This window comes from Pinus tabuliformis, chromosome X (genome assembly GCF_031772625.1).
Source record: "Pinus tabuliformis cultivar Carrire ecotype Pingquan chromosome X, CPIR1, whole genome shotgun sequence".
NCBI lineage: Eukaryota > Viridiplantae > Streptophyta > Pinopsida > Pinales > Pinaceae > Pinus > Pinus tabuliformis.
Window position 1 is genome coordinate 1,616,391,950 of NC_142308.1, and position 72,089 is coordinate 1,616,464,038.

Below are 72,089 nucleotides of genomic sequence, written 5' to 3' on the forward strand. Positions count from 1 at the left end.
TTCAACCTAATTTTATTTACTAGGGAAGTAAACTTTTGGAGTCCAAAAGTTCCTAGTGGGGAGGTGTGCTCACGTGATCAAATTTAGATAAAAAATGAATGTTCCCATAAACTCTTGAAACTAGTGTCAAGTCGAAGTTCCCATCGTTCTAGATCCAACGACATTTGTTTCACGTCAATCTGACACCGTATGCTCAAGTTATTGTATTCTTATTATTTGGCCCAAGAGTTACAAAAAGGAGTAGGTTGCTAAATGGGATTTCATACTACTGACATCACCCAGGATGACTCTGCAGGTAGGGATGAATAGGGTGTCGCCAAGTGGTAGGTTCTTGTTCATCATTTTTTGGTTGTTTTCTATTAGTTGGGCATGGATCAATGAAATGGTGCCACGTGGCCCAATCATGGGTTGCATGTGGCACCCCAAAGCATATTAAAATTTTTTCTATGGTTGGACAAAGCCCCAGGAAGGACTCGAACCCTTGACCTCTGGGGTAGCATTTTGGCACTTCTCCAGTAAGCCACATGGTGGTTCTTAATAGGCATAGGCAAGAACTATCATTTAAAGTTTAGCGCATTATATGTTTGGGAAAAGGATCAGGGCTAAGCCCTTAGCCCCTAGTCCGATGGCACCCCACGTGACCACAGAAGTCAAGACTTGAGGGCTTGGGGCTTAGCTCTAGCCCATGGTCACATAATATTTAACATGACCAGAGGCTGATTGCATAGGCGCTGACAATTTTGGGAGCTGGGTTGGAGCCCTAGGCCCAAGTCCCATGAGGCACCCACATGACCGTGTTGTAGGATTGACGAAGAGAGCTAACCAATGAGCACGTAGATAAGGGGCTAGCCCTTGGTTTTGTTTAGACCCATATGGTCAGTGCGGTAAGGGCGGGAGCTCTGGTGATGGGGCAAGCAGTTAGCCCCGACCCCCGGCCACATCACCATCGACAAGACCATGTGTCAAATGTTAAGGCGCTAGGCCAGTGGGGGCGTGCGTTGAGGCCCAACCCATGGCCACATGGCCCATGTGGCCTAGTTTTTCACGCATAGGGGTTATTGGGAAATTTAATTATCCAAAAAATTGCATCATCGGAGGGTGAAATTGTCACCTTGTTAGCAGAAAATAGGGAGGATTTGTGGGATAGTTAGTCTGTTAGTCCGATTTGTAGGACACGTAACAACAAAACTATAGGGAGAGCTTGTAGAGCCATATCTTTTGGCATTTTTGGAAAATTTGAGCTCAATAAGAGTCCACTTAGAGGTTTTTGGACATTTTGGATCCAATGGGGACCTCTATTTGCTGATTTGAGCACATCTAAAGATACTTTTTGCAGGTTCAAGTCCAAGGGTGTATGGATCAATCAAGTTTTTTGAGCAGTTCTTGAAGGTGTTTGAGCATGGAGAAGGCCTTGTAGGGGTTTTCTTACCTTCAAAATTCTGTTGTAGAAAATTTTACTTACAAGGTTCAACTCAAGTTTACTTTTCTCACTATGTCACGTTGATGAAAGGTTTGCTTTTGCTCTTCAATGTGGAATTACAGTGATTTCATGCTCATGTAAGCTATTTTTTAGTTGGAGTATAGGGTATTTTTAGGAGACACCTTGTGTTGTTGTTTTATGTGAGAGTTCTTTGTAGTAGAAAATTTCCTTGAAGGGTAAATAGCCACTTGTTTCATTAGAAAAATTTTATGTACTCCTTTATCCACTGAATATATGGAGTGGTCTAGCTATGTTGGTAGACCCGAAGATTTAGCCTAGGAGAGCTAAAATTCATCAAAAAATCCTTTGTTCTGCTCTTCATGTTATATGTATGTATGAGTTATGCGATGTTGCATTTATTATGATTAATTTTACATGTGAAGACTAACTTATAGCCTGAAGAGAATTTTTGGAAAACATTATTTATGTTAAGACCCATTTTTCCTTGCAAAGTGTCAGAACAGTCCTTATTTGTTTTTGGAGAAGATAAAATTGACTAGCTCCTCCATTTTCAAATCAAATAACCATAATCACTAGTTCCACACATATAATTGAAAACGCTTTTTATTGTTGCCCAATTCTCCTTCCCTTATTTTGACATAGACTTGCGTAATACTCCCACCACATGTGAAATGTTTGGTTTGGTATATACCATTGCATACATGGAATTTCCATCTACACTCACATATAGAACACAGGACATGCCCTCTTCCTCTTCTTGTGTCTTGGGACACTATTCTATAGTTAAATTTACACTCACATGAGTAGGGACCTTCATTGATTTAATTTCTTTCATATTAAACCTCTGCAATATTGTCTCAGCATACTTCCTCTAATTTAGCTAGAGTTTCCTATTTGCCCAATCTCTTTTAATTTTCATGCCCAGAATAAAATTTGCAGCGCCAATATCCTTCATTTCAAATTTAGAGGACAATTGGGTCTACACATCCTAGACATTTTCTCTATCATTTCAAATTATAAACACATCATCCATGTACAAGACCAAATAAATAACATGATCACCAATTAATTTAAAATACACATAGTGATTGACTCTGTTCTTTATGAAGCCAAGTATTTGTCTATATGTCCCAATTTTTTTATACATCTATAACTTCCATATTTCTTGAATTGATCTCCTCAAAATTATAGTGTATCATTATTCTTCTCTTGATTCTTGTTCTTCTGTGGAGTCTAATTCTTCATTCTTTAGTTCAAATTCTATATTTTCTAGTTCCTTTTCCCTTGGCGGTACTTCTTGTTTCATGACACCCTTCACTTCTATGAATACCACATCTCAACTATACACACTCTTATTTATTTCTAGGTTCCAAAACTTTTATCTTTTTAAGCCATTTTTATATCCAATAAATATGAACCTTTCAAATTTACTATCCAGCCAAGTTCTTTTCTCCTTCGGAACATGGACATATGCATAAAAACCAAATATCATGAGATGTGAGAATGAGGGTTTGTAACCATTCCATAACTCATGTGGATTCTTATCTTCCAATGATGATGAAGGTGATATATTAACTAGGTAACATGCATATACTACCTTTTCCCATAATTTTTGTCCTAACCTAGCACCACTAAGCATGCTCCTTTAGTTTTCCATCATCATCATGTTCATCCTCTCTACAACTCCATTTTCCTAAGGTGTGTATGGAGAAATTTTCTGCCATGCTATACCACACTTCCTACAAAACTCTTCAAATTCCTTCTTGTAGAATCCTCCATCATTATCAATCCTCAACATCTTAATCTTCTTCTCTGTCTTATTTTTTTCCAGAGCCTTAAACTCTTTAAACTTATCAAAGACTTTGAATTTTTTTACGAGGAGATATATCAATGTATTCTTTAATAATTCATCTATAAATGATATATAGTACATAGACTTACCCAGTTATGGAACCGACACAGGTCCAAACACATCATTGTGCACTAACTATAATATTGCTTCTACCCTCTTAACACTAGACAAAAAGTTCACTTGATTCTGTCTCCCATAAACAAAATATTCAGAAAAATCAAAATCTAGAGAGAAATTAGACATACCTTCTACCATACCATTACCATGTGTCATGCTTCTACAATGTTCTCATAAAGTACCTTACTTTATATCAATATGAGGTCGTAAAATTTACAAAACACTCAACAAAGTATATGGATTTTTGGGCTTTATGCAATTTCCTAGCTCAAGAAGTGAGAAAACTAATTACAACTCATTTATAATAGCTATAATCAATTAAATGGGAAGATGTATAAATCATTGTAGCTGAAAAACTTATATTAATTCCTATTGAAAACAAAGAAATGAAATCAAAGAAAAAATAACTTGTAGCACTTCTTAAAAAACAACAGCAAAAGAAACTATGGAAATATCTACCAGTAATAAAGTAAATGCAACAAAAAAATCACTATCAACAAATGAATTAATATATTTTACTGAAAGGAATTTAATCTACAATTGCTTCTACAGAAACAAACTACAACTATTGAAAACAAATTAACATAAAATGACACATAGTACTCTACTAAAAAATAACTTGATGTGGAGCAGAAATAAAATTACAAAACAAAATTCTACGCTACAAAAATAATTTAAATATGACCAAAATATAAATTGGAATGAATATGTGTAGTAGAAAATATATGTAATAAAAATATAAATAGTAAAAGAAATTGAAAAATAGGAAAACATAGAAATTTATACCAATAAGAAGATATAGCCACCAACGACTATAGAATGACCCTTGCTCTAGGCTCTGCTGGTGATTCACATGTTTTACACTCTCAGGAACTCAAATAAGTAACTTTTATTAGGTAAAGATAATTGTATACATCAACAAATAAAAGACAATCCTTTTGAGTTTAGTTCTCCAAGTTTTTATACAAAACAAACATAACTTCTGCTACTTTTTAGTAGTTATTGTCAACAATAAAGGAGGCAACCAATTTTAGCTATAGTAGTTAGGTGTCCCAAAACTTATCTAAAAAGAAAAACCAACTTCACTATTTTCCCACAATTTCCCTATTTTATCCTAATTTCAAGCTTCGTGGGTTGAACAATCTAAAGTGGGTGAGACAAAATAGGAAGGTTGTGTTGGAAGATAAAGAGTAAATGAAAACATAAAAGTAAAATATTTATAATATAAAATTACACTATTGTTGTTAAAATTTTAAACAAAAACGGTTTCCTTCATTAGAAATATATTTTTCTATAGATAAATTCCATTCTATGGCCGAACATATCATATGGATCTAAGTTGTCTAGAAAGATACTCCAGCTTGATCCTAAAGACTTGTTGACTTCATGAATTGTTGGCAAAAATTCTTGTAGTTGTCTTCACAAGTGAAACTATAAAAACAAAGTCCCATTTGATATCTGCAAACTGATAATCAACCAACATTCATGAGAGCAAGCAAAATTATTAACTGACTATAGAAAAGACTTGTTCATTACCACTAAATCCAATCACTATAGTTATAATGAATAATGAGGTAAGAATGGATAAGGGTGGACAAAAATAGGTAATTTCTGTAAGGAAAATGATGATAAAATGATGGAAAAGGGGTGACTGTGAATGACAATTTCAGCCCTCATCATTACCTCCTAAATTAAGTTCTTACATGTCCCTTCTACAATTAATAAAAATATAAATCAAAAGTGATAATTTGAGTGTGTTTTTGTTCATAGATAACTCAAAATTTATATGAGACCAATTAAGTATTAGTCTCCTCTAGATAAAATACTACCCATATATCAATTGACTCCCATTTTCTTCTCTCTTTTTCTTTATTAACTGTGAGCTTTCCATTGTAGTCTACAATGGCATACAATATTAAAGGATATTTTAATTTTAACCCAATACATTATAGTCTTTTAATTATTAATGATTGCACTTACAATGATCCAAACTTATACACGAATAAAACAAAATACAGATATAAACATAAACACAAAGATGAAATAGAAATAAAACTTCATTTCATAAATCTCAAAGCACTGAAATATGCTTACATACATAATGGAAATAAACTATCTCGGGCGATGGTAGCTTATCTATGAGAAGAGATGTGGCAGCTACATGCCTCTGAACTATGTTACAAAGAGGCTCAAGGACCTTTTTATTATTGAAAAATAAAGAAAAACCCTATACAAACAAAACCCTAACCCAAGGAGATGAAATGCCAAGAGTTTGTGGGCCCCGTTGGGGTTGGTTGGGCAGCCAACTTCCTGATGTCATAACTTGGTCATATGATTTCCATTTTATACATATGATACCTCTCTAGAAATATCTCTTCGAGTAATACAAGATTTTCTACATGCTTCCCATGGCTATGAGCCTGTTGTGGACCAAAAAAAATGTCATTTAGGGGGTCAAAACAAGTCCAGAATTTAAGGACCTTAAAACTACTAAAAATAGTAAATGTTGATATAATCAAGGAAACAAACAAGACATAATGGAGGTCTAGGTGGAATAGGTGGGTGGGCACCAATATCCACCTAGATTAGTCTTCCCTCCTTAGGAAGAAATGGTCCCCAGTTAACCACTTGTCCTAGTGAAGGAGATGGCTTGCATTGACAACACGATATAGATGGATCCTCTCATACCAAGTGTTCTTGATATGTGTTTCCGTGATCCTATCAGTTGTTTCATGCTTGATGGATCTTGGGTTGAGCTCTATTGGTGTCAGTTTCTCAACAACATTGGATCTGTCCAACAATGGAGGAAAGTATGGTTGTAGTCGGTCCACATTGAATACTAGGTGCAGAACATGGAATGGTGGAATGATGACCTTGAAGGCATTGTCCCGTACAACCTTGGTGATGGCGTATGGCCCATTTTGGAGCAGGTGAAGCTTACAGTGAGTCTAAATGAGGCGCTCCTTCTACAAATGTAAGCAAACATTATAACCCACCTGGAATTTTTGTTGCACTCAATGATGATCATCACACTGCTTGTACTTGGTATTGGCTTTGTCCAATATGTCATGGACCTACTGGAGGATGTAATGAATGAGCTTAATGAAGTTGTTAGCTTGGTCAAATTTGGACTAGACATGAGTCAAATTTAGGTGAGTAGTTGCAAATGGTATGGACAAATCAATGGGACATAGTGGTTGGAATCCCAACCCCACCTAAAAGAGGATATCGCCAATTTAGCTATGTAGAGCTTTGTTGTAGTTGTGGTGAACATGGGGGAGGCTTTCATCCCATCTGCGTGGATGCTTTGTGTTGTACATGCACAAAATGTGTACAATAATCCTGTTGAAAACTTGTGTTTGGCCATGAGTTTGGGGGTGGAAGGTCGTGGATTTAGTGATCCTGATATCCAACATTGACCAGAGGCTTAACCAAAATTTTCTTAGGAACATGCGGTCCCGATCTGATATAATGGAGTATGGGATCCCAAAATGTACCCACACTCGTTCAATGAAGAGCTTATCAATGGCTTGTTTTGTGATACTCTTCCTATGGGCCGCCATAATGGGCATCTTAGAGAATCTGTCGACGACCATGAACAATGTTGGCTTGTATGGGCTTGGCCCAGGTTTAGAGGGGATTTAGCCAAGCAAATCCCGGTACTACTAGCCCTTTCGACAATAGTCCAGGGAGCGTGGACTAAGGTCTCACTCGAAGTAGTATGGGAGGGTGATAGAACTAGGTTTCCCCACCTTGAGGATGTTTTATGAGCTTCTGGAGGTCCGTGGTTTGACCCTTTGCACACATCGCTATGCGCACTTGCTATCCCTTCGCAACCTGTGATGTTTCTTCCGCACAGCCCTACTCGGGGCACAACCCATATAATACCCAAATTCCCTGCTATTAATCTATTATTACTTGATTACTTAACTTGTTTATGTAAGACTAATTATTATTACATAATATTTAGCATTCATATAAGTGCTTACGATAAATAAAATAATATAAACGTAAAGAAGGCAATGCAAAATAGATACACAGAAATTGGAATCAACTCCTCTTTATTATTCTTCGTTCTAGATTACAGACTCGACACTGCCCTGCGCACTCAGCTACAGGGGTCCGCGCACTCAGTTGCGGACTCTACTAGGCCACTATGCACTCAGCTGCAGAGCCTCTTCCTACTACTACGACCTAATACACTTAGACTCTTACTCTATGCTCCAACCATGCATCTTCATTTGTCTCTCTAATTCTCCTTCGCTACCTTTACCACTTAAAGCCTCGCTTTATTTATACAATCCCATTGTTCGAGGACCATGGGTAGGCTGACATGACTTTACATTACATTACAATACTTTAGGGTGGATAACCCTATCACTTAACCTATACTTCGCGCTCCACGCCCAGAATTCGCGGAGTCTTACAAAACCTTTGACCAAAACTTGGGCTTTAAGCCCCAAAACATGATGTGGGGGGATTCCATGTCCAACAGGCCCCCAACACAATCATCGTGGCTCATCCCGAGTCACGCTACTGGTGTGACGACCTTGGCGCAGATCCCCTCCAACTAGTCCTGTACTGCTTGGAGGTCTGTGGTGCACTATTCTGTGGTTTGTTGCACCTGCTGCATTCTTGCTTCTAAATCATCTGCATCTGAATCATGTCCTTACCTTGGTATCAACATCTAATGCATGTGTTTATAGTCCTGTGCCCTTGTCTAGCTCCTTGGGTTGTGAAGACTATACTTCAGCCAGTTAGTCAGAGAGCCAGCCCACCTATGTTGGGTTTCAAGCAACTTTCATTTACATTTCCTGGGAAGGGTTCTCCATTTAGTTTAACCACCTAGAGTGTGCCTCCATCTGTGACCTCCTTAACCACATATGGTCCCAACCAGTGCATTCTGAATTTTCCCAGAAATTTTTTAAACTTGCTGTCATACAGTAGTACTAAGTCATTTACCTTGAAGGTGCACAACTTGATATGGTGGTCGTGCCAGGCCTTTTCATGATGTTTTTGTACCTGCTGATGAAATCTAGCCAGAAACCTTTCTTCCTCAGGTTCTTGTAATTGTGCAAGCCTTTCTTCTAGAGCTTCACGGTCTGTTATGCCTGTGAGCGCTACTATTCATAGACTAGGTACAATGTATTCCATCAGCATGACAACTTCTGTACCATAGACCAACTGGAAGGGTGTCTGTCTCGTCAATTTATTGCATGTTGTCTTATATGCCTAGAACATAGCAAGTACACGCAGGTCCCAGTTGTTCCACTACATGTTACATACTTTGGTCAGTGCAGTCTCCAGTATTTTATTGAATGCCTCTATTGTCCCATTGGCCTATGGGTGGTACGATGTACTTTTCTGATGATACACCTGGAACTCTCCTTTGAACGCACTGATGTTTTCATTTAGGAAATGTGTTCCGCGATCACTCATTAAGATTTTCGGACAACCAAATCGTGTCAACATGTTTTCGAACAAAAACTTTGCAGCTGTAGCAGTCATGCAATCCTTGACCAATTGCACTTCCACCCATCGTGTTAGGTACTCTATCATGGTGATGATGTAGCGCACACTCGTATTTCCCTGAGTTTTGATCGGGCCCACAAAGTCGATTGCCCATTTCTCAAACGGCTGCAGTGTCATTTGGGGATTTAGTGGCATCTCGTCCCTTCGTGATGGTTTACCTGTCCTTTGACATATATCGGAGGCCTTACAATGCACTTTCGAATCCTAGTGCAGGGTCGGCCACTATAACCCTGTACGAAGAATCTTCTGTGCAGTCGCACATCCTGCATAGTGTCCTACTGTATCACCCTCATGTGCTTCCGTGAGGATCTCACCTCGTTCAAATTTAGGTACGTATCTTCACAATATCTCATCGTTTCCCATCTTTTAGAGGCACCTCGTGATGACAAAAAAATCTGCCGTGCGCACCGCCAATTCCTTCTTCTATTGGATTGAGTATTCCTTTGGCACAGTCCCTGTTGTTAGAAAATGGATTATATCTTTGAAGTGTCTGTCTACGACACGCACTTCAAAGAGCTATGCATCAGGTAGTCCCTCCTCCAAATTTGTTGGTTCCTTGCCCATCTCAATTCATGATAAGTGTTCTGGTCCTGCGTTTAAGCATCTCGGCTTGACTATGACCTCAAAATCATATTCTTGAAATAGTAGAAGCCATCTGCATATTCGGCCCCCTAACACAGGCTTGTTCACCAGGTATTTCAACGCGGAATGGTCGGTATACATCTTGAAATGTCCTCCAAGTAAATAGTGTTGGTATTTTTGGAGTGTGTACACCATTTCCAACCCCTCACGCTCAGTGGTAGAGTAGTTATTTTCTGCTTTGGACAATCTTCGACTCGCAAATGCGATTGGTGATCCACACCCTTTGCACCCTCCTGTGTGAGTATGAATCCCAACACGATACACGATGCATCCACATGTACATGAATTTCCACATCCCATTTGGGGAAGACCAGGATTGGAGCGGAGGCCATTTTCCCTTTCAGGACATCCAAACTCTTCATGCAATCATCATTCTAGAAATATGTAACATCCTTTTTCAATAGATTTTCCATCGGCATGGTTATTTGGGCATAAATTTTAATGAACTTCCTATAGTATCTAGTGTGTCCCAAGGTAGCGCGCAGTTGTTTAACACTTTGTGGTGCTTCCAAATTTAGGATAACAACAATCTTCGTAGGGTCCACCATTAGTCCTTGTTTGCAGACCACATGTCCCAGCAAGTTTCCAAAGGGAACAAGGAATGTGCACTTCTTAAGGTTTAGCGCAATCTGGTGTCAGCAGCAAGTATCCAGCATCAAGCGCAAGCTCACTACATGGTACTTAACTAATCCAAAGACAGTCCAATCATCCAGATAGACCTCCAAGAACTTGTGGATGTGTTCTTTTAACGCGGCCACCACAATGCGTGAAAATATAGCTGGCGCATTCTTCATTCCAAATGACATAATGGTGTATTGAAAGCAACCCCATTTTGTTGCGAAGGTTATTTTCTCCTATCTTTCGGCATGATCATGATTTGATGGTACCCTGAGAACCCATTCGTGAACGAGTATGCTTCCTGACCGCCAACATTCTCCAGTACTTCATCTATGAATGGTGTTGGGAATGGATCGTGTACACAGGCGTCGTTCAACTTCCTAAGGTCTACACATATTCTTATTTCACCCTTCTGTTTTTTCTCCTGTACTACTATAGGACTCACCTAGTTGGATTCTTCCACTGGTTCAATAATTCTGGCTGCGAGCATTTTGTCTAATTCTTCATGAAAATTTTCTTTATACTTTGGATTCAAGCGGTAAGGCCACTGCTTAACTGGCTTCGCGTCGGGTTTCAGGTTGATTTTCATCATCCCTAAATCGCCAATGATCCCTTTTAAGTCTGTAATTTTGGTCGAGAACAAGTCTTGGTATTCGTGGAGTAACTCAGTGACCTTATCGACCATGGCATCATCCCAATAGTCCCCAAGAGTTGCGTACTTCGGCTCTGCCTCCATTCCAATGTTGACCTACTTCGTCTTTAGGGGTGCAGTGATGTCAGGGTCTTCAAGTGATGGTAGACGAATCTCATGACAACCTTCTATTTCTAAAATGTTAATGTTATGTGGGTCCTCATCATCCTCCTCAACATTAACGTTATAAAACTCTAGTGTGCTCCTTAACTGTGTCACCCATTCTGGCTGAAGTACCCCCATTGGCTCCTGTGGTATTTTGAAGATAGCAGCTTTTACTGCTTGTAGTTCATCGTCAACAATATTCGACAAATGATCCTCGAACGTGAACGTTAACAACAATCCCTCGTGTAAGACATCCCATTCACCCATACCATGGCGGAGCTCCGTCTTCGTATACCAATTCATGGGTATGACATCCCGGGTATGGTAGAATAAATGTACCCATTCACGCTGTGGCTCTTCCCCGTAGACCTTGGTCCATTTTGCGAGGTGGGTGTGTGGATCATCTTGTCTGTCATATTTTTCTACTAGTCATATTTGTGGTTTTCCAAAATGTAGGCGCATCATCCTTCTACATCCACGCCATTCCTCAAAATTTCCTTGATGCATACCCCACCATCGTGCGGGTGTGGCATGCAGTGCCCACTTTAGCACGTCGAACTGCTGCTATTTTGGTACTGTGCTTTTAAATTTGTTAAGAAATTCATCCACCACTGACAATCCATTATATGTTGGCAGCTCCCTTGCCTCTGTTGACATGCAATGCAATGATCTAATCATCATGTTGCAATTCAGCGTTGTTACTTTGTGCAATCGATTCTACCATCGCTCTACTTCTTTGTCTAAATCTAAAGTGCAGGAGCTTTCACGCTCCCATGAAATTCTTCCATCTACAATCGGATTCACCCAATCCTGTTCTCGCGAAGTTATCTTGTAAATACAATCAAGATCGTCATCACTATCATCGTCATGCACCAGTTCAGTGTATCACGCTCCTTTTGCTGGATCTAGCAGTACTACTACGCATAGCAACTTTTTCTCAAAGAGCGTTTTGCGCTTCTTCAGATTTCTGACTCCGTTCATATCGGTAGCCCAGTCTATTCCCAGTAGCGCGGGATAGGGATTGCTGTTATAGACAATCTCTATCACTTCAAAATCTGCCTACGCGCTCGCACCTTCAATATCTACTGTTACCCCTTGCAATCTTCCCATGGGCAAAATCTTCTGTTGGTTCACCATTCATAAATGAATAGGGGACCATTGTAACGCAAGTCTACCCATGTGCTCCCATGTTTGCTTTGGTAGTACATTCGTGCCCGAACCCAGATCCAGGATTATCGGATCCATTTCATACTCACCTATTTGCGCAGTCATCCTCATTTCCCTTTCGGTGCGCAATGCATGCTTTCCAAGTTTCCAAACCACACGGGGTTCTCCTGACCCTGCGCACCTAGTGATAAGTTCATGTAGTCCTTTGACTTCCTTTCTATCGCATAGAAATTTCATGTATGTCTCCAAAAAGGTAGTGAGAATTAAAGGATCCATCCCTGGTTCTAGTTGATCCTTACTACCTGAAGTGGAGGCCTCCGTGAAGCTCTTCTTAGCTTCCATGAATGTCTCCTTCATGCGTTCTAAATCAAATTCGAGTTCCTTTGTAGGAGCTTTGTGAACCCATGCACTTTCTTCTAGTTTCTTCCCTTTATCATCTCCCATGGTCATACCGCTCCTAAGCATCATGTTTATATTTGGTTCTTCTTCAAGCGGCTTAGACCTCATCATCTATAAATTCAGAGTCAGAGGGGCTGGAGTACCCCTTTTCATGCATCCTCGCTATCAACAAAGGGAAGTCTTTTGCCTCATGATCAAACTGAGTATAGTACCGACATGATATTCTTATAGGGTTTGTACAATCGCGGGCATAGTGCCTTGGCCCTCTGCAATTGTAACAAATTAGTTTTCCATGACCCCTTCCTGGTCCCATTCTGCCTCGGCCTTCACCGCACCCCTGAAATCCAGCGCGCGCCATTCCTGCATTGGGGTCGAGGGCTCACGTTTCGGTCTGCACCCTGTAGGCAGGGGTCCGATCCATCATTAGTTCATAGCTTCGGTAGGTGCATTCATCATGGCCTACTGACCTTCAGAAATTACAAAAATGTTGTTGGGACGTCTAAATATACTTCTGCAATAGATGACAATTATCCATGGTATGTTTTCCTCCTATCTAGCAGATCGCGCACCATAGTGTAGATGTCGCGCTTGGCCCTGCCTGTGCCTCCGGTCTTAATGGCATTTTCCCTTCTCCTACCAAGTAGTTCGCGAACACTAGATAATGGTACTTGTCATGCCCTTGGCCTTTTCATTTTATACACCATACTTCCTCGCACACCTCTGGCCGAGGTGTCCTGTCCTGTTTCAAACTTTGCATTTCCAGACACAAATTCTGCAGTTGCGCATGGATTTGTTGGAATCCCAACCCAGGGTCTTGTATAGGGGTTGCATGTAATATCACTGCCATCTCCAATGCTTCAGCCTAGGTGGAATTTTTTTGTTGTGACAGTGCCATCCTTAAGTGTGGTGTAAGTGAGGCCACAAACCATGCGCGATGCTATGCATCTTTTAACGTCATATTGGCTTCGCATATTGTACTCTTCAACCTTTGGTCTAGATCCCAGGGTGTCTTGTCCAAGAGCATCATGATCTCCTTAAACGCGATGATTGATTGTGTTTCTGATTTTGGCCAGCTAAATTCCTTGTTCAGAGTGGCCTAGATCTCCAGAATTCCTGTGTTCGGGTGGTCATTAGAATGCTTGATATACCACGTTAATGTACAATCTTGTAGCGCACTCACCAGCATAGCCTTTTTAATATTATCATCCATAATGCCTTGTGCTTCCCATACTGCTCTTACCATGAACCAAAATTGGTCTAGATCTTCATTTCCCACTCCTCTGAATACCAGTAGTTTGATCGCACTCGCCATACTAAACTCTGGTGGTGGTGGAGGTGGGGTGGGTGGAGATGGAGGTGAGGAGGGTGAGATGGGTGGCAGTGTGGGTGGAGGTGGTAAACGCGGAATGCGCTGCCTTATTAGACTAACCGCACTTCAAGGAGAAGCTTTCATGAGCTCTTCCTTGCTTTCTCGTGAGGGTGAAATTAAGAGATTGGTTTCGAACTCTTCACTACTTCTGCTTCTATAGATTTTCCTACTTCGCGTAGTCCCAAACATTAATTTATCTGCATAACCCGCTTTTCCTACAATAACATCTTAATCCAAGTGTTCAAAGTTTTAATATACTTACCTTGCAGTCCCTTGAGAAAACGTCGCTCCACCTCACTGTAGTTGACGGTCATGTCTATTGCAAACTCAGTGATAAATTCCCTTATTATCTGGTTGAGCCAATGGTAATCTTATCTTCTATCGCTTCTAGTCTACGCACTAATTCTGGAGTCCACACTATTGGTTTGTTGAGCCTACACCTTCCCTGGCTGTCTGCTAACTTCGCAATCCACTCATACAACTCAGAAGGAAAGGATGCAAAGAAAATTTCGTTGATTTCCATATGCAAGTAGAGCTCCAACCACTATTCTTCAGATACTCACGGATTTCTGCTTTCCTGCACCGCGAATTCATGAATCTTCTTGTCCAACCACTCTTCAATTTCTTTCTTTGTCGAATTCCAGTGGCACGACATCTGACATCCTTTATGCAGATCCTGCTCCTGGCAACAAAACCATTTCTTGGCTTGTATGGGCCTGACCCAAGTTTAGAGGTGATTTCGCCAATCAAATCCTGGTACTACCACTACAAGAAAAAAGTACATTGGTGAGGGGCAAAAAATGTCACCATAAGCTCATTGGTGACGGTCAAAAGAGTCTTTGTCACCAAAAACTAAACATAACCAAAGGTGGTGTCGCCAGAAGTATAGGTGTTGTAGTGACATTCAAAGTTCGTCACCAATAATGATTTATAATGATGGATAGTGACCGTCACCATTTCATATGAGCAATGGTGATGGACAATACCCTCCATCACCAAAAACTGAGCATTACCAAAAGTGGCGTTACCAAAAGTAGAGGTATTGTAGTGACATTCAAAGTTCATCACCAATAATGATTTGTAATGACAGATAATGACCGTCACCATTTCATATGAGCAATGGTGACAGACCATAGTCTCCATCACCAAAACCTGAACATCACCAAAGGTGGCGCCATCAAAAGTATAGGTGTTATGGTGACATTCAAGGTCCGTCACGAATATTGATTATAATGATGAATAGTGACTATCATCATTTCATATGAAAAACAATGATTTATTGTGATGGATCTTTCATGGCTGTCACTATTGGTGCATATATATGGTGACGTTCATTTGGCCGTCACCAAAAGCTGCATTGACAGAAATATAGGTGTTGTGGTGACATTCCAGGTTTGTCACGAATAATGACTATAATGACGGACAACAACCATCACCATTTCATATCAACAACAACGATTTATGGTTACGGACCTTTGAGAGTCATCACTATTAATGTTTATATATGGTGGCATTCATTGACCGTCACCATTTCATATTTTGGTGAGGGTCAAAAAATGTCACCAAAGCTCATTGGTGATGGTCAAAAGAGCCTCTGTCACCAAAAATTGATCATCGCCATTCCATATGGATGTCAGGGCACGATGGAATTGAACCACCAACCTCCTTCTTGTGATGTAGGTGCTCTTCCATTGAGCTAGCACCCTTTAAAGAATTAGACTTTTAAAAATGTTGGACACCTAATCCTCAATGGGTTAGTGTGGAAGCCGAATGGACAAAAGGAGTCCAAGAGACCTTGGGATGTGGAACCCAACGGTCAGATATTGAACTATAAATGTAAATCAATTGTTAATAAAAATTGTTCTCTCCTGATTATCTTTCATATCTCTCTTGCTGTCCATGTGTGTTTAACATGGTATCAGAGCAGGCGATCGCTGGTCCTGCTCTATTTTGAGTCACTATAATATTTTCCTGCTAATACTGACCTATCATTTAGGTTGCCTTGAGCGCTTGGCATTATAAGGGCTATTCATGGCATTTGTGCCCATGGATGGTTCTATCAGAGATTCTGATGACCTTTGAGTGTTTGATGCCAAAAATGGCGTTGGTTTCTGAAGAACGTTGGAAAATCCTCTAGTTACCACATTCCATTGCTGCATCCACCCTTTAGCTACTCTATGGAGTCTGTCTACTCCGCTCTCTGTCTGCCATATTCCATATATTCCAACCTGCCCCCTCCACAGTCGTTGCCATTGTCTAAATGCTGCATTATTTGCGTCTTCTGCGCTCTGCGTTCTTTGACTGTCCGACTGCATCTGAGAATTGGACGATGGCCTGAATTAAGAACAAGATGAAACCGATGGCATTGCTAGGTTTCGATTCATTTTGCTGCTGGTGCATTTGCTCTTCCCTTGCTGCATGTCGATGCAGAATTTGAAGCAAAACGTTTTTGCTGATCACCGTGGTGCTGTTCTGGATCTGAAACAAGAAACGAATGCAATTTCGAGTTGGTAAGATTACTCAAATGTGAGACCAAGCTATCTCGTATGAATATGCTCTGCGCAGGAGGAAACAGTGTTTGGTTTATGATATTGCTGGGTTGTAAAACACAATACCATTTTTTATGATGTTGCTGGGTTGTAATAAGTAATACCGCCATTACCACTACTGCCATTTACCACTGTTTATCTTTACTGCCATTTACACTTATTACATAGTTTTGTCCACCCATATGTTGAATGCTGCCCATGTGCGGGAAACCCAAGGTGAACAAGATTGTCAACCTTATCAAAAATAAATGCCAACATGTTTCAAACTAATCTGGGTTTTCTCCATCCAAATAAAATGGATTAAATTTAGTCTGATGTAAATTATGAAGCGTCGCACCACTATAGTCGTAGGTACATGAAATACAAGGTTTCGAATTTTCCTTTGGAAATGTAAAGAAGGGAAATAATCCCAGCTTGTTGAGAATCATAAAGAAAAGTGTGGAGACTTAGAAATTTTGAAACTGTTCAAATATTGTTGTCATTTGGTATCTTGATTAGTACGCTTTGCTCCTCACATATACACATTTGTTCTTTGATTAATACGTTTTGCAATGCCGGAGCATCAATTCCTTCAAGTTCGTAAGGTTACCTAACGAAGACGGTAGTATTTCCAGGAAACGACATTTTATAACAAGAAATTCCAAATCCATGAGATTTCCAATGGCACCTGGCAATTCTTTGAAGTGTGTACCCAAGAAATGTAAGTTCTGCAGGGACTGTTGATGGGCTAGTGCGTTTTGAAAGTTTTTTGAAGGGCTATACGCTCGTGCATTTTGAACGCTGCCCATGTTGAAACGGTGACTGGCTTCTGCATATGTTGGATACTATTTTGGTGTATTGAACGCTGTCTTCAATATTACTCCATCATACACTTCACACTCATCAACTGAACTTCTTGTTTCGTTATTATAAAGTCTACTTTCGTCCGGCTCTCTCTTCTGCTAATACTGCCTTGCTGTAAAACGAAGTCCAGCAAAGTGTTGAATGCTTTGAAGGGGCTCTACGGTTTTATTTTGGTATACACCGCCTTGGTATATGTGTTGAACTATACAGCGCTCTGCGGTCTTTTTAAAAATCATTTAAAATCATTTGAATGGTAAGCTTTGGCGGTTTTCAGGCACACATTGGTATTCTTTTGATTTGGCTGAGAAAAGTTTTGGTGATTGTTTGAATGTGGGTGTTGTGACCGTGGAAATCTGAATATTCTCTGCTCTTCAAAATGATTTATTTTCAGTATCATGAGGATTTTTTTGGTTATTCTAAAGTTTGGGTATAAGAGCATTATATTTGGTATTTGCTAATATTTTTCTCACATATAGACATCTACATCGGGGAAGGCAAAGGATCTTTGTTGTTGAGGATCGAAGGGTTGATCATTGAACTCAAAAAACTACGAACTGTGGCATTGAATATATTTGGTTGCCACTTATATATATGCAACGTTGAAAACTCCTGTAGCTTACAACGACTAAGCCTTGGTATGCTATATTTTCTTCTTGAAAATCATATGTATATATAGTGGATCAATAATATACCATGTGATGGGCATATGAGGTATGAATGTGTGGTATTATATGATATGAAAGCATCCTATGCGTTGGTCATTTTTCTTGTCGATTCATGCTCCTCCTTGTACGACATTGATTACTTTATGTTATTTCAAATGTGTTGGAATATAATACTCATATAACCAAACACAACTGAAATCGAGAGCCATCAATATTTTTAAAGACAAGTGCAATCTGTTGTAAAATCCAATTGTATTGACATATTGTGGGTGAGTGTTGATTTTTCTCTACAAGTTGTGATCAGTTTCAAGTGCAATTTTGACAATGAATAAAATAGCCAGAATTGGTGAAGTATTGGAGTTCTTAAAAACTCTGATACATTCATCTGATCATGGTACAGTAAGAATAAGCAAAGCTTCTCTGACAGGGGGGGAAATGATGGTCATCTACAAGCTTTAAAGTCACATCAAGCGAACCTGAGCCACAACCTACCACACCAGTTTCAGAGTTGTAGCCAGAGACAAAGATGCCCCGTGAACATGCCTTCAGTTGGCAATCTGGGACACTTCCTCTAGCAGAATACTTCAGCTTCTTGCCACTTTTGGAAGAATTCCAGAAACAAAATTGAGAACACTTCCTCTAGCAGAAGACTCCAGCTTCTTGCTAGTTTTGGAAGAGTTCCAGGAATTGCATTAAGCATTCCAGAGTTGTTGGTCATCCTTAAACCATCACAGGTTGAGAATTCCCTTTTCAGGTTGAAGTTTTCCCTTTTATGTGGGGTGAGACCTCCCTTTCATGGTTGAAGGTTTCCCTCTTTAAAACAATAGGATCACTTCCTCTAGTAGAAAACTTCATTTTCTTGCTAGTTTTGGAAGAGTTCTGGGAACTGCACTAAGCGTTCCAGTGTTGGTGGTCATCCTTAAACCACCACCCTTTATACCAACATTTCAGAGAGCACATTCAGCCTAGTGCTACCATGCATATTTTCACATTTTGTATTACAGCTCTCTTCTTGGACTCATACATAACCCTTCGGATTAAGGGGGGGAATGTTGGACACCTAATCCTCAATGGGTTAGTGTGGAAGCTGAATGGACAAAAGTAGTCCAAGAGACCTTGGGATGTGGAACCCAACGGTCAGATATTGTACTATAAATGTAAATCAATTGTTAATAAAAATTGTACTCTCCTGATTATCTTTCATATCTCTCTTGCTGTCCATGTGTGTTTAACAAAAAATTAGACCTTGAAACTTTATAAATTGTAAATTCTACAACTTTCAATAAATTAAAGTGTCAGCAATATTTTACTAAACAAGCAAAGCAACATCAAAGTTTCAGATCCCTACTTAATGGTTATGGAAGTTATGAAAAGTGGGTGGAGGGAAAATTAATTATGTATAAGAAAATCAATATGTTCAGTTGATACTCAATTAAAAGTGAAACTCTGAAGACATTTATAATCTACAAATGACCTATAACTAGAAAATGCACCAAATATTGCAAAAGAAATGTCATAAGTGGATAGCATATGGAAGAAGAACATTGATGAAGACAGATGCAATATGCTATAGGTTGAGTGAAGGAAAAAGCTCAATGTTGTTTTTTTGTGTTTAGATATCTGAATGATATCTAAACTTATGTGAAAATGTAACACGGATCTCCAGAAACCATGAACGACATATGATAAAAACAAATTATATATATATATATATATATGCCCTTTACATAAACCAACATGCAATTTGAAATTTCACAAGTCCGCACTCAAAACATGATAGTAACCAACAAATAAATGAAATTGAATTGGACAGAAACATCAGTAGTATTAAATTCATCCAACACAGACTTTGGATATCCCACTGACATCTGCGTTTTTGTTGCCATGCTCGAAAACCATGGAGTTTCTTGTCGATAGTAGAATAAGATGTGTGCTTGCTGCTCAAGAACACATTCCTTACTAACCAGTTACCTGACAGAAACCAAAGAGACAACACAATATGAGCGTTCACAAAATCCCCTATAGAAATATAATCATAACTTAAAAAATAAGTCTAAAAGATGTTCTTAATTAATAAACTTTGCATTTGGAAATATTGTTTCTTTAGATTTAAAAAAGACTATGTTGTACAACACTTATGTCTATTTATCCAGGCAATTATATGATGACATATGTCACATAGTAGCAATCTACAGTACCTAAAGTAAAAAAGACAAGTTTTCTCAAGAAAATAGAAAGAGCTTTGAAAACTATAAGTTTGTCATCATGCAAGTTGTGCAGGCTATGCAAACAACCATTATTTCAGAATGGTTGATGTTTCAACCCTAACAGTTATTGTGACAACCACAGTGAGCTAATCAATATAGCATCTAATTATGTATTCCATTTTGTAAGATTATAGCAACAACAAGGTAAAAGTACCAACACTTGAAAGGATATGTCAAATACTTAAGAAGTTTTTAGTTTAGATATAAATAGAAAGGTATAAAATCATGTTTAACAATAGAAAGGGATTAATAAATATGGGAGCTACAGTAGTCAAAGAAGTTGGACTTTTGTAAAGGTAATTCAATTTGCGAGGGTCAAAAAGGATGTCTACCTGTAACAACACAACACTAGCTCCATCCCCAAAAAGAACGTAGGAGCTCCAGTTTGTCCAATCAACATATCTAGAAAACGTATTTGGTCCAATAACAAATTTTTTTTTAAATCCACCACCTGTCATTGTTCCAAGAATACTAACCATAAGTAAATGAATTATACAAAAAAATTGGATTTATCAGCAATCAGAATAGACACAACAACTCACCTTTTAGGAAACATGTAGTTGTTACAAGACCCAACAAAAAACCATTACAAGAAGCTATAATGTCGAAAGCCAAGGCTTTTATACAACCCACTTCACTTTGTACCTGATATCAAAAGTTCATTTTTTTCTAATATAGAATCATGAGTATGAATAATTAATGCAAAACTTTACAGAAAAATATCTAAAATCTACACGTAGTAAACTGTATTTGTTAAAACTATAAAAATTGACACAAAAAATACCAATTTAATATGGTTAAGGGGGAAAAAGGTTATGTCCTAAAGACATAGGTTGTCAGCATGCAAAAACTTAATCCTAAGAATAACATGAAATAAAAAAAAATGGAACTTTTGAGAGTTGAAAACAAAATATTTTATAGACCCTTGGTTGGATCCCATTTAAAAACTGGAACAAGTATACATTTCCATAAAATAAACAAATGCACAATCATTAATATCAATTAATTTTCATTTGGATATCACGAGGAAATCCACTTTGTCGTGGCTACCGCATGAAATTTTCATTCAAGCCCAATAGGAATAAAGTTGCAGAAAGATGTTCATATACCAACATAATTATCGATAAAGATGGAATATTTTGTGGTACCATTTTATTACATATGTGAGAAGCAAATACTACTAATAGAGAATTGGAATTTTTTAAAAACATAATACACACATGCACACAATAACAAGTTTTGAAGACACCAAATCATGCAAGTGATTGCAAAATGTATCCCAATGAGAAACTCTTACAATGAAGTTCTTTGATTAAGTTTGTGTAAATACATTTGAAATTGGTTTCTACCTTGCATAGGTAACAAACGTAGCCTTAGTTACAAGGCCCACAACATTGAAGGAAGCTCATTTGTTGAAAATTCATAACGTTAAACCTAACTATTGACTGAAGTGTGGTTCACTGACCATGGGACATGTGACTTAGAGGACCATCAAATTCTACTAAATGATTAAAATATAATATGCTTAACTGTGATATTTCATATGTTGTGTCGCTTAGCCTAGTTAGTCATATGAACAATATGCTCACTTTCTCATCTTGGTTATGGTCTGCTTCTAGTTTGCTTGTGTTCTAACCTCCATCTAGTATCATTTGTTTCAACCATTTGTAATTTTTTGTCTTTATGCAATATGCAAAGAGGTTTTCAATACCTTTGCAGATAAAATAGGGCATGCATAGATCACCATATATAAAATTCTATAAATTTTATAGAATTTTATATATGGTTATCTAGACATGCCCTATTTGATCTACAAAGGTATTGAAAACCTCTTTGGATATGCTAGCAAGTGGCAACTCTCAGCTATGAGGGTTTCACTGTCCAAGCAAAAATTCAACTTTAAAAAAGGGAACAACAAAGTCTCCTTAGGGAAGGAGAAAACAATTACAAGCTTCTTTTTTATACATCTTATAGGTTATTTCCTTAATGATTTTTTGATCAGATTTTGAACGGCTGTGAGACTCAACTCAAACAAATTCATGAAAAGGTGGCTAAATGGTAAATACAAGTATGCAAGAAAAGGATAGAGGATATTGACAATGATGTTATAAAAAAGTCTCTTCAGTCAACCATTTTATCATCAACTTGTTGTTAACATCTTTAGATCCATGTTCAACTCAATGTTGCTTAAATTTGAAAATGGACAATCCAAACTAGAAGCAACTAGTTTTAGTATTGCTTTGAGCATTTCTAGTCAGAACCCACCCATGAAACTAGAATTGATCATTTTTTCCCAAAAACTTCCAGTTCAGGAAAAAACCGATCAAACTGGACAGTTTGACCAATTTTGTACCATTGCAACCCCAACCCCAGAAAAAGGAAAGTTAAGCCTACAAAAAATCCTAACACTACCATAAACCTCATTTCCCATCTATTTAATCATTCCCCCTATATTTTCTTCACAACCTTCTCTTTGATCATTTGAGCAGCAAAAAGCATTGATTCAACAATATTATTGTGTTGATTCATAGTGCTTCTCAATATGATTCAGAGAGTTTCATCTGATGATTTGGAGCAATCAAGATTTGATATGGGAGTTTTTGGATCTATTACTAAACATGATTTGGATTAAGACTTGGAGTATTGATTTGAAGATTTGATTGGGGTGCTTCTTGTTTTATTGGTAATGTTGTAAACATCATGTCAGCAAAAATATCACCAAGAATCAAGAAAAGAAAATATTGACAACATCAGGAAAATATCACAAAATATAGGCAAATTTAAAAAATACAAAATTATTCAAAGGTGCAAATAATTGACTTTATGCTCGTTCGTCCATGAATAGGGAAAATAATTTCATGCATCTCATGATAATATCGAGATATTTACAATATTCTCATGTTATTTTCAAAAATGAAAACACTTCAAAATTTATTGACAATAATATTGTTCTGGGGTAAAATTTATGACATTGCAATAATACCAGGGCCATGATAATCACAATGTTTGCAACACTGGTTTTTGGAGCTACTCTTTTGCCAATTCCAGATGTCGATTCAATCTGTTCCTGCAATTGATTTAGATCTACTCCTAGAATTGATTTAGAGTGAATACTTGGAACTTGTAAATGTATTTACAAATATTCTTCAAACCCTATTTCTCTTAAGAGAGTTTGTTAAAAAAAATCTAGAAATTAAATGTAAGGCTTTATTTGCAAATAATTTATGTGGTAGAAAAAATGTCATGGCTCCAAAACATAAAAAGGATCCTACATGGAACCATTGCCAAATAGTTGGGGATGAAATGGTATGCAACTATTGTCCGATGGAAATTGGTCGAGCAGTGGTTATATATAGACTGAGAGTCGAAACAACACATAGAAAATATACAGGGGAAAATTAAATATTTATCTAAAAACTCAGCCAAATTATAATTTGAAATGCAAGCTGCTATTGAAAGCTATAACACGAGGCAAAATATATGCAAGAAGAAATAGGAAGAAATGGAAGTGAACATGATAATGAAAATCATAGTTCTGAAGACTCCACTACTCATCCCGCTAGGGATACCTTTAGAGTCCCAATCCATCCAAAACATGAGGGTGATTATCGCACAAAGAACACAATCCTAACAAGAAAAGAGTTGACTCAATCTTTGTATCCAACAGGCAACAATACCATTAGTTCTTAGCCCACCATTGATAACAAATGGAGGAAGTTGCTTGGGAATGCATTTCTAGATGGTGACATGATGCAAAGATAAATTACAATGTAAGTTCAACATGATACAGATAGGGATCTGGACACAGATTTGCCAAATGTTTGAAAAGCCAGTTCCAAATATAGTAGGAAAATGGGAAGTATAAAAATATTTTGTAATATATATAAATAGAGAATTAAAAAAAAAGAGTCAATAATCAAAACCATTCAGGAATGACAAGAATAAAACTACAAGTTTATAACCAATACCAAAAAAGAAAATTCTAATGCATGTTACTATTAGCCATCCATGTATCATAGCTGATAATTTGATAAGTCATAACCACCATTGACTATTGATAATTTTGAAGACCATCTTGGCATGAGAACATTGCATTTCATAACAATATTTTTGTAAGCAGCATCCACATGTCCATATCAACAGTGAATAAAGGGGTGTCTTAGAGACTATGGCATGACTAAATAACCATGTTAGTGAAGTGACCAACATCGTAGCACATAAGGGTAGAATAGACATTGATAACAAACCTTGAACATGATGATAGATCAAACCTTCTCAAACCTTGACATTGTACAAAACATTAAGTAAAATGATTGGCCTCCAATTTCTCACCATATCCCTTTCTATTCCTTTAAGAATAAGCTTGATCAAATTTGCATTTACCTACTCCCCCATGTGCCTATTTCCAAGTATTTTCAACACGCCCCAAGGAAACACTTATATGAATTTAAGACACATTTCTAGCAATTGAAATTGTAATTATAACAAAACAACCCAACATCAAAGTGATTCCGTACAACAGAAACTAACATTAATAAGTTAACAAATAAATGCATGCAGAACTTCACATTTAACTTCAATGTCACTACAGTTCATTTTTAGGTTAGGCAGATTCTTCTCTTTTAATCAATGAAACAAAGGTAATGAGTTTAAACTTTAAAGGCATACCCTTATATCAAATTATACACAAAAATTGTCACAAAAAAGCCCAAATGTTGGCTACAAACATCATCTCAAAACAAAAAACACAACAATACGAGGAGTTTTGATATCAACAAAATTGTGAATTGTATAATTTGAAAATCCAACACCTCTGAATTGAGATTAGCCTAGACAAACGCAATTTCTCACCAAGCCAATCAATACATGATAAAAAAGAATTGTTTTCCACTCAATGAAATGCATCTAAACTCCATGTTAACTGCTATAACATCAATAAAATATGATACCATCATGATATAGATTTTATAACTAATAAATTCCCATAAAAATGCTAATGATATAGCATAATATCTCTAGTCCAAGTAGCTCCCATATTATGGAAAACATTAACTCAAACAATTTGAACCAAGAAAAAACATGGGAAAACAAAAAAATATGGAGTACAAATACATTAAAGTGTCATAGAAAAGTTAACGATAATTATTCAGCTATAGATCAAATAAATATCATATGCTACTTACCTAGGGAGCACCACCAAAAAGATCATATGGAGTAGACGTACACATCAAAACCAAGTCAACATCCTCTAGCTTGACTTTCGCCATTTCAAGGGCTCTTTTAGATGACTCTACAGCTAAACCAATTAGTGTTTCATCACTTGCAAAACAAAGTGAGCTTAATGATGTTGTATTCCATGTAAGTGAGGAGGTTTTGGTAGGCCTTTTTCTAGTATCCAACAAAAAAATATCAATTCTAAACTTTCTTTCATCTATTCCTTCCTTTGAGTACAATTATTTAATCCCCATTCTTACAGAGTAAACCTTATTTCCTTCCATATGCAAGAGTTCCTAATTAAGTGTTCCTTGTAATGATGCTCCCTAATTCTTCATTAAATATAAGATCTAGTACTACTCAAATTCTCAATATTTATAGAAAATATGTTTTCAACTTATAGAACTTTAAATGGTCATTCTAGTTAAAATACCTTCAACAACTTTGTAGTCTTTATTGTTTCTAATGCCTTTGGGATTTCACATACAATACCAAGCCCTGTTGGCTAGGGATAATCTTTCTTAACAACCTGTTAGTGCTACATCCACTCATGTTCCCAACATCAACATCAAAGTTGAGGTGCCTCGTTTCATTAATCCACAAAAACTGAAATGATTCGATTTCCTGGTAACAATGTGTTTGTAACAACACTTTCCCAATAACTATAAAATCTGAATATATAATTTTGGTAGCTACCTCACATAGAACTTGTTATAAATTTGGAATTCCAACATCTCTATCCACTTTCTTAATCTAACAAATAGGATTTTCTAGCAAGCAATCACAAAAAAATGTATATTTACATAAAATCTTTGGAGGCTTTCTAGCATTAGCTACAAAATTAATCAAAAAAAAATATTTTACAATAGCTCTAGTCATCATCAAATAAGTAAATGACACTTGGATCATTACTATAGTGATCCATAGAATTAGAATTTGGTTGTGTTGTAACTAGAAGGAGTGAAGGTGACACTTAAAATTTTAGGGCACAAGAAGTTGCTTCTGTTATCATGAAAAGATGATTAGATGCATTATTTCCATAATTAGATGATCCTCCGACATCACCATTATTTTCAAACAAAACACCTTCCCGTTTGTCTTGTTGCATGTCAATGCTATTGAAATTTTCTACAAGACTACTGCTACTAGTTTGTTGCAAATTAGAAGATGAAATATGGGACATGCCTAGTGTTTTTCTAGGCATGACACCAATGGGAATGGAAATGGAGACTATAAATTTCCCACTGAAATATTAGTAGCACCTTTTGTGCCTACTTCCATGACACCACTAGCACTAACCGTAGTCAATTTTGCACACTGAGCATTTTCCAAAGAAAATCAATTGCGCAAAAGGGAACTTAACTGGCTTTGGTGTAATGCATTACAACCCAAAATCAATGATCTAGAATTCAAGCTTCTGTTTAGGAGAACTACGAAAGTGACCAATATCATCATGTCGTACTCTTTGAGAGGTGAGAGAGTTCATATTGGGAAACATCTAATTTGATATTATTGCTCCAATATTCCTTAGCTTACAGTCTTGTTTCTATCAGAACTCCACCTAGAACAATTAACCCTTCACATGCCAAATGTTTCTACTTGATACATAAGGGATGGAAAGATTGTGGAGTGAGAAATTTCCTCGTGATGTTTGTCCAAATTGAGTATTTTGCAACATCGGGCATTAATTAAAGCTTTGAGTAAGGACCTATGAACCTAGAGACAAATGAAAAGCCAAATGTTGTTCCAATGAGGATTAGTGAGTGAAGCAATTATTGTGCCTTTCTTATGTTGTAGTTAACATTAGAATACAAGTTAGGCATGAATAATTGAATTTTTTTTGCCAAAGGTTCTCCATAAATGGTGCACATGGAATAGATCCAAAACATGACCTAGTGGGCTAAAAGTGTTCTTTCTCCCAAATAATTAGCCATGTATGTAATAAATATGTAAAATTCCACCTTGGACATTAATGTTAGAAGTACTAGACTAGAAAGCCAAATAACTTATTGTTCCTCCATATAAGAAATGACTCTAGAAAACGGATTGTATTCTTTGTGATTAATGGATCTCATCGTCAAAATAGATCCAATAATTGGTGAAGTTGTTGCAAATTCTGCTACAGACACTTTGGGCAACCATACCAATTAGCATGAATAGCTATGTAGAACCTCGAAGCTGCACTATTATTCTTATCATGTCATCCACGTATTTTAGATATCAAACCACTATGCCACTTGTCAGCTTGCCATAAATTCTGAGGGTATGCTAAAGATGTTTTCGAAAACCACTTGTGGGGGTTGAGCTCAATAGTTGGCTACCAGATAATCCCTATAAATTCAAACTTGGTACACATGGTTTGTTGTCGACAAGCATTTATCAAATTGAGAAATGAAAGGGTAGAAGACTAATATGTATTGCATAGAAAATAATGCCCTTAATGATGCATATGGTCTCAAGCTCCATTAAATGACTATTGATGGGCTCTAAGAGAATCATACAACCCAAATCCTTCATAAATTATTAGAGTCACTAGTTTATTAGATGGTTCTAGTCTAGTCTGACCCTTGACCATTTTCAATACCAATTCTAACTTCTAAAACATTGTTTGTTCGTCTTGATTAATACATTTGTTGTGCAGTTCCTTGAAGCTAATCAAATATTGCATAGCACATATCTAATTAAATCTCATGGATCTTCTAAGCATTATATCTTTTTGTTAGTATTAAAATAACATAAATGCATAGATTCGTATATAGATAGGTGTTCTAAACGAACAATCTTTGAAAGGAATCCACATTATTGTTACCTTGAATCTAGGGTGTTGTATTTTAAAAATTTGGCAAGGTCTTGAAAGCTTCATTGTTGGCTGAATTATATCTTTTGTCTTTAAATTTTGATATTGGTTTATTTCTCGTATTGTTGAAACATTCAAGAACATTCATGTGAATATATCCACACAAGAGAATGTTGTAAACCACACTCCAAACCTTATGCCATAGAAAGATAGTGGAATTCATGCCATTAGGCTCCTGCTTCCTTTTCATAATCCATTGGAGGCATAGGAATAAAACTCAACCAAGACCTGCATATAAATGATGTTTGATTAGAGGGATTCCACCCAATACCATGCATCAGAAAATGGTGAAATCCCAAGGATGATACTCAACCAATATTTTCATATAAATGATGTTTGATCAGATAGATTCCATAAATTAACATGCATTAGAAAATGGTGAAATCCCAAGGTTGTTGTAAGAGTTACACCCCATCTTCAAGGTTTACATGTATAGAATGAGAAGATCACTAATTATTCAGGTTGAGCAATCCAAAATGGTTTTTTGGTAAATTCCAAGTGGCTAGGAAGATTGAAGCCTCTTTCGACTAAGGTTTAATGTTATTTCACTAAATCCATGATACCACAGGCTTGAATCATAAATCTAGCAGAGAAGAGATGTGGAAGGGTAGTCAACACTATCATCAGTAGCACACTTCACCTTGTACATCTCCCCAAAATCATAGTTACATGGTTTGTGCTCATGTTTGAACATCAAATTCAAAAAAAAATCACCCCATACAAAAATTCAATAAAATTCACCATTAAATTCAAATATATCTATATAAAAACTTACATATAAATTTTTTCAATATAACATATATCAAATAATAAATATATTAAATTTAACATTTATAAGACATGATACATATAACTTAATAATTGAAAAAAAAATATTGACAATTTTTATTTATTATATATTCAAAGATATGTTTAGGCCAAAGAATTTACAGATATAAATTCCCTAAAGATAAGCATTCAAGAAGATTTTGTTGAAAGAACGCAAACCAAATGAAAAAAGGTGAGTCTCAATGTATAGCACAAGGTGTCAATAAGTGGCACAAATACAACGCAGTTCATAATCTTGGAAAATCGGAGGAGCAGGTTAATGGACAAAAAGTTGCTACCAAGAACAAGCATATAGAAAAGGACTTCTCTCACATCATCCCCAATGCAGAGTTTTCAAGAAACAAGAAGAAAAACCCTTCTTTGACCATAGATATATAATAGCATGCCAAAGAAATGATAACCTGTCACATGGAATCAACCTCAAAGTATAATCCCCTATTGAATGGTATCAAAGGAAAGATACAACAATTGAATGATGAATACTACTTGTTGAAAGCCCTTCAAGGTTCAGAGCTTGCTCCAAAAGCTAGGGATGAGAGACAAAGGGAAGACTGAGAGGTTGGAGAAGACATCCACCATCCCATTTCCTTGAAGTGAATGAATAACATGAAGAATCTTAGGTCCCCCTCTCTATGAGGGTTTAGTTTATATATTTTATTTCTATTGTTCTAATAGCATAGGATTTAGTGGCTAGTAGCCAAGCTATATACAACACTGGCATGTCTTGCTTCTATTATATTTAGTGGACAACAACCCAACTATACTTAGTATTATTTTCTTTTGAGTATATTACGAGACAATGGACAAGGGCCCAACACTATTGTTCTAAAACTTGGTCCGACTTGGCTCGATGGGCTAGTTTGGTACCAAATAAGACCTACTTAGCCAAGTAGATGCATGATGACCCCATACAGAATCCAAGAAAAAAATTCACTATTTAATTAAAAAACTAAAAAAAACAAAGCATTAAATTGATCAAATTTCTATAAAGAGATATCCCACCCCTCTATTTGTCTCACATCTTTCTCACATAGAATTTGTGAGGATTTTAAGTTTTGGAGCAGAGCTGAAATCTTGAAGAGCAATGTGACGCTTGAGCTTGGTGCTAGTTTGGAATTTGTTTGAGGTTATTTGCAATGGATTATTGCAGCTTAATCAAGAGGCTATAATGTATCTTGAAGCTTGGAGGAGTTGTGTACCAAATTCTTGTGCCCACTGCCCATTATTTTCATTTCTAGGAATGTTTTCCCTCTCTTTAAATTGGAAATGTATATGTTCTAAAATCTGTCCATGTTTTTAATCTTATTCTCTTCAAAATTCAAATATGTGCCTCTTTAAATTACAAATCCAAATCATTTGAAATTTGTCCCTGTTTTGAATTTGACTTAGACTTTTTAATTTGCATAGGTCTATAATTATGCTACTTGGATTTCAAAAATCTAATGTTCTCTTTCAAACCACAGTTTGGAATTTTACCATGGTTTACACCCTTAGAGTCAAAGATCCTACTTGGATCCATGCTAATCTGGATGATGTGAAAATTTATTGCAAATACTACAAGAAATGCATTAATAATGGCAAGGGAGTGGGAATTCATAAGTTTAAGGAACACTTGGATAGTATAAGAGGCCAAGTTTCCCATGCATGGCCCCATTAGAGGAGATTGGACATATTATATTTGAATTGAAAAACCAGCGTGCAAAATTTGAAGAAGACAAGGCTAGGCCAAAAGAGATGGTTGTAGCATGTTTTTCAGATTCTAAAGCTTATGGAAGCAATTTAGAGTCTCATTGTTGCTGATATATATTGGACTCGATGCCAATTTTTTTTATATGTTCAACCTTACATGGTATATGTATGTGCCATGAACAAAGTTTCTCATATTCTATTTCAATGGTTTGGAGTCGTATATATTTTTTCGAGTCATTGAAATAATATTAGTCTGAGTCTGATTTTTCAAACATTGACCAACACATGCACAAACTTTCCAAAATTCATATATGTGGCTATGGAAAGCCAATCAGTAATAGATGATGATTGAAATTCACATTCTTCTATCAAAAATAACTCTAGGGAAACGTTTCAATTGAGTTCTAAAGTGGGAAGTTCGTTACTGTTTAACTCAATGCCTTTGCCTACAAATTCTGTTGGTGGCACTTGGTTATTGTCTTATGAAGTTTCACAGATGTCACTATGAAAACAAAACGTTGTGGTACATGAAAGATATAGAAATCAAATGGAAGAAAATATTTCCGAATGGAAGCATTTTTAAACTTCAGGGAGAAAATGCTTGCTCTTAAATTTAGAATTCTCAGGGAATGGTGGAAACAAGAACAACTTATTTTATCTTCTATGAAAGGTCATGGAAAGCACCATCAAATTGATGTCTTTTTTGACAGTGTGCATCTACCATCTTATCAATTCCAATCTTCATTACCTGGTATGTTTTCAATTGAAATACATGAAAAGCAAGATTTCTACTAATTTATTTTTTATGTTGGAAAGGTTTGGCACCAAACATTTATTTTCTAATGGAGCAATTTTGTGTTTGTCAGTGTATTTGTAATATATCTCCATCGCTATTTGGAAAACCAAAATAGTGTAATGGGAAATATCATTTTAAGTGGAATGGGAAAATAATCACAATTCAATTTTCTTTCTTTGCATCAATGAAATCCCAAGAGTTTAAAATAGTGCAAAATATTTCACATCAGAAAAGGGAGAATTTCAAGGTAGGATAGCGGTAATTGGGGATCATCATGTTGTAGTCTCCACACATTGTATCCAAGAGCCTACTGCATAAAATCCTTAGCATCTATTACAAACCCACAAATGGCATGCATGAATATTTGGAGGGAAGGAAGTCACAAAAGAAATTATCCCCATGCTTGTAAAAGTACAGCAAGCTTCAAAAAATATAAATATCATTGTGAAGTGCAATTTCTTTTAAAATAAAGGTTTTATTTAGCATTTAAGTTCAAAAGGTGGTGTTTTACTACAAGGTTCAGCCCACCTTGTCTTATAACCACACAGACAAGTAGCAGATTCAATTGACAGTTCTAAACAGTATTTTTGTAACTCCTTTGGTTGGTCCAAGATGCCTAAGACTTGTTACATGAGTTTATAAGCATGACACAACCAAAATGCAAGGAAAGAAAATAGAGAATTTAGATGGAAAAGTAAGCTTACCAATTGAATATTGTGCATCAAAAGAATTTATATAACAAAAAAAATTGCCATGTGTTGGGAGAAACTAAACCTTGAAATATATGTTGCGTCACTTTGCAAATTGTAGCCTCATCAGCAGCTCTAGTCTTCAAACTTTCCAATAATTTTTTAGACTTCCAAAATAGTTTTCTTCCCCTAAAGTCCTCACTTCCATGAAATATCCTCTAAACACAATCAAATTCCTTCATGAGATCTTCCCTGTCCCAATCAGGGCACAATGCTGAAACACATCCTTCACCCACCCTAATAGTTTTGATATCCTCTTAAAGGCCCTACACCTAAAAATCATTTCAGATGACCTTGTACCACCCTTAAGACTGGTACCCATGCTTATTTGTCTGACATGGATTGCAAAATATGTGTGTGTCAAGTGGGAACAAGTATCACAACCCACCCATCAGCAAGTATTCACTTCAAAGTCAAATTTACTGCAAATAACACACATGAAAAGGCTATAGAATCCACTCTTGGTGCTAAAAATTTCATAGCTACAATCATCCATAAGAAGTTGACTCTGGCATGCTATATTTCTACATCGTTTGTGGGAAAGATCTCAATGAGGACCGTTTGAGTGACACTGATATCTGGATGCAAAAAGGCTTGAATCCTTGTTTTTATAGCAACGAATACTTCTAACTTAACTCTGTGTGCCCTAGACATTAACCTAGGTGGGTGGGGGTCCATAAGTCTCAAACACCTAATGGTGTTACATATATTTACTATAAGTTTTGAAACATCCCCGCATGCATGCCAGATATAAGCAAGTTGTCTAAAAAGCAGTTTGAAAGCAAAAGCAAGGGTGGGGGAGGTCTAAAGTTTTGATTTTGAGAATGATAAGTATTTATAGAACTGGTATCTAAGCCAAGCATCCAAGCCAAGCATGAAAACTGGACATCAAAATAGTCAGTACAGCCCAGCTATGCTCTGCTTCCAATGATCGACATGTAAGCTTTGATATATTCTCAGATAATGGTTGAAGAGATCTGATAAAAACACCTCATTCACGGGTTTCATGCAATAAAATCTCTTTTTTGGGTAAGACCATAGGGTGAAATCACTCATCGGAACACTCAAACTAGATTTCATTTGGGATAGCAGCAGTTCGAGATCAAGATGAAGATCTGTCTCTGGGCCGAGTCTTAATTTCAGAGCAAGAGTCAAAAGCAAGCTTATGACCTATGTCAAACTAATCTAAGTGGTAGTTATATGATATGATAATGATATCTAAGACATTTATTAAGTTATTACAGACTCATGTGCATGGATTTTCCTATGTTATTTTATGCAATGGATCGATAAGATTGCAAAATACATAGACAATGAAGCAGTAAAGAAGCATAATAGAGAACACACATAAGCACAACAAATTTAATAAGGATTTCACCCAATACTCCTGGGCTAAATCTCCTGGTCCAGCCTTCAGTGGTGACCTCTCTATTATGTCTTCAAATAGAGTTTTACAATAGTATGAGCTCAATTTGAGACTCAACACACAACAGATACAACAACAAGAGTTTGCTTAAGCCTCTCAAGCCTCTCTGAGTACACAGACTCTCTTAATCACTCTTTGTCTCTGTTTTTTCTCTATCTCAACACTACCTCCAATGCTGCCTACTTTTGTTCACTCTTTGTCTGTGGCTTTAAAGCCAATTTGTGTTGCCTACTCGTTTCTCCTTCTTGGCTTTCTGTTTCCCGGCCTCTGTCCGCTCGAATCCCTCTTCTAGCGTCAAATAATCATTGCATAACACCTTAAGGGGATGTGGCCACCTATTCTGAAATGGATGAGTGCTTCGGGCCTTTGAAATCCGTGAGATGATCACTTTCTATTAACACAGAGAAATATATTCGAAACTGTGAAAATCTGCCAAAAACATTGTTTACCGGACTTCAAAAGTCCTCAAATCTGGTCTATTCTCCTATTGGTTCCGTCCTCAATCGCTATTGCAAGTCACTTCAGCCTTGTTCCAAGGTTTCCCTTTGTATTTTAGAAATACATTAAAACTGTGAAAATACCACAAAAATGGCTTATGACAGATTTCAAATATTATAGAATATCGTTTGTAATTCTATTGGGTCTGGCTGACGTGTATATATGTATATATATATATATATATATATATAGATATATATATATATATATATATATATATATATATATATATATATATATATATATATATATATATATATATATATATATATATATATATATATATATATATATATATATATATATATATATATATAGATATATATATATATATATGTCCACCCCTCTGTATGGATGAGATGCGACTTGTCGCAGTCGCATGTCGCATGGGCCCCGGGTTGTGGTAAGCGCTTATGTTGAAATTCGCCGATGCGATATGGCAGTGCAATGTGGGCTGTCGATCTGCGCGCTTGATCGACGATCCTTGTTGACTCTATTGATCACTATCGCAATATACATATGACATGGGTTGATATCCTCCGTCTACCACCGCAGATTGCAATTTTTCGATCAGATCTGGACCGTTGATCGGCCAAATGTAATGGTTACTGTGCAAAGTTGTTGTAAGCCTCTAAGAAGCCTTATTTCTCTATTTTTTTTAGGCTTTTCACCTCCTGACAGTGTTTTTCTGCCATTTTGAAGGTTCCCCTTATGCGATTATTTTTGTCTTTTAATGATTTTAAAGACTTAGAGAGTATTCCAGTATCCATTTGGATCACGCCTTCCCATTGAAAATGATTTTGGACCACCAAAAGTTGTTTTCAAGCATTGATCAAGTGAGGATACAAATTTCTCACTTGTCCAATCTCTATCCATTTTGCACTGTTGGGTTTTGAACCTTTGAGTCCAATTCTGAGGTACTCAGTATCCTGTTAATTCTAAGGTGTTGATCTATCTTTTCTATCTTTTGGTGCGCTGGTTTCATAACATTTGGTATCGGAGCTTTGGATTTTAGGGTTTTGTTGATGCCTCGAAAATCGCTACATCAACATCGGGGATAACCACCCAGTCCAGACCTTAAAGGCAACTCCTTTTCCGTTTGGTGTGGTGGCTCCGACTGGATATAATGGGACCAGTTTCCCAATGATTGGTAAATAGGATGGATAAATGATTGATTCTCTAATATCTAATGATAATGGATGAATGATTTAATCTAAAAATAAAATTATAAACAACTATCCTATCCCGGGAAATTGTTGCTTTTAGCGTAACTTTTGATGGTCTTCATCCACAAACAGGCATATAGATGACTCTTGTTGGTAAAAAAAGATATTTATTCATATCATAATTACTAAGCCCAAATAGTTGAACAAAGCAATCAAGCAAACATTATTGCACTATTCCTCATATATATCATAGACATAGATATGATTGAAAGAATAACAGTCCTTAGACATTCAATAGTGAAAAGTACAAGGATTGCTGTTAAAACACATACATATATTCAATGATAGCAAAATTTAAACGAATGTTGATTCACATAAAAGAATGACACAAGAGCATAGATAATAGTACCATATGTTATTTGAATCACTCCCGATATCAACCGCATTCAAATTCCTTCTTTTAACTTAGAAACACTTCCACAAAAGGCAATAGTGCACATGTCATCAAAGCTTTCTTCGTCAAAATTCAGAATACTGGCCCAGTCTTCATAAAAAATAGATCAGAAGCACAATAGTGTGACTTACTGATTTGAGTTTATACAAAAACTGAGGACCCTTTCCAAATGCATGAAAGGGCCTATAAATACTAATTAAGCTAACTAATTACAAAATAAAAGTACTATTTAATTGGTACAACTATAATATGAATATCTCTTCAAAATCGGATTGTTCTCAGTCGACAGCATGATTCATTGTTTCAGGTGATCTCCCTTCGGCTTGAGCTGGCAGATATCTAGCATTGGTTGCAACTCTGGAGGGCGACTTAGGCGAGAATTCAGTTGAGTTGAATATGTGGCATCTTGGATCTCGGGAATCATACAACTGATGGCATCAGTTAAACATTTGAGTGCAACCCTCTGACTGTATGGCTTGATTAAGAAAAACCAAAAGGCATCCCAAGTTAAACTTTGTATGCCAGCGATTAGTCTTCCATTCTTTTCCAATTCCTGATTGCATGTTTGTTCCAAGGCTTTGGCCGACGTTAATTTACCTGGATTACACTGTGAAATCATGTTAGACAGATAAAGAGTGTCATTGACAAATTCAATTAAATTGCTAGTAGATAACCGACATCTTGAGGTTTCTCTTTCTGCCTTCATTAGTTGCGACTGCCATTCTAGGAACAGGATGTCTTTGTGTGACTCTAGAATTTTGGGCAGATCTGAAGCCTGTCCTTCAAGGGAGTCTTGCCAAGCAAGAAATTTGGTTAAGGTCTCATCAGCCTATTCTAAATCCTGCCTAGCTTCAACTGATTTATCAACTATTGATGTAGTAATCTCACAAAGAGGTTCAGCTAGAGAAATGTTATGACATAGCAGTTTTAGCTGTGTAATCAATGCCTTATTGATTTGTAGAGCTTTTGTTCTGAACTCTGCTACTTGAGGAAGGCTCCTGAACTTTTCTACTTCTTGTGACAGTTGAGCGATTCGCTCATCCTTAGTCTTGCTCATTTGTTCATTCATCACCTTTAATCTGGCCAATGCTTCGGACAATTCCTTTTGTTTCTCTACCGCGCTCAAATCTATCCTCTGTTTCTGTTTGAGCAATTTCTCTTTTAATTGGCTATTTGTCTGCTGTTTTGTTGATAGTTGTTGTTCTAACTGTTCTATTTTCCACTGTGCTTCAGACACCTGCGACTGTAATGAACCAATCATTTGATCCTTTTCCTTAAGGAGACACTTCCAAGGCTTTATCCATGGTGACTGCCGAATATGCTCCGGTATACTGGGAGAGTTTCGTAAGGTCATCGGAAGGGTTCAATTCCTCCTTCCACACCACATTAGCCATATCTGTTTGATCTGGAAAAAGGGAAGATTGATCAAGTCTCTTCCTTTTCCTATGTCTTTTCACCACAGCCTTGTGTTTAGGACTGTAAAAGACATCTAATGGTGGTATGTCTTCTATCTGTAAAACAATCTGATCGGATGGATCTTTGGGAATTATTTCTGCATCTTTGCTACTGGGTAGGCTTCTGGTCCCTCCACTTGGAATCGTAGTCATGGTTGTTTCTTGACTCACTGTCACTTGGGGTGTGCCAAATCCTTGTGAATTCTCGGGATTGTTTATAATAGAGTCAAATTGTTGCCACTCTTTGAGGAGTTTGGGATCAATTCGAGTCTCTAAATCAATAACTTCACTGTCCTATTTATTTTCTTTCTCCTTCTCTGTTTCCTTCTCTTTTCCTTTCTCTGGCTCTTTTCCCTTTTCGGGAATTTTCTCTATAGCGGGAGGCTCGTCAATACTCTTCTGTTCAGGCTCACTTGACGTAGTTGTTGGTGTAGTAGCCAATAAGTCTAGAGGCAGAGTTTGCAACCTCTATTCTTTGAGCCTATTGAATTCTACCAGTACTTCATCATTATATTTCATCTTGGCCAATGTTTTAACCTGAGACAATGATTCTACTGAAGAAATTAGATCATCAAGGCAACCTTCCGAGGATCAAATTGCCTATTAGGGATGGTTGCAATATTGAGCATATTTATTTTTCCTGTCTCCTTCTCAGCATGTTTGTAATCAAGTATGGTATAAACACCGCATCTCAAATGGAATATGGGTCATAACTGCCTTCTGGAAGTCCTCAGAGTTTTGGATGTTCCAGCGGTTGTGATTTGGTAAGCTAACTCTTGTGCCAACAGTTTATCAGGTACATATAATGGGAGGACATGGGGTCTTGTGGCGCTACCAAACACCCTTATATATGTGAACTTATCTTCCCTGAACCAATTTCCCACAGCAGTCAAGTCAATTTCTGCCTCCTCGGAAATCCTTGGGGCAGGCTTATCAAAAATGGCATAACAGATAGGCAACATGAAACCATTAAAGATTTGATACAAGTGGTCTTTGTAATGTGCCTTCCATAACATCTGATGATAGATGTGGATTGGCTTAGTGTCATGCGGAAAGAGTCGATAGTGCGGACAAAACCGACCTCCCTAGAAGCTAAGGCTTTCTAGTGACAAACAAGACAAATAAACACTACCTTTCTCTAAATATGCATTAAGAATACAAGTAATCAAGTGATAATAACATACCTTTAGTCCAACGCTTTGTAGTAGTCCAGCCTCGCCGATCTGGACGAGCTCCTCCTTCTCTTCGAAACCTGCATTCACTAACAAGCCAAAAGATTAAATAGCACCTGATAAACTTATAAAATAACACATATTCATCATACAGACCAAGGAGTATATGAAACAAATCATGAATAACAATCTGTTGAGAAAAATGAGTTCATTTGCATTAAGTGGAAACAAAAGAAACCATTACAACCTGAGCCTTGGTGTTGTGCAGGTCCCTCCTAGGGTCCAGCAAGAGTTTTCCTTTACTTTGATCAGCTCACCCACTTCCAAATAAGGCTAGGAAAGGATGGGAATCTCTCCTCTCAAGCTCTAAATGGGAGTCCTAATTCCAGCAGCATCTACCCTTAGGAATGTTCAGCTTTCAACCTCTCCTCCCTCTGGCCCAATGCCTGTATTTATAGTGCTCTAGAGGAAGTTATTCAGGTCCACCATCAATGGGATAAGCCCCTCTTTGGATGGGTGATGAGCCCCAATTTTGGTAACATTTTGGGCTCATTTGGCCTACTTACCTTGCTCAACCCTTCATTTTTCATCACTTATGCATCATTTCTTAGTATGTTCATGTTATTTGTAGGAAGGAGGGTAGTCACTATGCCTAGGTGGCTAATACATGTTTATTTCAGGTTTTTTGACATTAAATGGAGCAAAACCACGCAGATGAAGGCAAGGAGACAACCAAGGTGGCATTGTGGTTTTGTAGGAAGATTGTCCACAACCTTGAATGACCTTCCTCGTGATCTCCACCCCAACTCTGAGCTCCAACAGCTATCACCACCGAGCTAGAAGGCAGCCAACTAATTCTAAGGGAACAACAGTTTAGTTTTAGTTGGTTAGCCAAGCCCCACTAATTTAGGAGGCCAGCTTGGCCCTCATAATGTATAAATATTGAGGCTGTAGCCTTCGATGGAAACTTTTGAACCTTTGTTGCAGATTCTGAATTACGAGCTATAGCTCTGTTTTGCTTTTTGTAAGATATTTTTGGCATGTTGTTAGACTTTTGACTATGATCTTTTAATAAAAGGCAGACAGATTCGAGTTCAGTTCTGAGTTCTTAGAGGAGCTATAGCTCTCAGGGTTGGGCCCAACCTGAGAGCAATAGGCCTCCTTTCTTTGTATTGTTACTTGTCTTTCTTTCAGCATTATATTTCTTGTCCTTTACATGCACTTGGAAACACAGTTTGCTGATTCGGATTTCTTGGTGTGGTTACATAGGTTAGTGTTATGAACAAAGTTGCTTTCAGTAGTTTAGATTAGAGTAAGGAGATTAGAGTGATTAGAGCTCCAAAAAAGGGTTGATTGCACACTCACTTCCACCTCTGTTTAGAGATTGGGATTGCAGCCCGTGCCACCCACCAAAAACACAGTTTTACATATTCATGCAAGTCTTGAGGTAATGTTTTCGGTTGTAGAAATGTCCATGCATTTAGATCTCGTGGAATAACTCTTTGTTTCAGCTCCATGCACGATTTCCCTTTAAACTACATTGTTGTTCTTTGGTTTCTAATAAAACAATTAGAGTAGGTTGATGACATTTCGGTTATACGCAAGACAGAGGTGATTTGTTTCATTTACACTGCGCAGCACCACTCCATCATTTCCTTATCCTTCTAAGCCGTACCCAAGCCATCTATTTATCTCCCAGCTAGATCATTTGCCTCCCAACTCTTCTATTATCCATGTTGTTTTATCTTTTTGGCCTTCCATTGCCTCTACCCTCCTATCGACCAACCAGCTTTGCACACCCCCTCTCCATGTCATCTCTCTGTCCATAAGCCATCACAAGCTCCCCTCTCATCCTCCCCTACACCTCATTCACTCATCCATCACCCAAAACTCCGATTGCAGAACATCCTGTAGAAATTAGCAGACTTCCTGTAGAAATCCTGAATTTCTTGTAGAATCCCCTGCAGACATCCTGTAGAAGCTTGCAAACATGGTTGCCAGGCATCTGAACCTTGTGAACTTCTGTGGAATGATGTTAGGGATCCCTTGGACCCTCTCAGAAGTCCTCCTGACCTTTTCCAAGCCTTCCTCCCCTTGATCTACCCCTGCACAGTCAAGACCCAGTAAGAAGCACAGTCATAATAACTCCAACCACTTGAGCAAAAGTACAAAAACATGTTCTCTTCAGATGAAAGTAGTTTAGACCCATGCATCTCATCTCAATAGAAGTAATGGCATCACTTTTAGAAGTTGCATTCCCACCATTGCATCATAAGGATTAAGCTGGTCAAATTAGGGTTTACTAGGGTTTCCATGTTTTGTTGGCTTTCAGTTCATTCTTGCAAAGTAGGTTAATTTCCTTTGAGATAGCTTTCGTTCATCACTTAAAAAGCTTCTTCTGAGAACATATAGAAGTTGGCTTGAGCCCTAGCGGACTTGTGCCAGCTGACCAAGTGACAGCTGCGACAAGAGCTAGTACTTGTGCATACAGCACCGTCGCTTCCAAGTTTGTTACGAACTACCAGGTTGATAAAATTAGAGAAGGAAGCTCCAGGAGTTGTAGCATTATTGCTACAATACTGGAGCCCACAATCTTTTTGGTGCCGTTTCCGGGGAAGCGTCAGAGTATTAGTAACTGTTGCTTTTTCTTCTATTTTCCTACTCTCACCTTTTGCCAAGTAGTTTATTTCATTTCCATTCTGCAAAAGTAGCATAGACATTTCCTGCTTTCATAGATTAACATTTCAATTCCACAATTTCAATTTTGCAAGCATAGATTAGCATTTCAATTCTGCAAGCGTAGACTAGCATTTCCATTCCTGCAATTCCATTTGAGCAAAGTAGATTAGTTCTTTCCTACTTTCATTTCAATTTGCATTTTCATTTCAGCAAGATAGTTGTAGATAAATCTGTTTCAGTTTTTGCAGGTACCAGAAAAAAAAAAAACAAAAGCAATCAAAAAAGTCTTTCCATTTCATGCCTCGTAGGAATCGAGATAAAACAGGCAAATTCTTACCCAACACCCCCACCACATCACTGAGTCACCCTTCTCTCTTCTTCGGTGACAGTGATCCAGAAGAACCTATAGGTGAACCTCCTGAGATATATGAAGATCCTATAGCAGAAGAAGAATTAGAGACCATCCCATCTGAAGCTATGGCTGACAATAGAGGAGAAGATGAGAGAATAGAAGGTGCCTTCCCCATCCGAGAGACCAATGGAGACATGAAAATGAAGAACATTAGCCCCTCCGCTTTACCTCACTTCCATGGACTGACTACTGAAGATCCTGATACCTTCCTGTTTGAGTTTGTTGTCCTTTGTCGAACCTATGACTATACTGAAGATGAGCAGAAGCTGAAACTCTTCCCTTCAACTCTTAAGGATGCAGCATTACGCTGGTTCATGGGCTTACCTGGGAACAGTATCACCACTTGGGCTCAGATGTAGCAAGCTTTCAATACCAAGTACCGGGACTACTGTAGGTCCAAGGAAACCAAGGGAGAAATCTTTCAGATGACCATGGGAAATGATGAGTCCTTAGAGGATTATGAGGAAAGGTTCCAACTTAGCTATAAACAGGCCAGGTGCACACTTGACCCTGAATCCCTCAAGTTGGTCCTGCTCCAAGGAGTCCCTGAAGACCTCTTAGATACCCTTCACATGTTAGCTAGAGGAGATATTTACCAACTGCCTTATGAGGACATAAAGACTGTGTTTAGAAACCACTCTAGGGCAGCCCAGAAACGAGGTAGAGGAAACCTCCTCTCAGCTGGTATTCCTTTCTCCAAACATGAGTTTGCAAATCAATTAGAGGATCTCAAAAGTGAGGTGAGACAGACCATTGCCATGCAACTTGATACATTCAGGATCCAGTAGAAGAAGGAAGAAGCTGAGAGGGCCTTGGTTATCTTCTGCCCCAGATGTACAAGGAGACACCCTAAGAACGAATGCCCATTACATTCGGTTGAGGTATGTTTCGTTTGTGAGGAGGACCATCCCACAAATCAATGTCCAACCTTACCTGGGCTTAAAGCCATGTACCAAGGGACAGAAGCCCCCACTGAACCTCTCTATTTCCTCAACCAAAGGAGGCCACAAGGACCTAGACCTTACCAGCAGGGGATGCAAGGGGCACCCCAAGCTTATTACAGCCCCAACCAATCTACTCCTATGCCTTCCTGGGGTCCCCCTGCTCATCCTTCCTGGTCTGTGCCTCCTCCATGGTCTTATCCACCTCAGTACCATCCTCAACCCACTACTCATTCATATCACTCACATACCCAGCCACAGCCTCAGTGGAATGCACCTCAGTCGGGGTGGAGGCCCCAGTACAACACTCCTCCCGCCATTTTGCCTCCACCACCAGTTCAACCTCAACCATTACCTCCTGCTCCTCCAAGGAAACCTCAAATGCCTGCTCAACCGAACTCGAACCCCAACAACAGACAGGCCCAGCAGGTATACACTGGGGAAACATCATGCCCTACCTATGCTGTGGAGATCCAGGAGATCAATCTTCGATCTGGAAAGACTCTTCCGGATCGCCAACCTCCTCCCCCAGAGGACGAGGAAGACAAACAGGAAAGTGAACCAAAGGCCATTCCACCCTTTCCTGAGAGACTAACAGCCACCACACAACCCAACCTAGAGGAGGATGAGCTTCTGGGAGAGCTCAAGCAGTTGTGTGTGAAAATACCACTTCTCCAAGCCATCAAGGATGTGCCAATATACAACAAACTGGTTAAGGAAAAGTGTTTCAAACACCCAGGCAGGCGAAAGAGGGATGCTTCAACCATCAATGTCTTAGGACAACTGTCTGACCTTATGTTGGGACAAGTCATCTGCCCAAAGTACCTAGATCCTGGGAGTCCTGTAGTAGATGTCCACATCAATGGCACCATCATACCTCACACCTTGATTGATCTAGGGGCTGCCATTAATGTGATGACCAGGGATACCATGCTCAAACTCAATCTTCAGGGTTCCCTGAGGAAGACCTCGACAGTCCTGCAACTAGCAGATCGCTCCACCGTGACTCCCGAAGGGATTGTGGAGGATGTCTTGGTCTCTGTCGACTCTTGGGAATACCATGCAGATTTCTTGGTTCTGCAACCAAAGGCAAAGCTTACTGGATATCCTCTTATTTTGGGAAGGCCTTGGTTAGCCACTGCAGATGCTTACATAAGTTGCCGTGCAGGAAACATGACCATCAAAAATGGTCCTATGTCCAAGCAGCTAGTCCTATACCCTCCTGCCCAACCCTCCTTAGAGCATGACTTACCACTTTGGTTGGAGGAAGGAGAAGAGGATGAGGTGTACTCAGCACCTTTGTGCACCCTAGACACCACTAGAAGAGACCCCCCAACCGAGGATGACTTGATTGAGACCTTGATCCAGAATCCACCTCCCAGTGCACTATCCTTAGAGAAATTGGTGGAGGATGCCCAAGCCAGCACCTTAGTGGACCTTTGTGCAACTAACCCGGTCACTCCTAGAGTCAAGAATGTGGAGTTCGGCCCTGAGAGAACGTTAAAGATCAGCTCCTCCCTATCTCCTTCCCAGGAAAAGGAGCTGTGTAGCCTGTTGGCCAGTCATCTAGATGCTTTTGCTTGGAGCTATAAGGAGATGAAAGGAGTCCATCCTTCGGTCTGTACCCATCACATTTACATCAAGGAAGATTGCAAACTGGTTAGGCAACCCCAGAGGAGGATGAATCCAGCCCTTAAGGACATTGTCAAGGAAGAATTGCAAAAACTGCTGGATGCCGGATTCATTTACCCCATCTCAGATAGCGAATGGGTGTCCCCTCTGGTGTTGGTTCCCAAGAAAAATGGGAAGTGGAGAATCTTTGTGGACTACCGAGAACTGAACAAAGCTACCAAGAAAGGACATTTCCCTCTACCTTTCATAGATCAAGTGTTGGATGGACTGGAAGGAAAGAAGTTCTTCTCTTTCCTAGATGGGTTTAGCGGGTACAACCAAATCCAAATCAGCCCGGAAGACCAAGATAAGACCACCTTCACTTGTCCTTGGGGTACCTTTGCCTACCGAGTTCTTCCCTTTGGGCTATGCAATGCTCCTGCTACCTTCCAGAGAGCTGTCTTGAGCATCTTCTCGGAGCTGGTCCATGATGCGGTGGAAATCTATATGGATGACTTCACTCCTTATGGGTCCAACTTCCAGGAAGCATTGTCCAATCTGGGAAAAGTCCTAACCAAATGCATTGAGATGAACCTGTCCCTTAGTCCTGAAAAATGTGAATTCTTGATGACTGAAGGGACCGTGCTAGGCCATACCATTTCTTGCCAAGGGTTACAAGTGGATCCTAACAAAATTGCTCTCTTCAAGAAGGTTCCACCTCCCCAAAAGGTAACGGATGTTCGGAGTTTCTTAGGATTAGCAAGGTATTACAGGAGATACATTAAAGACTTCAGCAAGCTAGCCTCGCCATTGTTTGGCCTGTTGGCAAAAGATGTGGAGTTTAAATGGACTGACGATTGTCAGAGGGCTCTGAATGAACTAAAGGACAAGTTGGTGTCTGCCCCAATCTTGAGAGGTCCAAACTAGGCCCTACCTTTCCACATCCACACTGATGCCTCGAACAAAGCCATAGGGGCAGCCTTAGGACAAGTTGAAAAAAAACTTCCATATGCCATTTACTTTGTTAGCAAAAACTTATCCACAGCTGAACTGAATTACACTGTAACCGAGAAAGAATTCTTGGCTGTGGTCCATGCACTGAACAAGTTCCGACATTATATCACTGGCTATCAAACATTTGTACATACGGATCATGCTGCAATTAGATATTTAATGAATAAACCATATGTGAATGCTCGTATTATTAGATGGTTACTTTTGTTGCAGCAATTTGATTTGACCATTGTTGACAAACCAGGTAAAGAAAATGTTGTTGCTGACTTTTTATCTAGATTGGACTTGTCTGCAGATGAGGATGGAACAGTGGATGACCAGATTCCCGATGAACATATGTTTGCTATCTCAGTACTCTCTGCATGGTTTGCTGATATAACAAACTACCTTGTTTCAGCACAGTTCCCTCCGCACCTATCTTCAAGAGAGAAGAGCAGAATCATCAGAAAAAGTGCCTCATTTACTTGGATCGGGGGCAACCTGTTCAAGCTTGGCCCTGATCAGATCTTAAGGCGTTGTGTAAGGGAGGAGGAAGTCTTTGATATCCTCCTCACCTGTCATGATAGGCCTTGTGGAGGACATTTTGTAGCAAAGAGGACTGCCTTCAAAATCCTGCAGGCAGGCTACTATTGGCCCACACTTCATCAAGATGTCAGAAGGTATATCAGCCAATGTGACCGATGCCAAAGCATGGGGAAACCGACTCAAAGGGATGAGATTCCTCTCCAACCTCAAGTGACTCTTGAGCCATTTGAGAAGTGGGGTATGGACTTTGTGGGTCCAATCAACCCTCCTTCGAGGCAAAGGTCTTACATCATTGTGTGCACTGACTACCTGACAAAGTGGGCAGAAACTAAGGCAATCAAAGCAGCAACAGAAGAAAAGGTGGCTGAGTTCTTAAGAGAGAACATCTTCTACAAATTTGGCTACCCAAGAGAGCTAGTCACCGATCAAGGAAGCCAGTTCACATCCAACTTAATTGAAGACCTACTAGCTCATCACAAAATCAAGCATAGGACTTCCACCCCCTATCATCCACAGGCAAATGGGAAAGTGGAAGTCACCAACAGAGCATTGGAAGGGATTTTGACTAAGGTGGTGAGCAGCAGTAGGAAAGATTGGGCAGATCGCCTAGTTGAGGCCACATGGGCTTACAACACCACCTAGAAGACCACAACCGGCTTCACACCTTATGAGCTGGTCTATGGGAAGAAAGCTTTGTTGTCCATTGAATTTGAATACAACACTTTGAGGATGGCAGCTCAGCTGGACCTAGATCTTAGCCATGCACAACAAGAAAGGTTATTGCAGCTGAATGGACTGGACGAGCACCGAATGCAGGCCCTCCTTCAATCAGAAGTGGTTCAACTTCAGAGAAAGGTGTGGCATGACCAACACCTCAATGACAAGCAATTCCAGCCAGGAGATTGGGCACTGTTGTATGACTCCAGGCACAAAGATTTCAAGGGGAAGCTGAGAACCAGATGGCTGGGACCATATGCAGTGGAAAAATGTCATGACAATGGATCTGTTCTTATTCGGACCATTGATGAGGAGGCCATCCCCATGCTTGTCAATGGGCATCGACTGAATATCTACAGGAAACCTCTCTCAAGACAAGAATTCATCAAAACTGTGGAGAAGTCAGTGCTGGTCATAGAGAAGGGTTCTGCCTCTACTTTGGGCATACCCTGAAAGATAAAAATAAAATAAAAAAAAATAAAATAAAGATCCTTGGGTGAAAACCTTTCTGAGGCTCCCAAGGCAGGTGGTAGGGGTGAAAACCTCATTGAGGCGCCCCTATTGTCTTTCAAAAAAAAAAAAAAAACAGATTTGAAAAAAGATCCTTGAGTGAAAACCTCTCTGAGGCGCTTAAGGCAGATGGCAAGGGTGAAAACCTCATTGAGGCGCCCCTGCTATCTTTCAAAAAAAAAAAAAAGAGAAAAGAAAGAAAAAAACAATAAGCAAAAAAGACAGGGACAACAAGTTATAATGTGGAAATGCATGCAGGTTGCAGGTGTTCTATGAAGGAGAGGAGGTCTCTCAACTCAAAGTCAAGGATCCTTATCATGCTGCCAGGAGACCTCACCAGCACCTCCTCCAAGAATACTCATCTTCTCCAAGGTATGGGCACGATTTCATCACAGCTTAGTCTTCTACAGGAAGTTACAGACTTTCTACAGGAAGTTCAGACTTTCTACAGGAAGTTCTGTATTTCTACAGGAAACTTCCTGTAGAAGTTTGGGACGGCCAAAACTGATTATATGAGGAGATCTAACGACCAAGGTCCGGTATGGACGCATGCAAGCTACCATTTTCTCCCTCACACACTGCTGTCACCTCTTTCTACCACCCCTGTCGACATGCAATGAAGATACCTGCACCATCAAAGCAGATCATTGAGTTATCAAGAGAAAGCAATTTTTTTTAAATGAAAAAGATGCTGAGATGCCATGCCATACCCATCCCAGCTATCCATGAGCTCTGTGAGCGTGATCGTGAGGCCACTGTATTCATCGTGTAGCATGCACCCGAGGAGGAAAAACTGCTACAGGACATCCTGCAGGAGTCCCGTAGCAGTTAATCCAACTAGAGTGTACACCATTCCATCGCCTGCAACATGCAAGGATAACGCAGGCACATGCAGCCAAATCATAAGATTCATCGTCGGCGACCTGTGAAGAGGAACCTCCTGGCCTGTGCAATCCACCAGCAGCAAACAAATCTACTCATCATCATCCAAAAGCCCGAAGAATCATGTCGCGGCCGCACAGGTAAGTGCCTCGCCCTTTCTTCCGTCGAATTGCATGAATTTTACTTTGAAAATGTTTGCAAGTGTGAAGTGAATGGGTTGAGCGGTTGTATGGCCAATCGACTGGCCACGTCAACCAATGAGATGGTCTAGTCGGATGGTAAACGGTGGTCGTGGCAAAAGGAATGGGCAGTACACACGTGAGAGCCATCCAGTCGGGGAGAAACGAGTTGTAACAGAAATGACGGCGGCAGATCTGCGGGGAATGATGCGACAGTAAGGGAACTTGCAGAAGAATGACGGAGTGACGTCGTCCAACGGTCCGGCAGGGACAGCTCACCCCCGCGCCACGGATTCCGCCTGATTCAAATCTAATCGGCTAGATTGCCACCCCATGCATTTATCATTCGCCGTTTGAAAGTCGAGTGAGCATCCGGATTCCTCTAAAGCTCGGCACTCCAAGTCTTCGGCCGTTTGAATGCCTGTTAAGTAGCACAGAGAGCGCAGACCCACTGCAGTATCCTCCAGAATTCGTGCGCTGCTTCTACAGGAAAGCTGCTTCTACAGGAAATTGGGTTCCTCACGTCAAAAGGTGGCAGATTAAAAAGGTAAGCCTGAACCTTCCATGCAATTGGTTTTGAGGGTGGCAGAGTTGACGTCTACAGTCTGGTCATAAAAAAATTGCAAGTATTGTCTGCCGTTTGCATGAATTGTCGTCCTACAGGATGTGAGTATAATTAAGCCGTGTTAAGGTCATCGGGAGATAAGTTTTCGTGAATTGTATGCGTGACAGAGGCGTAATTCTACGCTCTGTCCCAGTAGGCCAATTTTCTTCCGCACTCGCCACCTCCAGCTGACGCAGCAGTTTTTCACCATGCCAGGTGGGTTCATCAGAAGGGAACCAACCGACTCAACCAAGCTAAGAGAAAATCCTGAGGTGGTGGAGTTGTTCATGCAAGCGCAATGGATGTCATTCTGCGACAAGTTGCAAGGCTATGACGATGAGGTGGCAAAGGAGTTTTTGCAAGCTCTGAAGCCGAAATCCAAAACACTGGCCACCGTTAACTTCAGGGGTTTGAGTCTCAGACTCACCCCACAATCCATCAGCCAAGTTACTGAGCTCCCAATGGGATTACCATGGGATAAAGAAGAAAGGAAACTAGGCCAGAAGGCTAAGAAAGAATTCTTTCCACTAGAGGAGGAATTCTCAGAAGATAAAAATGGGTTTCGTAGAAGCAGCTTACTGCCACTGTGGAGTGAAGTTAGCCTCCAGATTATGAAGTACATCACCTGCGAAGGTCGTTTCAGCATTGTATACGGGTACCATTTTCTGTTACTCACGGAATTAAGGCACCAGATGAACCTACCTGTAGAAAACAAACTGAGTATCCCCTACTTTCTACTACAGTCTATGATTGAATGTGCCACCAAGTTCAAAGAAGGCACACCAGACCAGGTAGCCCACCATGGACTCATTAAACTCCTCGTGGAGGATGCGCTCCACACATACAAGGTTCCTCTCTCATGGGAAGCCTTCAGAAATTTGACCAAGGATGGTGATATAAAGATGTTGACCGAAGAGCTCGGTTCATCTAGCAGTGAGGAGAAGGAGTCAGTGCCCGCAGGGAAGAAAGAAAAAGGCCAGAAGACCACGACCACAGAGCAGAAGAAAAAGCAAGAGAAGAAACAAGAGAAAAAGGGTGCCAAAGAGAAGGATGACACACCCATGTTGACGGCCAGAGAGAAAAGATTACAAAGCAGAGTGGACAAGGCTGAGCAGGTCCACATTAGCAAAGGCACCTCATCAGCAGCCACAACCAAGTCAAAAAGTAAAACACCCTCAGCAAAGCAAACTAAAGTGGTGACACCTGTCTCTACAGGAAAACCGAAACCGGCTTCTACAGGAAGCCCGAAATCAGCTGGAAAAGGGCCTTCTACAGGAAGCCAGAAATCAACTGAAAAAGGGTCTTCTACAGGAAGCCCTGACAAAGCGAAACCCAGGGAGAAGAAAGCTGACAATCTTGCAAGGGAGGTAGCAGCTGTGCTGGCCGCCCTCAGTACACCTCCTAAGCCCAAGGAGAAGAGAAAGAGGGAGACCCCTCTATATTTTAAAGCTAGGAGAAGTGTGAGAATAAAGACGGGCAAGCCACAGCCTCCGTCCAGCAGCCCAATCACGATAGATGATGCCCCTACTTCGCCCAAGGAGAGGTCCCCATCAAGGATATCAGTCACCTATGAGAGGGGGAGCCCGAAGAAAACTACTTGGAAAGAAAGGTTAGACCAATTGGCTTCAAAAGCTCGGCTACAGGATGCTGAGGATGCTCTACAGGAAACCTTAGCCCGACTTAAGGAAACTGAGAGAATGGAAGGAGAAGCACCCTCATCACCACCGAGGGAGGGCGAAGTAGAGCCACCAAAAGAAGTGGAGAAAGTGCATATTCCAGAGCCTAGCCCTCAGCCAAGCCTGAGTTCATATTACAACTTCTTAGAGGCTGGCAAAATTATACCTCAGAAATTCACTGTGCCACTGTTCTTTGCATTGGAGGAAGAGAGAGTACGTACGCACATGTGGATGAAAATAGCCAAGTCAAAGGGTGTGGCAGACATAGGCCCCTTGCAAGAGCAACTTAAAGAGGCCAGAAGTGAATTAGCCATGGCTAAACACGTGGCAAATTGCCAAAGAGTGTTCCTACAGGAAGAAAACGAAAAGCTTAGATTGCAGCTACAGGAGCTGAGGACAGGAACAGGTACACCCTTCAATGACACCACAGCAGAACAGCAAGGCAAAAAGGAACTGCACACCGGTCTTGGGGAGCCAACCACACATCTACAGGAAGCAAAACAGCAAGCACAAATTGAGGTGCAAGCTCTCAGACAACAGCTGCAGCAGAAAGAGGCACAATTGGCCTGCATGGCCAGTTGGGCCATGGATGCTATAAAATGCAGACAGCCGGCCAAATCCTATGGCCTGTACCTGAAATACCAATGGCTGCAATTTCAAATCAATACATTGGCGCAAAGAGGTATCTCTCAGCTCCAAGACCCACAGCAATTCACTGAAGTATGCAGTACTAGTTCATCAGAGGATAAGGCCAAATTAGCGGAGTTCTACCTCCACAATTTGGCCCTGCCTAATGTAATTTCATGGGATCCCAATATGGCCTTAGGAGATATGCAATTAATGGCATTTGCCTCATGGTTGAACCATGAGGACAAACGAGCAGTAGAAGCCAAAGCGGTCATGAACCGAGAGCTGAATGAGCCATTTCTAATTCGAGCAGAACCAGGGGATCTAGTTGCACTAATCTCGGCACACCAACACTTGTCCACTGACCCTCAAGCTTCATTGAGATATATGGATCAGCAGGCCCAAGACATAGCGCATTTTGAGGACATGGAGAGACTGTTAGGAGACAACGCTGTCCAAGCTTGCACCCGCCGATGGAATACATTGGCCCACAGTCTGAAAATCAGAGAGTACCATACCCCAACTCGGATGAGGGAAGCTCTAGTACGGGTGGCCCTCTATAAGAAATCCATGCAAAACCTCCAGGCCAGCTGGATTGGCCTCAAACTAAGCCCACCACTGCTGCTAGGATTAATGGAAGGCAGCACAGAGAAGGATGATAATGAACAGTGGGAAGAGGTGAACAGAAAGGCTGGGTTTCATATCAGCAAGGAGGACACTACTACGGAGGCTTGGGATGTAAGGGTGGCAGTAAAGGCAATGAAGGATGAGGAGTTGGACTAGTTGCTCAAGGATGAGCAAATATTTTAGCTGGGGGGTGATGATGAGCCCCAATTTTGGTAACATTTTTGGCTCATTTGGCCTACTTACCTTGCTCAACCCTTCATTTTTCATCACTTATGCATCATTTCTTAGTATATTCATGTTATTTGTAGGAAGGACGGCAGTCACTATGCCTAGGTGGCTAATACATGTTTATTTTAGGTTTTTTGACATTAAATGGAGCAAAACCATGCAGATGAAGGCAAGGAGACAGCCAAGGTGGCATTGCGGTTTTGTAGGAAGATTGTCCACAACCTTGAATGACCTTCCTCGTGATCTCCACCCCAACTCCGAGCTCCAACAGCTATCACCACCAAGCTAGAAGGCAGCCAACGGATTCTAAGGGAACCACAGTTTACTTTTAGTTGGTTAGCCAAGCCCCACTAATTTAGGAGGCCAGCTTGGCCCTCATAATGTATAAATATTGAGGTTGTAGCCTTCGATGGAAACTTTTGAACCTTTGTTGCAGATTCTGAATTACGAGCTATAGCTCTGTTTTGCTTTTTGTAAGCCATTTTTGGCATGTTGTTAGAATTTTGACTATGATATTTTAATAAAAGGCAGACAGATTCGAGTTCAGTTCTGAGTTCTTAGAGGAGCTATAGCTCTCAGGGTTGGGCCCAACCTGAGAGCAATAGGCCTCATTTCTTTGTATTGTTACTTGTCTTTCTTTCAGCATTATATTTCTTGTCCTTTACATGCACTTGGAAACACAGTTTGCTGATTCGGATTTCTTGGTGTGGTTACATAGGTTAGTGTTATGAACAAAGTTGCTTTCAGTAGTTTAGATTAGAGTAAGGAGATTAGAGTGATCAGAGCTCGAAAAAAGGGTTGATTGCACACTCACTTCCACCTCTGTTTAGAGATTGGGATTGCAGCCCGTGCCACCCACCAAAAACACTGTTTTACATATTCATGCAAGTCTTGAGGTAATGTTTTCGGTTGTAGAAATTTCCATGCATTTAGATCTCGTGGAGTAACTCTTTGTTTCAGCTCCATGCACGATTTCCCTTTAAACTACATTGTTGTTCTTTGGTTTCTAATAAAACAATTAGAGTAGGTTGATGACATTTCGGTTATACGCAAGACAGAGGTGATTTGTTTCATTTACACTGCGCAGCACCACTCCATCATTTCCTTATCCTTCTAAGCCGTACCCAAGCCATCTACTTATCTCCCAGCTAGATCATTTTCCTCCCAACTCTTCTATTATCCATGTTGTTTTATCTTTTCGGCCTTCCATTGCCTCTACCCTCCTATCGACCAACCAGCTTTGCACACCCCCTCTCCATCTCATCTCTCTGTCCATAAGCCATCACAAGCTCCCCTCTCATCCTCCCCTACAGCTCATTCACTCATCCATCACCCAAAACTCCGATTGCAGAACATCTTGTAGAAATTAGCAGACTTCCTGTAGAAATCCTGAACTTCCTGTAGAATCCCCTGCAGACATCCTGTAGAAGCTTGCAAACACGGTTGCCAGGCATCTGAACCTTGTGAACTTCTGTGGAATGATGTTAGGGATCCCTTGGACCCTCTCAGAAGTCCTCCTGACCTTTTCCAAGCCTTCCTCCCCTTGATCTACCCCTGCACAGTCAAGACCCAGTAAGAAGCACAGTCATAATAACTCCAACCACTTGAGCAAAAGTACAAAAACATGTTCTCTTCAGATGAAAGTAGCTTAGACCCATGCATATCATCTCAATAGAAGTAATGGCATCACTTTTAGAAGTTGCATTCCCACCATTGCATCATAAGGATTAAGCTAGTCAAATTAGGGTTTACTAGGGTTTCCATGTTTTGTTGGCTTTCAGTTCATTCTTGCAAAGTAGGTTAATTTCCTTTGAGATAGCTTTCGTTCATCACTTAAAAAGCTTCTTCTGAGAACATATAGAAGTTGGCTTGAGCCCTAGCGGACTTGTGCCAACTGACCAAGTGACAGCTGCGACAAGAGCTAGTACTTGTGCATACAGCACCGTCGCTTCCAAGTTTGTTATGAACTACCGGGTTGATAAAATTAGAGAAGGAAGCTCCAGGAGTTGTAGCATTATTGCTACAATACTGGAGCCCACCAATGGGATAGCTCCCCTCTTGATGGGATAAGTTCCTCTTTGATAGGGATACATGAACCATCTGGAGGTGCTCCATACACGTCAAACAAGCTTCTACAATGCTCTAGAAATGACCACAAGTAACTTTTTTGGAGTGAAACTTGCGCCTTTTGACCTTTACAGGAGTACGCACCCTCCCCTTTACAGACAGAGCGTACAAGTACGCAGGTATTGTGAACTTGGGGTGCGTACACGCAGGTAAGGCTAAGAGAAACTGCGTACCCAGAGATTTATAGATTTTTAAAGACTTTCTCTCTTTCTTGGAGTTTGACATGGAGAGCAGAGGTTAAGACTTGCCAAGGAGGATAGTATGACAGTTGATGGAGCCATACTAACTGCAAATAGTCATGGTGACAAATTTTAGTGTAACAGATTGCCCCCTTAAGTGCGAAGCCTGTAGAAGATTAGGGTTTCATATCATCTAGGAAGGGTGAAGTACTTTATCATTTCAAGGATTATCTTGTGGAGAGCCCAGTCGGAACCTGCAAGTATTCAACACAAAATACATATATAAGATCATATCATCGCTGAGGTAGGCATTCCCATACTCAGATCAAAAACTTTAACTAACAAACTAACAGGAATGATTTTGCAGTACATCATAATCATAGACTTGTGTAGACACAGTATGGACGCAGCCATCTGTTTATAGTTGGTCTACTTATACAATGAATACAAAACTCCTCGCAGCCTGGATGGTGGAAACTAGATCCAGGGTCTTCATTTCTACTTCCCGAACAGGTACGATTCTATCCATGCGAATAAATGAGTTGATGTCGAACATGGTAGAAACCACTTGATTACCAGTCAATGATGTAAACTGTTAACAAGTGTGAGAGAGACCACCAGTGATGTCAATGGTTCTCAAAGTACCCAGTACAATCCATGAGATGTGAATGAATGAGTTGATGTCGAACATTTCACGGAATCCTTCGATCGAAAGTCAATGATGTAAACCATCGTCAAAGGTGAGAAACCTGCCATTGATGCATGCAGATTTCAAGGTTCTGACGATTTCTAGGTCATCTTTCTAGATAATGTGCTGATGTCGATAGAAAGCAACCCGTTGCAGGCAAGCCCGCAACACGAAATCATAGATCAAGTTGAAGAAATGTAGCTGTAAGGACTGACTCAGGGATGGTCGAGATGGATGACGGGTATTTTGCAGATGAATGTTTTATTTGCAGCGACCTCTTGAACACATAACGACACAAAATATGGCTTGGTGACATTTGACCCAAAGTTAATACCCGGCTGAAGACTTTCAATGTAGTTTGATCAACTGTGAGGCAAAGGATTTCCCAACCCAGGTGAATGAAAAAGTGTCGTGTTCAAGAGTGGTAATAAGGCTTCTTCTGAGACAAAGGATAACAAATAGGCTCATTTTTCTCTCTTTTCCCCCACCATTTCTGGCAAGTACCTCTTTATTTTTTAGAAGCTTGAGGAGGATAACATATGCTTGATTATAAGCTCATCCTTCGGATGAGTCCAACTTAGTTTTGATTTGAACCCTAAGAAGGAGTGGTCCGTTCCTGTTTGTAATCGAACAGGTCCTTTACTGTGAAATTTTAACAAGTCAAGTATAGGAGAAACTCGACGTTTTTCAATTTTAGAGAGTCTGAAAAAACTTAAGAAGACTCCAGGTTTGAACTTTTTCGTAAAGTTGTGTCTCCCAAGCCCGAAAAAGTATAAAATAATACTTGAGAGAACCGCTTAGTCTTGCAACCAAGGAGTACTTTCATAATTAGTGTCTTTGACCTGAAAAGTAAAAAGCGATTAAGGACACGTCATTTTATTTCCAGTATCGAATTTGAAACGACAATAATCCGGCAATCTTTTCCTGTTTTTACGGTCAGAAAAGGGCTATAAGGGGACCATCTTTTAGTTTCGTTTTAACGAGTGTAAAAGAAACGCTCGGCAATCTTTTCATGTTTTAGGAGTCAGAAAAGGGCTTAAAAGATGAATCTAATGTTTTTGTTTGTGAAAAATGACAATTTTCCCTGAAAATCCTTTTATCCTGCACAAAAACCAACACATTACTTGTACCTGTTTAAAGATAGATAAAAATACTTGAAAAATACCTTTTCATGGTGGAAAATAAACAAATTTGACATTCATTTACTCAAAAAACCTATAAAAAGGGCTTTTACCATTTCATTTCTACCATTTTACTGTTGAGGAGAGAAAAAGGGCTTTTGGCAAGAAACTTCCCGTGGACACTACGGAGAATCCGACCGTCGAAACCGAACGCCGTCTCATCAGGTATTCTACAACATCCTCCCTTACATTTCCATCTGTTTAGAATTTGTTTTTAAGCTTTAGTTTTGTTTTTTGGAGGCCTTGGGGGTTTCAAGGTCCGCTTTTCGGGGTATGCAGGTGCCCCATGGGTGACCTGCGTACCCCGAAATTTTCTCAGTTGGGAAAATGCCGGGCGTACATAGCTTGCCTTAAGAGACCCTGCGTACATACGCCCTGTCTCTAAAGGGCTGGCTGCGTACACCGCGGAGTGGATTTTTAAACTCCAATTTCTCCAAAATGAACCAAAAACTTTCAATTTTATGGACTCTAACAGATGTTTTATGGTGTGTAGATTTCCCACCATGCTTGATTGGCGCGAGAGGGAACACAAAGATGTTGATTTGGCCGCGATTAATCATCAACCTTCCATTGATGCTTTGAAGGCATGCGGTCTTTACAAATACTGGGCCATACCTGGCATGAGGGCCCAAGTGCGCTTTCTAAAGTGGGAGGTTGAAAGCTGAACATTCCTAAGGGTAGATGCTGCTGGAATTACGACTCCCTTGTAAAGCTTGAGAGGAGAGATTCCCATCCTTTCCTAGCCTTATTTGGAAGTGGGTGAGCTGATCAAAGTAAAGGAAAACTCTTGCTGGACCCTAGGAGGGACCTGCACAACACCAAGGCTCAGGTTGTAATGGTTTCTTTTGTTCCCACTTAATGCAAATAAACTCATTTTTCTCAACAGATTGTTATTCATGATTTGTTTCATATACTCCTTGGTCTGTATGATGGATATGTGTTATTTTATAAGTTTATCAGGTGCTATTTAATATTTTGGCTTGTTAGTGAATGCAGGTTTCGAAGAGAAGGAGGAGCTCATCCGGATCAACGAGGCTGGACTACTACAAAGCGTTGGACTAAAGGTATGTTATAATCACCTGATTACTTGTATTCTAAATGCATGTTTAGAGAAAGGTAGTGTTTATTTGTCTTGTTTGTCACTAGAAAGCTTTAGCTTCTAGGGAGGTCGGTTTTGTCCGCATCCTCCCTTGCATTTCCATCCGTTTAGAATTTGTTTTTAAGCTTTACTTTTTTTTTTTGGAGGCCTTGGGGGTTTCAAGGTACATTTTTCGGGGTACGCAGGTGCCCCATGGGTGACCTGCGTACCCCGACATTTTCTCAGTTGGGAAAATGCGGGCGTACGCAGCTTGCCTTAAGAGACCCTGCGTACATACGCCTGTCTCTAAAGGGCTGGCTGCATACACCGCGGAGTGGATTTTTAAACTCCAATTTCTCCAAAATGAACCAAAAACTTTCAATTTTATGGACTCTAACAGATGTTTTATGGTGTGTAGATTTCCCACCATGCTTGATTGGCACGAGAGGGAACATGAAGATGTTGATTTGGCCGTGATTAATCATCAACCTTCCATTGATGCTTTGAAGGCATGCGGTCTTTACAAATACTGGGCCATACCTGGCATGAGGGCCGAGGTGCGCTTTCTAAAGTGGCTGGTTGAAAGGTGGAACGTTCAGGATTAGTGTTTCTACATTGGAGGGCACCAGCTCGAGATAGAGCCCTTTGATATTTACTTTCTCACTGGTTTGCCCAAGAGGGGCGAACAATTGACTCTGTCCGGGACTAGGCCGGGTGGCCAGTCCATTGCTAGCCTCTGGCTAGAGTGGTGTAATAACCAAAACCAGGATAAGGGGATAGAAATCAAAAAGATATCCCGACCTGAACTTATGGTAATTGCCTTTACAGTTACCAGACTTTGCGGGGCTGCCGCTTTGCACATTGCCACTGGATCCCAGATGCGGATGGTGATTGATTGCTATCAGGGCACCATTTTCAACTGGTGCGATGCTGTGTTGGCCAACTTAAAAGGCCAACTGACTAGGACCAAAAACGGACAACTAAAGACTTTTGGTTATGGGCCTTTAGTTGTGAGTTTTGCCCTAGAGAGGGTTCCGATGCTGATCCCACAGTAGCTTACTGTTGAGGTTAGGCCTCCCCGAGAGCCTAAGTTGATGCGATGGGTTGCGGTGATGGCTTGTCATCCTAACGAGGGCACGGAGGTTGTCCGATTTAGACCGGAGTATTTTCACTGGTTAGAGAACCAGGTCTTCTCGATACAGGATTTTCCGTATGCCGGAGTTGATTTTCGCGGAGATCTAGACATGATTCTTCCACCGGGAGAACAGTGGGACGACACAGGTACTTCATTTTCCACAAGTTTTTAAATTATTTACTTTTTTTGTTTTTATATCATCTCAAAACTGACAGTGACAATTTTCAAAATGCAGATGTAGGCCCACAGCGTTCGGCCAATCTCCGGCCTTTCGAGAGGAGAGTACCAGTTGCACCAGCACCGGCCCCACAGGATGCGGCCGCAGAGACCTTAGCTGAGTTGGAACAGGACCTAGAGCGTCTTACGGCAGACATACCAGAGACGACTATAGACGATATTCCTATCAGACTTCAGCGCTATGTGGTCACAGTCCCAGGACCTTTTAGGAGGTTCTTGTGTAGGGTAGCGCATGCAGTGGTGTCGTATAGAGAGCACCACCAGTGACAGGCTGGTCACTTTTGTAGACACATGTGACATTTTGGTTTTTGTACTTATCATTTTTTCCGATCATAAGGCGTTTTTCAACCTATGATCGAAGACGATGTATTTTTTGACACACTCCTATCTATATATATCATTATTACCGGCTTATCTTGTTAAACATGTGTGATGAAATGTTTTTAAATTTACATGTATGATTATCGCAAATGTCTGTCTAACATTCGAGAAGCAATTGCATCTGCTAATGTATTTAATGACCTTGGAATATGCTGATATTCAATGTAATCAAATTCACGTTCCAAGAGGCGCACTCTCAAAAATAACCTTAATAACACTGGATTTCTAATGGCATATACTCTATTAAGCTGTAATACAATGAGTTCAGAATCTAACCTCACTATCAAACTCCGAATCCCAAACGAAATAGATTTAGACAATAATTCAATCACTGCACTGTATTCTGCAATGTTGTTTGTTGTTTGACCGAGGCTCACCCCATGCATAGAAACTAACTCGTCAGAGGGCAAATAGATAACCCAAGCTGCGGAAGAGATATTTCATGTACTACGACAAGGATCATCAGCAAATCCAATGTACGTTTGGAGAGGCGTCGACATCTGCAATATCAAGAGTAAAACCAAGATAAGCCGGAATAACGATGAAAAATACACTCTCTAAGCTAATCACACTGTCTATACTAACAAACACACCAGCTAGAAAGAAAAATCTAACCTAACTAAATCTCCATACCCATCATTTAAGCATAATACCTCTTTAGGTAAAGTCCATTTCTGGGTTTACCCAAAGAGTCCCCATCAAAATCTACCAGCTCATAGGCCCCTTTTGCTAGCTTTCGCTTGACAATGTAGGGCCCATGCCACATAGGAACGAATTTTCCAGCACCTAATTTATCGTTAGCTTGATCATATAATAGCACTAGGTCTCCTTCCGAAAAATTTCGAGGGGTCACGTTGCGATCATACTGAGCTTTCATCCGTTTTGCGTGAGTCTCGATTGCCAATGCAGCGTCACGTCGAGTCTCATCTAATTGAGCTAAGTATAATAGACGTTTCTCTTCTTCGGAAGTAGCTGGAAGTAATTCGACAGCCATTTGAAGTGACGAGATTTTGCATTCAATGGGCAGCACTGCTTCCAAACCATAAACTAGTTGGAAAGGAGTGAACCCTGTTGATGTTTTCACTGAGGTTCGGTACGCCCAAAGCGCGAAAAATAACATGTTGTGCCAATTCGACCGATGAATACCAATGATTCGTCGGATCATGATAACTAAAACTTTGTTGATGGACTCAACCAGACCGTTGGCTTGTGGATAATAAGGAGTTGAGCTATCGTGACGCAAACCAAGCTGGCCTGTAAGTTCTGTCATCATAACATTTCGAAAATGGCGCCCATGGTCAGTGATTATCACTTGTGGGACACCGAACCTAGCAATAATGTGATTGAATACGAAAATCGCAGCTGTCTTGCCGTCTGCCTCGAATGTAGGCATCGCCTCGGCCCACTTAGTAAAATAATCAATCGCAAGGATGATATACGCATGCCCCCCGGCCGAGTGAGGGTTACATGTAATAAAATCGATACCCCATTTAGCAAAAGGACCAACGGCAATTATAGGGTGGAGAGGAGCAGGTGGTGCCCGCATCTTGCGATCAAACACTTGACAGTTGTGGCATTTTCGGACCGCAATAATACAGTCTTTAAACAAGGACGGCCAGAAGTAGCCAGCACGCAATATCTTTTGGGCTGTGGCAAACCCAGACATATGACCGCCACACGCTCTAGAGTGACAGTCATTCAAAACCCTTTCAGCTTCTTCATGAGTTAAGAAACGACGAAAAACCAAGTCCGCCCCACGGCGATAAAGAGTATCTCCAATAATTTTGTACTGTTGGGACTGGAATCGAATTTTCCGACATTCTGACTTTGAAACTTCGGGCTGAAAGGATTGGGTTTGGAGATAGACAATTATATCCCCATACCACGGATCTAAAGTGCTGATGAGAAACAAAGATTCATCCACAATGGGTTCCTCTGCCACAGTTTCCGTGTCAGCACGCGGGAAATCACACATCAACTCCGCAAAAACTAAAGATTTCTTAGACTTAGACTTTTCAAATTCCAAGTCGAACTCCTGCAGGATAACGATCCATTTAGAGTACTTTCCCCCTAGCAATTTTTTAGTCAAAATGTAGATCATAGGGTTGCAATCCGAAATGACTGTAGTTTTACGGAGAAGAATGTAGTGACGAAAACGTTGGACAGCTTGAACGGATACCAAGGCCAATTTCTCCACATGTGAATATTTGAGTTCAGTGGGATTTAACGTCCGACTAAGATAATAGATCACATGTTCCGTTCTGAATTCATCTTCCTGGACTAAGACCATTCCAATGGTGGAATGAGCGGCGGTGAGGTACAAAAAGTAATCCTGGTTGTAGTTGGGAGGATGCAGCAACGGTGCATGGGTCAATGCGTGCTTCAGCGCATCAAAAGATTTCTGAGCTATCTCATCCCAAGAGAATTGAGCGTTTTGTTTCAACAACCGAGTAAAACCCTTGGTAATCTCGGCGTAGTTAGGAATGAATCGGTGTAAAAAGTTTGCTTTCCCCTGCAAACTTTGGAGTTGGCGAAGACTCGAAGGAGGAGGCAATTTGATGATAGCTTCTACCTTCGAGGGATCGACGCGGATGCCGGCTTTTGAAACTACAAATCCCAGAAATCGTCCCACTTCTATGCAGAAGGCACATTTGTGTGGGTTCAACCGTATACGATAATGCCTACACCTCATAAAAATTGCTCGTAAATGGACAAGGTGATCAGCTCGATGTAAGGATTGAGCGGGCAAATCATCGAGATACGGTTGCACAATGTGCTTGATGTCATGAAATGCATAAGACATCGCCCTTTGAAAAGTGGCTCCGGCATTATTAAGCCCAAAAGGTAATTTGCAATAAGCAAATGTCCCCCATGGACAAATGAAAGCCATTTTTGGTTGATCGGCAGGTAGAATATTGATTTGGTTGTAACCGGAAAACCGTCCATAAAGGAAAATATTTCACTGCCGGCACAATCATCAATTATTTGATCGATATAGGGTGTTGGATAGTTGTCCTTGGGACAAGCACGATTGATATCCCTATAGTCGATACATATTCTTATTGTTCCCTGTTTTTTGTTAACCGGAACAATATTCGATACCCAATCCGTTAACGGGATCAGATAAATGAAACCTGTTTTCAACAGCTTCTCAACTTCAGCTTTAATCGCAGCCGCTTTTCATGGGTGAATCTGACGCAGACGTTGCCGGACAGGTTTAGCGTCCGGGTAAGTCTTGATCTCATGGACAACAATGGCGGGATCAATTCCTGGCATCTCCTCGTAAGACCAGGCAAACACGTCGCAGAATTCTTGAAATAGGGCCTTGTATGTTTGAATTTCGTCATCTGAACACGAGGCACCTATATGAATGTGCTCAACAATTCCGCGCTTGACTGAAATGTCAATGGGAATAGTACGAGAAATGTTTCCCAAATTCAGCTCTAAATCAGGTTGTTTCATTGGACTCTGGGCTTCTTTGACATATTCAGCTGTAAAGATTGATGAGAAATCGTTTTCAAAACGATCATCCTCAAGTAAAAACGAAGATCTATGATGGAGATCTTCCCATGGTAAATCGTCTACGCACAGGATTTCACAAAACTGTTCGTCAGATGACACAACTTCGGGAAACGTTATTAACTCCGAGGTTGATGCGAAAAGGGATTCCTCATGGACAAAATTCATTTGGTCGATTTTGGTTGAACTCGGGTCGGAAAAAGACTGCACGGCTTCATAGGCAATTTCATATGGACTCAAAGGCATTGCATCACCAAATGAGTCTATCTCAGATTCAGAAGGAATGATCCAAGGATCGTCATAAACAATGGTGTCTGAAGTAATCATATGAATAGATGCAAACGAAGACACGGTGTTGATTGGAGGAAAAGGAAAAGTTCCCAATAAACCGACATCTTTAACTAATCCTACGCCAACATCCTTGTAAGGGATAGTCGTTTTACCGACATGCTGGATACTCTCTGAAGAGGCTGGGTCGGATGAAAAATAAGCCAGCTGGTCTATGGTTACGATCTTGCCATTGTGTGGAAACTTTATTACTCTGAAGACCGATGAAACGATCGCTGTCATAGCGTAAGACCAACTTCGACCCAAGAGAAGGTTGTAGTCTAGAGGGGCATCAACCACCTCCACATCTAGACTAACGGTTTTTCCTTCAACCCCTATAGGCAAATCCTGTAGAATGCCAAACGGATGGAACCCAAGGCCATCAAAGGCCTTAAGAATTGTCTGGGATTGATTTAGTGAAGGAGAACCAAGCGATCTCCAACAATGTATCGACATAATACACGTGGAAGCTCCCTCATCAATTACAGTCCGATGAATAGGCCTGTTTTCGACTATCACTGGGATCTGGAAAGCCATCTGATGAGGCAAACGCGGTGTACTATTTTCTAGATCAAAGATTATTAGGTTCGGGTCCTAAACATCAACAGCTCCTATAGCTGACAAAAGTAATTTTCACTGTGCTGGGCATGATTGCAGCACTTCTAAAGCCGACATTGCTGAGGGTGAAACAACTAAATCCTCAACAATGTTGTAATTCTGGGCTGCTCTCGCATGTGGATTGAAAGCAAACCTTCGAAGTACACCCTTGGCGAGCGCTTTGATTACCAAGTCAGGGTTAGGTTTCTCGATCTGTAGTGGATCGGAACCGGGAGCTGAGGTTGATGGATTTGAATGAGAAGATTCTGCTTCTTTCGATCCATCAACAAGACTTTTACTACCATAATCTTGCGATCAAGTCACAATCCTTACATGAGACATCATCAATATGGGTTCTTCAGTGGCACCCGAGGAAGAACCTATCATCTTACTCTCCTGCTTTGGAAATGGATCTTTCAAAACAGCAGGAGTTGGGGAACCCTTGACGATTTTCACAACCTCGGCCCGATGAGGGCAATCTCTTGTAAAATGATCCTCTTCACAAATAAGACAAGGATATCCAGGTTTGCGCTTTTCGTCATTGGTTTCCGACTTTTCTGTTTTCTCCTTTGGAGTCTTGTCTGCTTTACTCTTCTTCTTACCTTTCTTCTTCCCACCGTTTTTTGATTTAGCCGTGGATGACTCTACAGCGTGAATATCAGCGGAAATTTCAGGAGAAGATTCTCCTATCGGGGAATCTAGTAAGGTTATAATAGGCGAAGAATTCTTTGAAGACTTCTTCTTGCTTTTAGTATTCACCGTACCAATCATGCCATCAGCAGCATGAGATCCCAAAGGAGCAACAGCTATTTGATTTGACTTTGGAAGATATTGGATCTTTTCGTGTAACGTACCTGACTGAGTGTAAACTAAGTCAAGGTACTGCACTTGAGCAATCACTTTCTCCTGAGTAACTACTCCGGCCATAGCTACGTCTTCAGTAATCTTCGGTAACAATGATTTAACAAACCATTCAGCTAAGATTTGGTCCGGGATAAAAACTTTCACTAATCGCCTTTGACGTCTCCATTCATGTATATGATCGGAAATATAAGAGGACGTCGATTGTTTTAATGAAGTTAGTAGCTCCGTGCCATTATCATATCTGATCGACAACCAAAAATGAGTTAGGAACGAGGTAGCTAACTGGCTAAAATTGTAAAAAGAGGCCCGTGGTAACTCAATGTACCACTTGGCCGCGAGACCAATGAGCGTACGCTGGAAAAGACGTAAGTGGATCAAATCATCCGAGATGGAATTTGAAGCACACCAGAGGTGGTAAGTCATCACATGATTTGACAGATCCTCTCCAGACTTACCTTCGAACTTGGGTATATCACTGGGCAACTTATTTGGCATTGGCGGCCAGAACGGAAGATAATTTATTGGATCGTTTGTTAGGCGTGACAAGTCCGGTAAATCCAAAGTTGCGATAAACGGTAACTGCCGATTAGGATCCCTAAAACTCTGGGTCACAAGACCAGTCCCAGGAGGAGGATATCCAGGATAACTTGGAATAGGAATCGCATTCGGGATATTATATCCTCCTGGAAAACCAGGATTAACCGGACCGTACTGGGGTTGCTGAGGCTGTTGATAAGTGTACCCAGGATACGGTTGATACTGGTAAACTGGCTGTTGGACAGCAGGCCCGTATTGATACTGTCCCTGGTACGGTTGATAAGCGAATTGTGGTTGACTAGTGACAACCGTACCTAAACCAGGTTGTCCTACAGGCATCTGAACCGTAGTTTGAATCGTAGATCCAGACAATGGTAAAGATGTCTGAGGAGTAGTTGCAAAGACAGTAGAAACCGGAGTTGTCGATACTCCAGAAGCAAGTGTGGTGGAAGGAACAGATGTTGCGGTAGTTGCAGCAGTCGTTTGAGATGGAGTACTAGGTGCAATTGGCGACTGAGTAACTACCAAAGGTATAGAAGTTTGAACATTAGACTGGACTGGTTGCTGGGGTGAACCAACAACTAAGGGTTGTCCAGCTTGAGATGACAACTGTACGCTTGGCTGCAATACCTGTTGAACTTGCGATGGATCCCACACTATGTTCATTCCGGGGTATTGACCCATGACAGGTTGAGGATATTGAGATCCATAACCAGATTAGGGTAGGATTGATAATTGAAAGGTACATTTCCCGTACCTTGAACATAAGATTGACCTTGGGGTGGTTGATAACTTTGACTCGAGTATTGACCTTGAGGTAGATACCCTTGAGGTAAATACTGATACTGGGGTTGACCTTGAGCTATGAATTGATACTGAGGTTGACCTTGGGGTACATATTGAGGCTGGGGTTGACCTTGAGGAATGTATTGTACTATGGGTACATACTGTCCTTGAGGTTTCCCCCCAGACGCAATTTGTGTACCTTGAGGTTGCCCCCCCAGGCATTAATTGAGGCTGCCCCCCAGGCGGTAATTGGCCACCTTGAGGTTGAGAACCGGGAACTGAACCTGACATCATGTAAATGTCCCCTACACCCAACGGTTTATTACCATTGTTTCCAGCTAATAACCCATGTTCAATGGGTTGAGGAGATGCTCCCGCAAAAGTACCAGAAAGTGACTGATACCTAGAGGGAACAAAAGGACCGCCGTACAAGAAAGATTCAGGAGATTGAGTGAACACAGACGACTGACCAGACATATTTACAGGAGTATAAATACCTCCAGGTGGATAAGGAGTACGAGGTGGAGAAAAACTTATCCCTGAGTTGTCTAAATAATTGGTTAACGAAAGGTACCAAGTAGTACTTCTAGGAGGACTGTAAAAGATGGATTCACGCTCCCTTAGATCAATAGTAGGTTGATCTTTAAGGATAGAGACGCCAAATTCTTCCTCTGGAGCAAGTTCTTCAATAGCTATCAAACCAGCAGGAAGATTTTTAGTGATAACTCTTTCTACCCTAGGTGAATCAGGAGCACTAGAAGTTGGAGTAACAGGTTCAGATATTTCAGGTTCTTCGCCTATATCACTAGTAGATGAAAAACTACCAGCAAGCTCGGAAACTGCAACAGCTTCGGGATTATAACCTGTTTCTAGACCTTGGTAATCTGGATGGACTACCAACGATGACTCTCCTTCTTCAGGTGAACCTACTTTACTACCACTAGGAGTTACAAGGACTTTCAAACCTTCGTAATGACCCGGAACCTCTTCAGGAGGTTCACCCCGAAGTCTACGGGACTTCCTCAACAAATAGGCCACGGTAACAATCTCAGGAGACTTGCCCCGAAGTCTACGGGACTGTCTCAGTAATTCAGCCACAGTTAAAAACTTTTAACTACTGCACACGCAAACAAAGTAAAATCTCAAAGCAAACCACCTAAAGTCTCTAAAGAACCAAACAAATTCGAATCACACGCCTAAAGAATCTAGGGCGTCAAACCATACACAAACAGTAGCCTTTCGGACCGAAAACACTAGTTGGAGATGAAACCCAACATCGCCGAATTCAGTATAGAAGTGGTGGGTGGAACAGTTACCCCGGCAACCTGCTTAATGAATAGACCGACACAAGTTCCTCCACTTTAACCGTCTCGAGTGAAGTGAACCCCCCGGAAAATCCAAGTGAGTGTAGCCGACGTTTGCTCCAGGTACAGTGGGATCTTCCCTCCACCGTCACCTCGGTAGAATCCTAAATATAATGGTCACTAAGGTTACCAACAGCAAAAAATATACCTAGGGGAACAGTCTACGACCCGATAGGACGCAAGGGCAGAGTAACAAGCTCAATCCCCTTGCCGGCTCCTTGACAATAATCCAAGGTTTACCGACAAGTGACCCCAGGCTCCTCGACAATAATCTGAGGTTTACAGTTTGTAGTACGTGCGTATCTGGCGTCTTTCCCAATGAAGGAGGATTGATCCCCTCACTGGTTCGGACACGGTCTCGTGCTTCTCCTTTAAGAGGAGCTTTCCCAGAGTACAAATGGAACAGTTGGATTTATCCTACCACAAGATGAGCTACTTGTTTGGTTTTACTGTCTTGGAGGGTTAATTACTCTCCTACTCCAAGACACTAGCTTGATCTATATTGGTGTTTCAGAGCCCTAGTAAATAAAAAGTTACTAAGTTGATTTTACTTTAAGCGTTAATTTTTATGGCTTTTCTTTAAGATAGAAGGTAGTGGAGATGAAACTGATGGTGTGTAGACTCGACTCAAATCCACTAAAAAGATGCACTTAGGATGATTTATACTAATTTTCCTTTTCAATGAATTCCCTAGCTAAGAGAGTTGGAGAATGCAAAATTGATATAAAGACAACTTTCTAGGCAATGAAAATCAAAGAAACAAACTCTTTATCTTTTCCAAAACATACAACACATGACCACTAATTACTTCACGAAAATTCCTTTTCCTTTCAAAGACTCAAATGCTACCAAAGCAAACTTTTCTTCAAAAGAGTGTTTTTTGTATTTTTTCCTATATTATCAAAGCATGTAAAACTTACTTTAACAGAAATCAAAGTTAAAAAATCTATGGCAATCAAATCAACTCAATTTCACACAAAAGCAAATCCAAGAGAAATGCACCCAAAAGTAAATCTAACGAGGCAAAAGCCTACTAAAGATGATTCCTGGATGTTTTACTCAGTCAAAATGTAACTAAGGACTAGTTAATGCAGAACCAAAAACCAGTCAAAAACAAAAATCAAAATCTTTTGTTCTTTTTCTTAAGAATAAAATTCAAAGTTCAATCAACAAACTTTTTTGAGATTCGGCAAAGAGAAGACACAAAGGTAGGTTTCTCATAAGGGTGGATTCTATGAAAGGCCTGACTCCTAAGAAGACTGAAAAACCAGAGAGATCCAAGGTTTTACAACTTCTAAAGCCAAAGTCACTACAGGACCAGTGCAAAAATCAAACCCTAAGGCAAAATCTCTATGAATTTCACTAAAAATCTTGACACTGACGAAACAAGCTTAGGTGAAGATTTATGGTAGAAAACCAGTGGATCTGGGTAGAAAAAACAAATTAAAAACAAAATTTAAGAGGCAAAAAAGGAGAAAATTGAAATTTTCTCAATTTTGACAGGGTACGCAGGCAACCTGTTTACACAGGTGCGTGTACGCTCTGTGCACAAAGCTGCAGTGCGTACAGGTACGCACTGTGCTCAACGCAGAGGCTGCGTACTTCTAGAAAAACTAAGAAAAACTAAAATCTAATTTAACCCTAAGCTAGCCCACCCAAATACACAGTCAGACAGCCAAAAACTAGAAAACAAACGACTTTCCTCAGACCAAAGTTTCATACAAAGGAAAAATAATTCACATCAATGGATTCCCCAGCGGAGTCGCCATTTTGTCATGCGGAAAGAGTCGATAGTGCGGACAAAACCGACCTCCCTAGAAGCTAAGGCTTTCTAGTGACAAACAAGACAAATAAACACTACCTTTCTCTAAATATGCATTAAGAATACAAGTAATCAAGTGATAATAACATACCTTTAGTCCAACGCTTTGTAGTAGTCCAACCTCGCCGATCTGGATGAGCTCCTCCTTCTCTTCGAAACCTACATTCACTAACAAGCCAAAAGATTAAATAGCACCTGATAAACTTATAAAATAACACATATTCATCATACAGACCAAGGAGTATATGAAACAAATCATGAATAACAATCTGTTGAGAAAAATGAGTTCATTTGCATTAAGTGGAAACAAAAGAAACCATTACAACCTGAGCCTTGGTGTTGTGCAGGTCCCTCCTAGGGTCCAGCAAGAGTTTTCCTTTACTTTGATCAGCTCACCCACTTCCAAATAAGGCTAGGAAAGGATGGGAATCTCTCCTCTCAAGCTCTAAATGGGAGTCCTAATTCCAGCAACATCTACCCTTAGGAATGTTCAGCTTTCAACCTCTCCTCCCTCTAGCCCAATGCCTGTATTTATAGTGCTCTAGAGGAAGTTATTCAGGTCCACCATCAATGGGATAAGCCCCTCTTTGGATGGGATAACTCCCCTCTTGATGCGATAAGTTCCTCTTTGATAGGGATACATGAACCATCCGAAGGCGCTCCATACACGTCAAACAAGCTTCTACAATGCTCTAGAAATGACCACAAGTAACGTTTTTGGAGTGAAACTTGCGCCTTTTGACCTTTACAGGAGTACGCACCCTCCCCTTTACAGACAGAGCGTACAAGTACGCAGGTATTGTGAACTTGGGGTGCGTACATGCAGGTAAGGCTAAGAGAAACTGCGTACCCAGAGATATATAGATTTTTAAAGACTTTCTCTCTTTCTTGGAGTTTGACATGGAGAGCAGAGGTTAAGACTTGCCAAGGAGGATAGTATGACAGTTGATGGAGCCATACTAACTGCAAATAGTCATGGTGACAAATTTTAGTGTAACACTTAGGGTCCTGTGGCATCCACCTCCACCCAAGTATCGGGTATTCGGAATTAAAGCAAAGCATATCCATAACATAAGCACTGTAATAGAAGGGGGAATAGTCCTAGTGGTTTTGCGTGAATTGAATCTAAAATCAAGAATTGCAGAGGCTAATTTATCAGACAATATATTCGCCCAATCCATGACATAACTACTAACAACCGCTTCCATTAAAGGAACCATTTCGATAGTAAATTTTTCTGAATCATGCATTCCCCATATCCTACACATCATTGCCCCAACGTAACAGTAAGGAGATGCCAAGGAATCCACGAAGTACTTACCTGATGATTCATGTTTGTGCTTTGCGGGATTCTGTCTCCACTGTCTAATCAGGGTTGATTCCGTCTCATTCTCCTCTACGAATTTCTCCAGAAAAGCTTTGTTGTATTTCTTTTCAGGTTCAGGCAAATGGTACATTTTCCTCAAGTCGTTAGGCTAGAATGAACTGAAAACTCTTCCATCAACTGTGCAAAACATTCTATTAGAAACCGGAATTTGTTCGACCACCCATATGACCACATCAGTGTAAGGAAGAATTTTCTCCCAAGTTGCTATCTCGTGTAAAAATGAGTCGGCCAAGTCTTTCAGGGAGGCGTCTGATTTATTAGTTGAGCCTGCAGTAGCTTCTTCCGACACTTCCTCCGATTCCTCTGCCTCAATTAAATTATAGATGCTTTGCTAGCTTGTATTTCCAAGGCCGAGACATGTAGTGTCTGAAATTAGGCCCTTTTTACTTGGTCCTAGGTCACTGGTGGGATGGATTGTTACTGCAGGGGCCGCTGCCGCAACGGATCTCTTGGATTTCTTTCCCATTTTCTTAAAACTTGATATTTTGACAGAATTCTACACAAGGAATGAAACCAGCATGATACAGAGAAATAGATAACATGAGCCAATATAAAAGAGTTATATCTATTAGTGAGTTAAACAAAGATCATAGTGAAATTGCCGCAGATAGAATCTAAGTGGAAAATCTCGGCATAAATGCTTCCTTAATTGGCCACTTCACTTGTCAATCATGATAAGGGAGCTTTGAAATATCCATCATAACGTCTATATGGTGAATAATTGATTCAAGCGTGGCTTATATTTTTGGCGGCTAATCTCATTTGATGATTGGTGACGTGAAAGGGAGGGTTTTAATAATAGTCCAAAATATCGTTTAATCACCAAAGATAGTATAATGCATGCCAATATTTAATATGCTTAGAAACACGCACCTTGATTTAATGTATCGCAATCGGGACAGGGCTCGGGTCACTTTACTTACGCTATTGCCAAATCACCGATCGCCAATGGCGATACGCCTTATCGCATAAGGGGATTTGAAGGTGTCACAATTAATGAATTGATTACCACAACCGATAGCCAATAGCTATTTCCCTTTTCAGATCAGAGTATTTCAATGGGCCTTTATTTATGTTTCTCTTATTATTGCGATATGCGATCTTGCGATCGCTTTATCATAATAATAAAAAGCTTTATGATTTGTTTAAAAGACCTATTTTATCATTGTTTAAAAGGGATATCATATTTCAGTCGGACCTTTTGATGAGGGTTTTTTCTAATAATAAGTTAATACCAATTTATTCACACATCTATGTTTAAAAGGGACCCATTTCATATTATGATTTTAAAAGAAAAATTTTATGAAATGGGGGGTTGTTGTATAGCACAACAAGTTTCGCTGCTCCAAACAGATCATTGTGGAATTTTTGCTATAACTTTTTTTCTACGATATTTCAGATGGTAAAACAAAAACCCATTTGGGCCGAAATTGTTATAAACCTTGGGTCCAAATTTCAGAGCGTTTTGCGCTATATTTGCGGAGATATGATCTGAGGAAGTTGGCCTTTTTGCAGACTCACGAATTTCATTCCAAATAGGTGACCTGGGGAAAATTGTGATAACTTTTGTTTTGAGCATCGGATTGAAATTTCGTAAGAAGTTATAGAAAGAGGATAGGCTGTAGTTTCCTGTATATATTTTTTAGATACTAAGGTCAAAACTGTGACACATGGCACTTCATACAAGTTCGCTCTTCTGGAAAGGTCTATAATCAGGTCATCTTGGGAGATTGTGCATAACCCTTTCTTGGAGAATTAATTCGATCAGACTAGTGGCATTCGAAAGAATACACAGAGGGCTACTGTAGGTCGCAATTTCAGAACTTAAAGATCCGAAAGTACATAGTTATAGTCATTTGAAGAGCGAGCTCCTAAAATCAAGAAAAAGCGAGATGAGGAAGTTTGGTGGTAAGGATCCAGTAAATTGGATACTACAGATGGAGAAATATTTTGATCTACATGGTGTACCACTATTACAAAAGGTATGTATTTCATCTTCATATTTATAACAAGATCAATTTTTATGGTATAAAGGGTTTTGTTCTCGTAAACAACTTGTTACGTGGTCAATTTTCACGGAGGAAATTA

General features: G+C 40.0%; 1 pseudogene; it reads right to left on the minus strand.

Moving 5' to 3' along the window:
- Positions 1 to 16,201: 16,201 nt before the first annotated feature.
- Positions 16,202 to 33,044, minus strand: LOC149146233 (protein OBERON 1 pseudogene; annotated as a pseudogene).
- Positions 33,045 to 72,089: the final 39,045 nt, after the last annotated feature.